The following is a 61,340-nucleotide window of genomic DNA, read 5'->3' as shown; positions in this document are numbered from 1 at the left end:
GTCACGGCTACAGAGGATGGTTATGCCTTGCATCCAGTGATACTGGTCTGGTGTTACAAATAGGATAAGAGAGTATATTTTTAGGGTTGAGACCTTTTCAATGCCATTGCCTGTGAAAATGCTGAGCACCATGTCTCTGTGTATGCATTGCCATGCTAAATGGCTCTGCTCCCAATTGCTTACCCAAGGAACATGTTATGACCATGAGGTGTAACTCTTTTTCTTATTGCTTCAGGCCTTCTGAAAACGTATGTATGAGCTATGCATACAAAGAAGCTAGAGAGAATTGGAACTGAAGATTTAAAACTAGAGAATTGGAACTAAGAACTAAAGAGAATGAAAAAAAATGTAGCTACTGAAGAGTAAAGAGAATGGCCTGAAGAGTTCATGTGAGATTTCTAAGTCCTGCTACTCTCGAATGTATTCTCATAGTAACCCTGGGTACATCACTGAGAGCTGGTTTCACAGGCTGCACTAGAATGTCTTTATTTCCTGTATTCTTTCACATTGTAGTCTACCGTTGGATGAACTCAGGACAGAAACTCAAACAGGGCAGGAACCTGGAGGCAGAAGATGACACAGAGGCAAGGAAGTACTGCTATTTACTAACTTTCTCTCTATGGCTCACTCATCCTGTTTTATCATAAAACCCAAAACTGCCAGCCCAGAGGTGACCTTTCCCACAATGGGCTATACTCTCCCCCATAAATCATTATTTGAGAAAATGCCCTATAGGCTTGTCTACAGACTAATCTTATGAAAACATTTTTTGTTTCAGTTGAGGTTCTCTCCATTCAGATGACTACAGTTTGTGACTAGTTGTGATAAAATTATCATGGAAGGCACCTTCCTGTGAGTATATGCACTATCGATTGACCAAGACAAACAATTTTACAAGAAGAGTATGGAGGAGGGTCCAGTGCTAGAAAGTCTCTGGACACACAGATTGCAGAAAGGTCAACAGGCTGGAAAGTCTTCTGCTCCAACTTTATGGCAGAAAGCAGGTTTTGCATTTCTTCTCTTGAATGAACAATACGGTGTGCTTAATATCCAAATTTCCCTAGTGCTTATCTATGAGGACAAAAACCTTCATGCCTTCTCTTATATGGTTTCACGTTAGCAGGATGACTGTCCCAGAGAACTGTACTCACAAATGTGACTGAGTCTAATACTTCTGAACTGTGCACTCAACAATGAATGAAGGTTATACTTCATATGAATTCTATTTTTCTGAACCACAGTAGTAGTCACTTTTACTTTTTTATTTCCCCTTTTATTAAAAGTACATTATTTTCTCATACAACATGTCTGGATTACAGTTTTTCCTCCCTGTACATCTTCCAGTTTCTTCCCATTTCAATTCCCATCCAGATCCACCCCCTTCTGTCTCTTATTAGATAAGAACAGGCTACTAAGTGGCAACAACAAAATATAAAAAATGAAATATAATAAGCTGAAATGAATCCATCACATTGAAGTTGCAGATGATAAATCAAAAAGTAAAAGAACCTCAATAGAAGGCATAAAATCAGAGACTACCATCTACATTCAGAAGTTCCATAAAATAGTAAGCTGAAAACTATAGTCTATACACGAAAGACCAGGTTCAGAACTTTGTTGGCCCCATGCTTGCTGCTTCCATCTTTGCGTGTTCTTATAAACTTTGCTCAGCTGATATAGAAATCATTGTTATCCTAGTGTCCTTAATCTTCTCTGGCTCTTTCACTATATCTACCTTTTCTTCTGTGGGGTTTTATGAGCTCTTAGGGGAGAGATTTTGTAGTGGCATTTAAATTGTATTTTAATAAATAAATAAAGATCGTCTGAAATCTGAGAGGAAAATCGTCCCACTGTTCAGCCTTATAGACTAGGTTATGGTGCACTCAAGTAGCAACAATAGCACTCACCTTTAACTCCAGTAGCCACACTAGTAGTTGCCATAGAAAATGGGTGGTGAATGCCTTTAAACCCAGTGGTGCACACCTTTAATCCCAGTACTTGGGAGGCAGAAGCAGGCAGATCTCTGTGAGTTCAAGGTCAGCCTACTCTACAGAGTGAGTTAGGTCTAGGACAGGCTCCATAGCTACTGAGAAACCATGTCTCAAAAACAAAAACCAAATAAAGGAAGGAAGAAAGCAAGCAAGCAAGCAAGCAAGCAAGAAAGAAAGAAAGAAAGAAAGAAAGAAAAGAAAAAGGAAACAAAAAGGGATATAAACATGATAAAATAGAAAGGTAGATTATCAAATCTAGTCTGAAAAAAGGGAGGATATAGATAATGTTTGGGAGGAAGCATCACCCCAGCAAATCTGGTCCTTAGTGGGACCACCTGTGTGCTTGCCTGGCTCCTGCAGCCTACTCAAGGATTTTAAGTTGGTCAACTGACAGTTTCCTGGAAAAATTTCTGTTTGTCTGTTAATATATATGTATAAATGATGTGACCACAGTATGCTTGTTTTATATCTCTGTGTGTATGTGTAGTTGTTTTAAAATCTGTAAAACTTATAGCTCCTGATTACTACAACAACTATGGAAAAAGACAAACATGTAGCTAGCCACCATTTTGGGTTGAGGTCAAAACAGAAACCTCTCAGCACCATCTTTTGTAAGAGTACCTACATGTGCTATACCTACCAAGGAGACATTCTGTCTCCAATATACTTTGGCTTACTAACATACTCCTTCTAATCTTCTTGTCTCTACTAGCATTGGTAAGCTGTAACTGACTGAGTAAACTATATATCTAAATTTAACTTATATGTCTAAATACCTGACAAACAATGGCACCCTGACTCTCAAGTGCCTTTACAGACCTGAGAGTATGGAATTTAACAAAAGAGCTTCTTATGACAGAGTCATGAAAACACCTGCAGCCCTTTTTTTGTTTTGTTTTGTTTTTCGAGACAGGGTTTCTTTGTGGTTTTGGAGCCTGTCCTGGAACTAGCTCTTGTAGACCAGGCTGGTCTCGAACTCACAGAGATCTGCCTGCCTCTGCCTCCCGAGTGCTGGGATTAAAGGCGTGCGCCACCACTGCCCGGCTCACCTGCAGCCTTTTATAGCTCCTCCAAGAAGATACATGGTTGTAGAAGACCTTCGACCTGGAGGCTTACCTTTGGATATGGCAAAGGCACACACACAGCAAAAGGCTGCCTTCCACCTCATCAACTTCCCAGACACTACACTGGGGGATCCTGAATATCTATGCCCCTAATATAAAAGCACCCACAAATGTCAAAGAAACATTACTGAAACTCAAGGCAGCCATCAAACCGCACACACTAATAGTAGGAGACTTCAACACTCCTCTCTCACCAATGGACAGGTCAATCAGACAGAAACCTAACATAGAAATTAGAGAATTAATGGAGGTAATGAAGCAAATGGACTTAACAGACATCTATAGAATATTCCACCCAAAGAGGAAAGAATATACCTTCTTCTCTGCAGCTCATGGAACCTTCTCGAAAATTGACCACATACTCGGTAACAAAGCTAACTTACACAGTTACAAAAAATATTAGTAACCACCTGTGTCTTATCAGATCACCATGGATTAAAGTTAGAATTCAACAACAATGCTACCCCCAGAAAGCCTACAAACTCATGGAAACTGAACAGTCAACTACTGAACCATACCTGGATTAAGGAAGAAATAAATAAAGAAATTAAAGTCTTCCTTGAATTTAATGAAAAATAAAGAAATAACATACTCAAACTTATGGGACACTATGAAAGCAGTCCTAAGAGGAAAGTTCATAGCACTAAGTGCCCACTTAAAGAAAACAGAGAAAGCACATATTGGAGACTTGACAGCCAACCTGAAAGCTCTTGAAAAAAAGAAGCAGACTCACCTAGGAGGAGTAGAAGACTGGAAATAATCAAATTGAGGGCTGAAATCAACAAAATAGAAACACAGAAAACAATCCAAAGAATCAATAAAACAAAAAGCTAGTTCCTGGAGAAAATCAACAAGATTGATAAACCCCTATCCAAACTAATCAAACGGCAGAGAGATAACACACAAATTAATAAGATCAGAAATGAAAAGGGGGACATAACCACAGACACAGAGGAAATTCAGAGAATCATTAGATCTTACTACAAAAGCCTGTATGCCACAAAACTGGAAAATGTAAAAGTAATGGACACTTTTTAGATAAATACCATATACCAAAGTTAAACCAGGGCCAACTGAACAATCTAAATAGACCTGTTAGTCGTGAATAATTAGAAGCTGTTATCAAAAACCTCCTTACCAAAAAAAAAGGCCAGGACCAGATGGTTTCAATGTGGAATTTTACCAGAACTTCCAAGAAGAGCTAATACCTATACTCCTTTTCTGTTTGACTATTGAACTGTAAATATATGGAGAGCTACTTCTGTGATGTACTCATTTTCCTTAATGCTGCTGCTATCTCTACAACAGGCACAAGAAAACTGTGTAGCTCCTTGGGACATGCCTGGCTTCCAGGAGAATGATAAAGAATATCTTGCCTAAATGTTCTTAAAGAAAAAAGTCTTTAAACCTAAATTCTTCTATCCCTTTTTTGTCTGAAGGCCAATTAATGCCTTGTAGATAGTCCGATCATTTCCTGAGTTGGTCAGGACCTTGTCCCAAATCTCAGGAAAGGCACTAATTATGTGAGCACACAGGAGGGGGTTGATGTTTTCCAGGGTTAAAGGCTCTAGTTCTTGCTTGGGGATATGGTATCAGATGGTAGGCAGAGCTTGTAACTCAGAAGATTATAACAAAGAAAGTTGTGTAGGGATTATAGATTTCTTAAGAAACTACAGATTTCTAAAGAACTTTCTTGGTTGGGGGTAAGAAAGAGGAGAAGAAAACATGAGAACATCAGGCATAAACTTCAGTAAGAAAGACTGGGTATTCTGTGATAAAGATCTCCTCAGACAGATCTGAACCTTTACAAGAGAAGAATTAATCATGCTAAACTTCTGCAGTACTGCAGTTTGTCCATCCAGGAGCCCTGATCTCACAATCCTATCTGTATCTCTGTTTCTGTCCTTTCTTCTTTCTTCACTGACCAGCTAGATGAATCCCTGAAGCCATGAAGACCTTGACATGTACACACATGTATGTCTGTTATATATGAATTTTTAAGTAAGCTTATAAATAATGTTTCCCTGTGGCTTTTTCAAATGTCTTTGCTGTTACCTATCTCTCCTTCCTCCCTCTACTCCCAATATTGATTTCTCAGCTGTGTTCAACTATCTCCCTCTCTCAGCTCCTTTTCCTCACTTCACATCCATGTTTTTGGCTTCATTCCTGGCTTCTTTGCTTCGGATTTATATTGATTTATATTCAAATCTAAACATCCAGAAATAGAAACCACAAATCAAACCAAACAATACTTTTTTTGAGTCTCAGTTTCTTCACTTAAGTATATTTTCCGTTTCATCAATTTGCTTTTAATTTTCACGATTTCAATTTTCATTACACTTAAACACAATTCCTTTTTTGAAATGCTCCATGTTTTAATTATCTATTAACCAAGAAGTGGACATTTAGCTTGTTTCCATATCATATACTCTCTACAGTGAACTGAATGACAGTAAGAATGCCTGAGGAAGTAGATTGGCGATTCCTTTGGTATATGACAAGGTATACCTGGATCACATGGTAGATATATTTTTAGCTTTCTCGCCTCCAATTTACCTGGCTGCTCATTGGTACAATTCCTAGCCTTACACTTGGGTAGGACTACTGTTTGCACTAGTTCTTTGCACTACTATTTTTTTAATAGCTGGGGTAGTTTGAAAGAAAATGGCCCCCAAAAGGAGTTGCACTGTTAGGAGATGTGGCTTTGTTGTAGTAGGTATGACCTTGGAGGAAGTGTATCAATATGGAGGTGGACTTTGTGGTTTCATACATGCTCAAGCTTCACCCAGTGTCTTGGTGACTCCCATTTCCTGTTGACTGCAAGATACAGGACTCTCAGTTCCTTCTCCACCACAATTTCTACCTTCATGCCACCATATCCCACCAGGATAATAAAGGACTGAACCTCTGAACTGTGAGGCATCCCCATTAAATGATTTCCCTTGAAAGAGTTGCCATGGTCATGGTGTTTCTACACACCCATAGAAACCCTAAGATAATAGCCATTTCTGATACTTTGAGAACTACTCCTTAGGGAGGAGGCTTCCATGTCAGTACCAGATCAATGCCTTGAAGTCCAGGTTCTAAAATTTGGCATTTCCAGCAATAGTGTCTTGCTTTGAGTTTCTAGAAATCAACAAAGGACAACGGCAAGAGCCTCTATTGGTTTGGGAGTCTCTAAGATCCCTTTGGCAAACAACTTGAAGGGAGGTTTTCTACGTCTGTCACACAAGGTTTGTTAGATAATATGTGGCTCTTAGGGAGAGAATTATTACTTCTTTTGACATAACTACATTGTGTGTATGCTCATAAGTGTATATATAAAACATATGTTTCTTAAGAAAGTTTATAAAATAATTTGCCCTATGATTTTCAAAGACTCTTAGCGTTATTTTTCTTTTCCAAAATCCCCAGAAAAAAAGTCCCATTTTTGACCTCTTCTCCTGAATAACATGTGTTTTACTATCCCCATCTCTAGAGCTCCTTAACAGCTGTCAATTCATGATCCTTTCTACATTTTCAGCTTCTGCAGTTACTTGGGGTTATATGCTCAAGTGCATGCACTATATAAAAACCCATACAACACAATGAAAACAGTATCAAGGCGCTATTTTATTTGAGTAAACCCAGTGAAAAGTAAGAATGATCTCAAATTAAATCCTAAATTATAACTTAAGGAACTAAATAAAACTAAGAATTTATGAGAGCAAAAATTAACTACTTCAAAATATTTTTAAAGACTTGTGTAAAATAGCTAGATGTGGAGAAAATAGAGACAGAGAGAAAAGAATTAGAAGGTTAACATTAGTAAAGAAGTGCATTACTATAGGAATCCTATGGATACATAAAAGTTTATGAAAGATTAAAAATTGAACAAATTGGGAGAGCTTAAAGAAATGAACATGTTTCTAGAAATTCATTATCCACACAAGTTAACAATTAAGCATAATACAGTAAAACTATAACCACTAAAAAATTAGGACCTGCGATCAGGCATCTCCCAACAAAGGAAAGTTCTGGTTTTTATTTCCCTATATGGAAATTCAACCAAATGTTAAAGAATTATTATCAATTCTTTTTAAAAAGGATTAAAGCACTTTAGTGAAGAACACTTTCTAACTCATTTCATGAATCCAGCATTATCATGACATAAAAGCCGATTAACAAAATGGAGTGTTTATACTTGTTGAGTAAGGGCTACTTACTCAACTGAAAAAAAAAACTAGTGCAAATATGCTAGTTACAATCTGACCAGAATCTGTTTGCTTTCTAGTAAGATCCTGATGCAGTTCAAGGAGAACCTGTTGTCCAAAGTCACCATATCATGTACCTAAAGGTGCACAGAAACCATGACAAAGGAAGGATGTGGAAGCAAGGGGGAGTTCTAATGAACTGAAGAAAAGTTTATACAATTAAGGAGGATAAAATTGATACAGGTAATCTTGAAGTGTCCTCCACTGTCTTGAAGAGAGAGATGCTTAGTCAGTAAAACACGCAGAGGAGAGCAATATGCAATAAACAATGAGTCCAAATAAAAAATAATGCCCATGCCACTGTTGTTTTCTCTACAAACCCCTTTCTCAGAGATGAAGAAGAAGGGAGTGGAGGAGTAAGAGATTAAAAAAAGAGTGACTAACCAGAGGGAATGTTATCAGCTTAGTCTCAGGATAGGCACAGGGTGCCAGCAATTACTTGCCATAGAGTTAGGGGTATAACTTTTGCTTTCTGTAATTTATTTTAGGATGTTTTGTTTTCCTTTTTGCCAGAGCCAAAGATGCAGTCTGACCTAGGACATGGGTTCGAAGGACATATTAAGTCTGATGTGTGAAGACCAAATCCCTTATTCTAGAGTCAACTTCTTGTCTGAAACCACATGGAACACTTTGGCATCCGTGACTACTCTGCGCTGATGCCCAATAAGCATCTGAGAAAGAGTAGCAATAAGGCTTAGAACAGTGGTTCTTACCCAGTGGGTCACAAACACTTTGGGTCAAATGGTTTTTACCGAGGTCACATATCAAATATCCTACATATCCAGACATTTACATTATAATTCATAACAGTAGCAAAGTTCTGTTGTAGAGAAAACAACAGAAATGAAAAGAATTTTGTGGTTGGGGGTCACCACATGAGGAATGGTATTAAAGCATAAGAAAGGTTGAGAGCCGCTGGTTTAGAAGTTTAGGCTTGTGTGCAGAAATACATTCAAGTAAGGAGTTAAAATAGAGAAAAGGCTTGAAGTTGTGAAATAGGTTCAACCTTTTACCATTTTGTTTTGTTGATTTGTGCAAGTCAGTCATCATCCAACCCTCAACCCATCTCTTACTACTGGAAGACATTTTTTCCTGAACTAGCCTACTGTGACCACCCCTCCTTGGCCTTTCAGTGCAGCTCCGTCAAGAGGCCAGCGACAGTGTGAGGGCTGGCTGGATCTGCTGTGCCGCAATGCATTGACTGGTCAAGTCATCTGTTCAAGGGTTCGTTGATGGCGTTTTTTTCTTACTACTCCATTTGCCTAAAAAATCCCTTACTATCGTAGAAACAATCCAGAAAAAAAATCAGGCCTTTTGTCCAAAATACATTGTCAGGGGGGCTCAAACTCATTCAGCTTACAGAAATAAAGGGTAGAAGTTTTTAACAAAAGATATAATAATCCTAAATATGATAAAAAAAAAGAGGGGGAACAATTGGTTCAGTCAAATGAACAGGTACAACTTGAGGTACTTTGATAACTCTACCATCAAAAACTGAAACTTCCAGCCAGGTGTTGATGGCACACACCTTTAATCCCAGCATTCTGGAGGCAGAGAGGGGTTGATCTCTGAAAGTTCGAGGCCAGCCTGGTCTACAGCGATAGTTCTGTGACTGCTAGGACTATTACACAGAGAAACCCTGTCTCAAAAAAAGAAATTGAAACTTCCTCTTCAAACTCTGAGTACTATGCATGTGATCTCTTCCTATGAGTTACTGGTCAGGAGTGTACCAAAGCACCACAAACCATATAGGCTATTACAATTGCTCTTGGATGCTCACCATAACTAAATGGAATGCTAAGATCCTATTGCCAAAGATACCCGCTTTGGTTGTGGGTATCAGTCTAAGAATAATCAGGAAACATTCACCCTAATAGCTAGCTCTCATAACACTTGAATGTGACAATCATGTTGATGGAAAGAAAAGACACCAGTGGTCCTCCCCAATGCTGGCCCCTGCGTGCTACCAGGAAAGGGGTACCCACTGATGCAATTATAAGCATAAATGTTCTGGTGTAACAAATGACTTTTTGGTTGCATTTGAGGCCTATACACAGGAAGAATTTTTTTCTGGTATTGTAAATCTTATCAGAAGCCCATCATTGGGTCAAGCAAGGACACAGGGTGATCCTACTGGTGTTGTTTCTCTAGTCATATGGTCAAACTGCCTTCTTAATGTTTATGCTGATACACAGATAATTGTTTTCCTTTCCATCTTCATCAGAGAAAAGCAGAGATGAATTAATTGGCTAAAGTGCTGAAGAAAAGTATTACTGTGAGTGTTTAGATGTAGAGGGGATATCTGTCTCAACATACTTCTACACAAGACTGAAAACTTTGTGGAAGAAAAGATAGAAAGAATGTAAGGTCCGGAGAGTAGGAATTATAGCTATGACACAATGACTTTTAGATATGGCATTGTGCACATCTATTAACAGCAGCTATGGGTGTCTGTACCAAACCAGCAGAAGATCAAGATAATCAAGCTTTTGTGTGGATGTGAGAAGGTGTCTGGAGGCCCCACGTTTCACGGAGGAGCTATCAGTAGTTTATGACTGCTGACTGACAATAAATCACTTTCACAAGGGTATGGCAGCCAAGAGGTTGCTCATCGTCTGGTGAATAATACATTGCATAGGATCAGAACTAATTATAGTCAGGGAGAATTAAAATAATACCAACCATAAGAAAAAAAGACATAGGATCAGTAGTGAGAAAGATTGGTGGGACCCAAAGAGAATGGGAGACAAGTAATGTGGCGTGGGTGAGATCAAAATGAATTGTATAGATCTATGTAATTATCAAAGAAAAATGAAAATATTCTTTTTAAAAAATAAATAAATAGGAATTTCTGTTGGATTATCAAATAACCAAAGACACTCATGTTCTGACTGTTGATTTTATTTTAGTACATTGAGTAGAATTAAGATCTTAGAAAGGGGCTCTGAGAAAGGTAGCAGATAGTGTTCATGTTTAACTCAGAAGTGTTGTCTGGTCTTGATGAGATAATCTGTCTGGTAGTTCCGGACTCTAATTTCATTGAAAAAGAAGCATATGGTATTTCTGTTATTTGCTACTGAGTAGCAACACAGGCTCCAAGGTCTCAGAGCTGAGATTCCTTCTTCTAATCACACTGGTTCGAGTAGAAGTTACTTTGCAACCTAAAACATATAACATAAGAACAAATGAAAACATGATCTGACTGCTTTGAGACTAGAAGAGAACTGTAATGCGGAGGGATGAATTATGGTTACAATTAACAAAAGAGTCCCTAGAGTGAGATCACAAATTGCAAACAGTAATTATATCAATCCTTTCTAGATCACGATTTGAAAAATCACCTCCCTTTGCTGGATAGTTTTATGTCAACTTCACACAAGCTAATGTCGTCTGAGAGGAGAGAACCTCATTTAAGAAATTGATTCCATAAGATGTGGCTGTAGGCAAGCATTTTAACTAGTAATTTATGGGGTATGACCCAGTCCATTGTGAGTGGTGTTTTCCCTGGGCTGGTGGTCTTGCATTCTATAAGAAAGTATGCAGAGAAAGCCATGGGGAGCAAGCCAATAAGAAGTGTTCCTCCATGGCCTCTGCATCAGTTCCTGCTTCCAGATTCCTGCCCTTCATGAGTCCCTGCCCTAACTTCCATAATGAACAATGATGTATAAGTCTAAGCCAAATAAATCCTTTCGTTCTTAAGTTGTTTTGAGTCAACCCTAACTAAAATATTTCCCACATAAGTCATATAAGAACTACCCACTGACCATTTAGTGTATACAAAACCTTCTTGGGGGATGTGGATATAAGTAATAAACAAATGTACTTTAAGAAAAAAATTCTGAAGTTAATATAGACATTAGTAATTCCATGGATGATAGTTTAGATTTGTTAAAGCACTGGATAAGACTTCCTATTAAACATTTACAAGATGGTAGCTAATCTGTAAACAAACAAATCCTAAGTAGTCCTGACTTCTTGTAGAATACAAAATTGCTGACATGGCGATTAGTAGTTGGAGAAAATGATAAGAATATCACTGGGAGAGAGCATAGGCATGTCAATACTTCCTTTGAGTTGGTGAAGGAACACTAATCTACCCTCATCACGGTTCCACTGTCACTTACTTGCACTGTGCACCTTGAGGGCTTTCTTCAAGGTGGAGGTCAGGGGGAATATGCCCTGACCACAGAATGAGCCGGTAAAGTCATCCATATCAATAGCCCAGATCATGGCACCTCCAAAACTGTTATTCTTAAGCCACTGAGCCTGGTTAAGGAAAAAGGACAGCAGGAGTCACTTCATTTCCTGGGACTCAGAGTCAGGGCCCAGCACATCAGCACCACTGGCCTTACCTTGATATGAAAGCTCTTGATATTGTCATAGCCAACCCACTCGTTACCATGGTAGGCATAGGGCACTTGTTGAGCAGCATTCCAGACCTGAGTGGCGCCATTGTTCAGGAAAGTGCAAATCTTAAAAAAGTGAAGAATTTCAGATCCTTTAAATATTAATTCCATGTAAGAAAAAGTGTGTGTACATAGTTGTTTTCCTTCCTTGTCTTATCTCCACAAGACTTTCCCCAATTTTCTAATTGGTTACATTTGTAGTTAAGAAGATTCAGATGTGTTTTATTTTGTTTACTGGATATCACACCCAAGGTCTTGCCAATAGTAAGTGCTTTACCATTGATCTTCATATTCATTAGTTTTGTTTGTTTGTTTGAGAGAGGATCTCAATCTATACAGCTTAGACTTACTTCAAAATGGTGATACTTCTGCCTCTGTTTATCAAATACAGAGATAATGGGTGTGAGGCACCATGCCTGCCAAATATATGAATAATATATCACTGTGTGATATAAGCCCAATTTTATTTCTCTGATACTGGAGTCTAAAGCTAGGACTATATGTGTCCTAGGCAAGAGATGAACAACTGAGATATATCTCCATCTTAAGCTACTTTTTAAACGTTCACAGATGGTCAATATTATAATTTTGTTAACTTTTAGTTCTAGAATTCACAGTAATCTGAGACTTTTGATTGTTTACATATTTTTTATTTATGGAAATATATAAATATTCTTAGGAATATGGTGTGTAAATTGGAAGGACTGTGTTACTAACTTCTTATCATTTTTGGTTACTTAGAGATTATGGTATAAAAATTTAAGTCCTTAAAATAACATTCTGCTTAGTGCAAGTAGGAGATAAAATGAAAGAGTCAGCATATTTTTCAGGTTACGTACAAGAAATTCTCAGGACACATTAAGCCACCTACTGACCTCATAGTAGGCCCAGAGTCCAGTTTTCTTTGTGTAGGGCCCTGGATGGCCACCACGGTTGCTAGGTGCACCAATTCCAGTTTTAGAAGAGTCACTCAGGATGAAGGTGTGTCCATATGCTGGGAATCCAACAATGAGCTTCTCGGGTGCTGCCCCTTTGTTCTTCCAGTTGTCCATGATGTATTTCTACAGTGGCAAAAGTTAGCTGTAGGACCCAAGCCACTGAACACCTATGATTAGTTATGTTAGCTCTTCCTTCTGTCAGTTCAAATTTTTCCATGTTAACTTAAAAGTAATTAGGTAGTTTCTTCTAAAAAAATTTCAATAAATATAAATTTATAGTCAATGAGACATGATTTGTGACTTAGGAAGATGACATTTGCATTATTTGTGTTGATGTTTTTTGCCTAAATCTTGACATGACTTGTCCCTTCACTTATCTGTGTGTTATCTTACTATGTTGTGGAAGGCCTTGATACCAGTTTCAGTTGGAGATTTGTATAATGGACTGTTTTCTCCAGTGTAGCCTTCCCAAGCTCCATGGAGGTCATATGTCATGACTTGAATATAGTCCAAGGACCTAGATAAAAGGAAAATTCTTAAAATCATTTCATATGGCTATTCTCTATACCTATGACAGCAAAGCACCTCTTACTAAACCTCTGAGCAAAGTCTTTGGGCAGCAAGACATGCCAAAGAAGAGAAAACTCTGCTCACACTTTAGTAGTACAGGACAATGTGCATCACTCACTGTGACAGTTGTGGGACCTCATGGCCAGATTTGATTGTGGAGATGGCACCATCAACTGCGGCAGTGACCAACAGTCTGGGCTTTTTATTCTTACTCACCTCCTCCTCAAAAGCTTTACGAATTTCCTACAGAGTAATAAGTTATAGAATGATATAATTGAAATTATTTAACTCCTTAAACAAAATGCATGTTAAAGTGCTTTTACATATTTTATCTTAGTTTAGTATATCAGCATATAAATAAAGTCATGAGGATAGATGGTGTTAATAAAATTAACAGATGCCTAATATTCACAGGTAATAGAGATTTTTCACAAAATCCCACAGAAAGCTAGTAGCCATTTAAAAACCAAGACAAAGGTCTTAAACACCAATCAATGCACCCTAGCATCATCATGCCCTGGAATTACACTGACTTTTATACTCTGGACCCAGCTTTCATTTGTGATGCACTACTTGATGGCTGTAGCAATGTGTCATTAGAAGTCACTTTGTAGCTATGTTCACTTAGTGAAATGATTGTAGTCTGATGTCCCTTAGGGGATGTGATTTATTTACTCGGGTTTTTGGCTTCAGTGACATTGTCAGGGGTGGGATCTTTGGAAAGAGAAACCTTTGAGTTTTCAAAACCTTTGAAAGATTCCTTCTTTACTTACCTGTATCAGGACCGTAAAGAGATGCTTGTCCCTAGGAGGGCTGCCATGACAGCCAGGATACTGCCAAAATAAGTTCAACCCATCAAAGCCATACTTGCGCAGGAATTTGATAACTGAAGTGACGAAAGACTGCCGACTCTCGGGAGTAGTTACCATGGTAACGAAACTAAGGAATATCCAAAGGAAATCATAGTAATGCTTCAAGAATCTGAGCACACTAGAATACACATATTTGACTGATTAATGTCTGCCTCCGAACCCTTCCTACAGAGCCAATCAATTCTGTGGGTTTCTCTGAACATCCTGCTATAATGCCTGCCCTTGGAAGACATTTCATTTATTTTATTCTTACTTGTTCTAATTTTCTTTGAAATTGATCGTATTGTTTTGAAAGCAACTGACACACTTCAACATGCTTGGTCTTCAAATAGTTCCCAAGTGTGTATATTCCTAAAAGTGTCATATTGCTTAAGCAAGTTCATTTCTTTTCCCTGCTTTTGAAAATAAAGAGCAAAGTATACCAGTTGTTCCTCTTGCTTTGTATTTGGAGATACTTTAAGAAGGAAGTCTGTTAGCAATGAGGTGACTAAAGCTTATGGGATGGAGTAGCAGAATATCTATCCTAATTTACATGCGAAGTACACACTAGTCTTTTAGTTAGTATTGAGGTTCCAGTATAAACATCTCTCTCTCTCTCTCTCTCTCTCTCTCTCTCTCTCTCTCTCTCTCTCTCACGCGCGAGCGTGTGCGCGCTCTCTCTCTCTTTGGATTTTTGAGACAGGGTTTCTCCATAGCTTTTGGTTCCTGTCCTGGAATTAGCAGACCAGGCTGGCCTCGAACTCAGAGATCTGCCTGCCTCTGTCTCCCAAAAGAAAGAAAGAGTAAGGAAGCAGAGATCATGCGGTGATAGTTTGTCTTTAGTAGTAAACGAATGAGAATCTCTCTGCAGAGTACTTACGGGGCAGCTCCAAAGTTCCAGCATCCAAGGGACAGGAGTGTTTTCAGCTGGTTGTTCCTTTAGAGCAACAGGAAAAAGAAATCTCAAATCCCAAGGGTCCTTCTAGTTAAACGGCACTGTTTGTAGTATTAAGCCTTTTCATCTGATTCATTCTTTGCATGATATGATAAAATAAATCTGTGAACAATTTTCTCCACTATTGAAACTTTTATTACAATTTTTTGCATTGCCATTATCCTAAAAACATCAATGCCACTTGTACAAATCTAACATAAGGTACAGATTATTGTAAATTCATATTTTTATTTTTGAGATTATAATATATCCAGGCAAAGGTGGCACATGCCTTTGATCCCAGAAGTCATGGAGGCAGAGTCAGGCACATATTTGTGAATTTGAGGCCAACCTGGTCTACAGAGTAAATCCCAGATAAGTCAGAGATACATAGAGAAACCCTGTCTCTAAAAACAAAACAAAACAACAGTAATTATAATATAATTACATTTCCCCCTTGTCTTTCCTCTTTCCAAATCCTCCCATATACAGCTCCCCACTCTCCTTTAAAGTTATGTCTTCTTTTTCACTAATTGTTAATGTATGCACATATGTGTATGCATGTGTGCATATAATATATATATATATATAAGAATTTTATACATGAGCACTATATCTACATCTCTCCCATCCTTTCCTCTCTGCACTCCAATTCCTCCCAAGCTCCTTTTCCAAAATACTTGCAAATAATGTACTGTTCAATATTTCTAGTGCTCACAACTTAATAGCATAATTGGCTCAAATCTTGTCCAATGAAATAAAATGATACATCTTAGTTGAGATGTCATGTTTTCAGTATTGCTGACACTTAATACAAATTCAGTGGGTTGGAAATATGCACATTCTTAGGAATAGTAGTTCAAAATATCAATTTCCAAAGTGCAAGGTCCATAAGGAGACAACACTAAACTTTTAAGTGCATTGATTCTTCCTCCTCAGAATCCTAAGGAGGAAGATTATGCTGGAATAGGTACTCACATATTATCAGGTTATCTGTGATGCAAGAAATCTAAGAGGTTTTTGCCATTATAAATAATAGCTTATATTCTTTTAGCTGTATGTAGGATAGTAACATTAATCATGGTAGAAGTTGCCTGTCTTCCTTGTCTTACATGTTAATTAATATACTTAATAGATCTATAAATTACAAGTTACCAGGAATTGTTTCATTTTCCACAAAAGATTACTCTATTAGAATGCAGAAAACTCTTCTGATGTGGAATGCCCTTCTGTATGCTGTGAATATGTCTTATTACCATTGGTGATTTGGCCAATAGCCAGGCAGAATAGAGCCAGGTGGGAAATCCAAACAGAGAGGCAGAGAGAAAGAAGGCAGAGTCTGTGAATCAGCAACAACCACTGGACAAGCAAGATGTGAGTAACAAGCCATGAGCCTCATGTTAGATATAAACTAATAGAAATGGGTTAATTTAAGATGCTAAACCTAGTTCGTCGGAAGCCTGTGTCATTAGCCAAACAGTTTTTAAATAATATGAAGCCTCAGAATGTATATTTGGGAACTGGCAGACAGGAAAGAAATCTCTAGTTACAATCTTCTGATTGTTGAGCTATTTCATGTCTAATTTATAGGATGTTCAACCTCTCCCTTTCTGATACAATTAATTGATATCATGGTGTTTGGTTTTGAGTGATTAAAAACACTAAGAAAGGAAAAATAGCTAATTTTTAAACACTAAATGGACTAGGTGATATATGTTATGTGTATATTTCTCTGCAGGTAGAATTATGAAATTGCACCACTACCTCATATCAAATGCAAAAACCAAACCAATGTAGATTAAAGACACAAACGTAAGTTGTGAAACTCTAACACTCCCTGGAAGGAGCATGAGTAAGTCTGTGCAGTGATTTTTTTTTTAGAAAGATCTCCAGAACAATGAAAACAGAAAGAAAGATTTTCACTGGGATTGCATCATAACACATCTTCTCACAACACAGGAGAGACAATCAGCAGACTAAAGAGACAAAACTAGAGAAGAAGAGGAAATAATTGAAGACCATTTATCTGGTAAAGGGTTACTATGCAATATATATCATAAACCAAAACCTCTGAGAAAAAACAACCTGAGTGAAAAATGGGCTAAAATCACAATTGGACATTTCTTAAAACAAAAACTGATAAGTATATAAGAAAAGTACCTTAAATTCATACAAACCAGAAAGAATTTGAATAATTTGAATGATTATAATAGAAATATAAAACATGACAATATCATCAAAGAAATTAATAAAAAAATTTAGATGTTATTGGTACAGGTATAATTTAATGTAGCCAATAGAGAAAACAATCTAAATAATCCTTTAAAGGTTATAAATAGAATTGTCATTAAGTCCAGAAAATTGACAAGTTGATTTCTTTCCAACATATATGAAATCAATGTATTGAAGAGATAGTACTAATACTATAAATTTCACAAAAATGTAAGATAAAAAATCACTTATTGTGTCCTCAGGTGAATAAGTAGGCAGAAGAGATACACTGTATGTAAGCACTGAAGTTAAATCATAGAAAAAATGAGAAATTTGTCATATTTAACAGTGTGCATGAACATGGGGGGAGACACTGATAAACAAAATAGGTGACATACAGAAAAACAAGAAGTGAGTGGACTTTTGAATATTTAAACTTATATGTAAGAGGACTGATACTTATCACAGCCTGGTCAGAGAAAAGAGGATTAGGTTAGTAATACATACAAGATGTACAAAATCTAATTGATATACAAAATGAAATTTCAAGATATGATATTTATTTAACATGTTTCTTATAGTTAATAAATAATAAGCAGCATTTTAGAAACTTGCAAAAGTAGATTTGACTATTAAAAACAGATTGTTGAAGGGCAGGCAAGATGTCTCAGTGGATACATGTACTTGCCATCGAATCTGATGACTTCCGTTCAATTCCCAGTGCCCTCAAATGTAATAAGAGAGCTGATCCTACAAACTGTCCTCTGACTTCCACATGTGTGTAGTGACATGCCTGTGAACATTCACTCACATTTACAGACGCAATAAATAAATGTAATACATTTTATACAAGCGGTCAAGGCAACACATATATTAATAAACACAAGAAACATTTTGTAATATATAAATATTTCAAGCTATAATGTTTTAGTGATAAAGTATGCCATTTTGTGGAAATAAAAGGCAACAGCTGGCAACTGAGTCTCTACCTCAAATCCATCAACTCTGTACTATCAAGAGGCATTGACATGTGGCAACTTTTGACCTAACAGATACCAAATTACACATTGTCTCTTTCCCTTACCTTTTCTTTAAGTTATTAAAGTCTTTGTAGTCATCTAAGGCTTTCTTTTTGGTCATGGTGATATTGTTTTTCCAAATTCCAGCAAAGGAATAGATTAAGTGAGTACATAGGCAAGGATCAATGTCATCAGGCTTAATACCTTGCACATCTGACTGATACTGAGCCCAGTTGTTGAAGTAACACATCAGTTGGTAGGCAGAGTCTGTGAGAGGTGAGGAATAAGAATAACAGGCTTTTATAGAAGCTGATAACCTGTGTTCATAATTTGTCCCTGCTTCCTTTCTTTCTTTTACCTCAGAAGCCTGATTTCTGGTTAGAAGTGATTGTTGTGAGAACTCTCACAGACTGACACATAATTCCAATTTAGGAACAGCAACTGATTTAAAGTAGGTTATGTTCAATTCGGAAAAAAATCATTGGGGGAGTCTGGTTTCCTTCGACTTGTAATAATAGGGATCCAGTTGCCGTGTGGAGCGAGGTAGATATCAGTTTATAGCTCTCTAGTGATCTTGCCATATGTGATAGCAGAGATAACAGAACAAATAGTGGACTCTCCACAAAGGTAACCCATTTCCTTCTTATGTTACCTCTTGGTCATGTTTTTTTTAAATAAATATTATAATATAATTAATAATCACCTATATTAAGAATATTGGATTATAAGTAATTTAGGGAGATCTGGGGCTTTGTTAATAATAAAACATAGAGCCAATGACTTACCTAGATGGGCATTCAGTAGGAGGTTGAGACCTAGAAGCAGAAAACACACATTTAGCTGCTGTTCACTAAGATCTTATTCAAAAGCTTGTAGGCTTTCCTGATTATTATAGATTGTCACGTCCTCAGAGAAGTATGTTCTTGGCCTTCAGAATAACACCTAAGCTACACGTGACTGCTTCTCTCTTGCCTCTGTTCTGCATTATTATTTGCTAAATCTGTTATAGCTGCATACTTTACTCAGTACCTTTAAATACTTCTTTGGGGCCTCTCAAGAATTCCTTCAGAATTTCATCAAAGTGCTAGTTTAAATAATGTCATAGGGAGTAGCACTATTCAAAGGTATGGCTTTGTTGGAGTGAATATGTTGTTGTTGGAGGAAGTGTGTCACTGTGTGGGTAGGTTTGAGGTTTCCTATGCTCAGGATACCACCCAAGATGTAGAACTCTCAGCTCCAGCACCTGCCTTCATGGTGCCACGCTCCCTTCCGTGATAATGAACTGAACCTCTGAAACTATAAGCAAGTCACCCCAATAAAATGTTTTACTTTGTAAGAGTTGCTGTGGTCATAGTGTCTTTTCAAAGCAATAAAAATGCTGACTAAACAGCCTGTAACTCTTTAAAAATTCCCTAATCTGTCTTGAGTGTTCTGCCAGAAAATTATCATTATGTTTATAACATCAATCTGAGACTATTTTACCAAACTGCTTACTGAGCCTAGTGCTAAATTGGTCTTTAATGTCTCCTTCTCTCCCCCATGATGTTTTAAACAATGTACTATTTAAAGTGTAAATGTAATTATGTTTCTTCGTTAGAAGTCATTAAGTTGGCTTTAATAAACATTGGAATAATTTTTAAAGAAAAAATTAAAATACAAATTCACTCTACTCAGGGATCACATGTTTATATCTGCCTCTCATTTCAAAGACTGAATGCACTTAGCCTTATAACATACAAAGCATCACCTAAAGCAGAGAATTAGATTTCTCCTGAAGCCTTGAGATGTTTTATATGAAGCCTTGAAGTTTCTTGAAAAACCCTATGAAATGACACCAGAGTAACCATGATTTAAGACTCAAGATGCCTCTGCTCAGATTAAACACAGTTCATTTTCTTATGACAATATCTCACTATGGAACTTAGGCTAGTAACTTGAGTCTTGGAATTAAAGGCTTGAACCACCATCAAGCTGAACAGACCACTATTGCTCCATTTTACAGATTAAGGTTGATGTTTCTATCTTTAAAATTTCTGAATTTCAGCAAAGTTTGAAAATTACAGATTTAGCACAACTAGTATATTTTGGAATTACCTAAAATATCTAAAAATCATGCTGTGTGAATGATTTAATTGTTAAGGGTTACACTTTATGTCATCACTGACTTAAAAGACTACACAGGGTGACTAAGGAATAATTCTGAGTAACTTCTTACATAGTTTGGTAACAGTACTGCTGATCTTCTTCATCTTAGACAAAGCTATTCTGTGGACATAACCAAGTAAATAAAAATAATGCCAAGAAAGAAACTTAGTTCACTCAACAGAGGGAAATCATGCCAAGAAACACAGCCAATTACCTAGGTCTAGTAAAGTCTTGGACCTTGGAAAAGGATGTCCAGTTTCTACCTTACTAAATCAGCATATTTCCTACATACATAAAAATATTTAACCTTCTACATACAGTTAAATATTGTTCTTACCTCTCATTAAACAAATATCTCCTTGCAGCAGATTGAGACTATTACAGAAAAGCACAATTGGTAACTGATCAAAATTCAGAGAACAATTGACTTTGTGGTGTCCCGGCCCTAACTGATACATCAATAATATAACTCCTGTGTCAAGGTCTCAAGGATAATAGTAGAAGATGTGGTAGAAAAATCAGAAGAGCTATAAGAACAGGGAGATTTCTATGAGATTTTCTCTCATAGAAATGGGAGATAAACTACACCTTTGAAGTCTCATCTGCATTGTGGCCAGAAAAGGGACACAAATATCAATGCTAACATAAAAGAGGATAATTTCACCTGCTCTCAACCCTACACAAAGAACTATGGCAAACTAACAAATGTTGAGAATAAAAGAAATAATCTTACCCAGGGAAAGACCTGAAATTGATAGTTCAATAGCAAGCGGTCAGCCCAAACATCATATACATACCAATAGCATTACAAAAATAAAAATAAAGAAACCAAGTAAGAAGTCTCTAGATCTGATTATATACTCACCAATGATGAGAACTAGCTTCAACATGGTTGCTTCAGTACTGAGCCAGCACAGTCTTGATTAGTTTTATATAATATTTTTGTATCTATTAATCACAAAGATTTTCAAAGAAAATGTTTACTAGACTATATGTGTGGCTAATTGGTAAATCAACAGGTCTTTACTACTGATTCTGCTTTTGATGCCATGCCTCCTAGCAGGAGGTAGAGTACACAGTAACACAAAGTGCTTCCATGCTTAATAACCTTTCCCTCACATCCCAAGACTGATAAACATCTGTTAAGATACTACCATCAGGCTTTATTTCACAGAATTTTTATACCTGGCACCAAAGTATGTTTCTATTGGCAGGTAAACAATAAAAACTTTTGGAAGTTTTACCTTTGCTTAAATAATGGTTGGTTGTTCCTGGAATTATTCACATGTAATTTATATGGTCAGTGCCTAAAAACTTTCCTTTTCCTTATTGAGGGTCCATTTTCTCAACATTTGGTTCACATTTGTTATTTGGAATGGGCAAGATTTGGGGGATTAAGGATTCCAAAGAATGAAAGCTACATGTACTTGAAACGTAGATATGAAGTACCAAGATGTAAAGGGAAGAACTCGGGTTGGAAGCATGAGTTAGAAATAGAAATTTAGGAATCATCAGAATAAAAAGTACATTTAGGAATATTTAGTTAATCCACTAATGAATGAGTACATACCATATTCATCTTTTTGGGTCTGTGTTATCTTATTCAGCAAAGTGTTTTCTATTTTCATTCATTTGTATGCAAAATTCAAGACGTCATTGTTTTTTACCGCTGAGTAGAACTCTAATGTGTATATGTGCCACACCTTCTTTATCCATTCTTCCATTGAGGGGCACCTAGGTTGTTTCCAGGTTCTGGCTATTACAAATAGTGCTGCTATGAACATAGTTGAACAAATGCTTTTGTAGTATGATTGGACATCTCTTGGGTATATTCCAAAGAGTGGAATTGCTGGGTCCTGAGGTAGGTTGACTCCCAGTTTCCTGAGAACCCACCACACTGATTTCCAAAGTAGTTGCACAAGTTTGCATTCCCACCAGCAATGGTGAGTGTTCCCCTCACTCCACATCCTCTTGAGCATAGGCTATCATTGGTGTTTTTGGTTTTATCCATTATGACAGGTGTAAGATGGTATCTCAAAGTTGTTTTGATTTGCATTTCCCTGATTGCTAAGGAAGTTGAACATGACCTTAAATATCTTTTGGCAATTTGAACTTTTTCTGTTGAGAATTCTCTGTTCAGCTCAATACCACATAAACAACGGACATTGATCCTATAGTTCATGATCCTAGAGAACCTAAATAATAAGGTGAACCTAAAGAAAAACATTTATTTATCCACCTGGATATTAGAAGTAGATAAGATTGCTGGGCAAAAGTTGGGAGCACAGGGGTGGGGGTGGGGTGGGGGAAAGGGGAAATGGAGAGAAGGGAGAAGGGGAGGATTGGGGAGAACTTGGGGGAATGGGATGGTTGAGATGGAGGAAGGGTGGATATGGGAGCAGGGAAGAAGATATCTTAATTAAGGGAGCCATTTTAGGGTTGGCAAGAGACTTGGCTCTAGAGGGATTCCCAGGTATCTAAGGGGATGTCCCTAGCTAGGTCCTTGGGCAGCATAGGAGAGGGTGCCTGAATTGGCCTTCTCACATAGACACACTGGTGAATATCTTGCATATCACCATAGAACCTTCATCCAGCGATAGATGGAGACAGAGACAGAGACCAACAATGGAGCACTGGACAGAGCTCCCAAGGTCCAAATGAAGAGCAGAAGGAGGGAGAACATGAGCAAGAAAGTCAGGACCACGAGGGGTGCGTCCACCCACTGAGACAGTGTGACTGATCTAATGGGAGCTCATCAAGGCCAGCTGGACTGGGACTGATGGAGCATGTGATCAAACCTGATTCTCTGAATGTGGCTGACAATGAGTGCTGACTGAGAAGCCAATGATAATGGCACTGGGTTTTGATTCTACTGCATATACTGCCTTTTTGTGAGCCTAGTCAATTTGGATGCACACCTTCCTAGACCTGGATGTCGGGGAAAACCTTGGACTTTCCACAAGGCACCCTGACTTCTCTTAGGACTGGAGAGGGAGAGGGAGGGGTAGGGGGGTGGAAGAGAAATGGGAGGAAGGGAGGATGTGGAAATTTTTAATAAATAAATAAGTAAATAAAAATAAAAAAAGAATATTTAGTTAAGCCAGGATGAAAACAAAATAATTGTCTAGACTGAGCTCAGGAGCCCTCCAATGTTTAAATACCAGAAATATGAAGAAACAGACTAGGAACTGATGGACATTCAAAAATAGAAAAGGACGAAGTGATTTATGACAGAAGTTTTTTGAAGAATAAGGTAACCAACCAGGCAGTAGCTCACACCTATAATCCTTGCAATGAGAGGCTTAGGAAAATTTCTATGAGTTTGAGTCAAGCATGGACTATATAGTGAGTTCCAGGATAGCTTGAACTATAGTAATATCTTGTCTCCAAAACAAAGAGGGAGGAAAGGAAGGGAGGAAAGGAAGAGAGAAGAGAGAGAGAGAGAGAGAGAGAGAGAGAGAGAGAGAGAGAGAGAGAGAGAGAGAGAGAAGAGGTGTACCCATAATGTCAAATATTATTGACTAATAATATTTCTATATAAGTACATGGTCTTTGACTTTAGAATTCATATCTGGCTTATAATTATTTCTAAATGCTTCACATGAAGAAAAGGACATATGAATGCTGAATGAACAACTGATAAGGAATAGTTGTGATCACTCACAGAGCATCATCATACTCTACTGCTTCTTTGACCACAGACAAGATGGCTGTCCTAGAAAATACTGAAGGAACAATAACAACTTCTAAAGTCCTCATATTGGCAGAAGAGTCATTCTGAGAAGTAGCACTTCATCTATCTAATGTCATCCTTATAAACTCCTAGGAAGAAGAATTTCAAAGATTAGAAAGTTGAGGTAAAAGTTTAAGGAAGCAAAAAAAAAGCCAGGCAGAAAAAAATCAGAAATTGTTTCTTTGAAAAATTTAAAAATATGGATGAATCCTGAGACAGATATACAAAGAAAGAGAGTATGAGGATATATTTTTTACAACCAATTCCATGGAAATAAAATGATGATAAGAATACACTGTAACAGTTGCACAAAAAAAGATACTGATTATATCTTTGTTATATAATGTTATAAGTAAATTCCACAAGAAAATGTCATATGTTCCTAGGATAAGTCAGTTTTCAAATGGTTTCCCTTTGAAGCATAAACACTATAAGAAAAGACACAGGACCATCACTGTCAACTACTATACAAAGGGCAAAATCAAGTTCAACATTTGTTCAATGTCTGTTCCAACAGTTCTAGAGCCTGTGTGACCAAGAAGTAAGAAAATTGCTCCTTTGTTATGATGTGGGATTCCCCTCTGTACCATTATAAAATAGCACCCACCCTCGGGCACATGGATACATATAACACCAAAAAAAACCCTTAAGAAATAAAAGAGGGCTTCTAGCCCCACAAAACTGTTGCCAAGTGCAGTTTCTTGGTAGTCACATTTTTTTTTTTCAGATAGGCTTTGTTTGCAGGCTACAAGCAGAATCACGGCTCCTTTAAGAATGGTCTCCTGGTTCATACTGGCAGTATGGATGTCTCTAGTTCTTTTTGGAGGTACTTCTACAGAGTACTTAGGGTTTGTGAGCCATGTGCTACATGTTGCTTAATGACAGCGTAGACCCGCTATGCCCTTGGAGCTAGAGTGGTGAGCACGGCTAGCAAAGCTGGCTGTAAATACACCTCTTCCATATTAAAAGGCCAATAGAGGCAAAGCAAGCACCCAGGGACACTGAGACAAATCTCCTTCTCATTTTAAAAGCACTTCTGGTCAGAAAAAAAGATTATAGATATATAATAAAGACAGATTCAGACAGAAACAAACCTCTGAATGGGTCATAATGTGTTTTTAAAAAATGTACAAAGGTTTGGGAGAGAGAGTAAAAAGAGTATAGACCATTATGAAAAGAAATAAATAGTTTAAAAAATAAAACAAAGTCTTTAAAGAGACAGTAAAAGTAAAATAAAAGAGTACAGGCAGTCATAGATTGAAAGAGTAAAGAAAATAAGTCACATAACGATGGGATATTAGAGAGTCTGGATTATGTATATTATTGTGCTTTCTTTGAATTTTTTTTACTTCAGAGAGACATTTGATTCTGGGGACTGCTAAGTTAAACCAATGTAAAGTTATATTCACTTCAAAACTTGGGTCTAAGGATATGTTGCCTTGTAAAAGATGTTCTCCTTTTGTTTTCACAGAAGATAAGAACCTGTGGATTTCTTCCAGTCTAATGTGGTTTGATGAAGCCAGACCCCTGAAAGGTCTCTGTAAACCCTAAATGTACTTCACCCAACAAATGGCAGAAACCAGTTTGGAGAAAACTACACCCAAATTCCCAAATGATTGTTTATAATTATTTGTTTTCATTTAAAGGGAATATGATATAGAGATGAATATTTTGCATTGGTATATTGATATATTGATACAAATTTAAGGTCAATTTTTACACTGTGTATGTGTATTTATGCTCTTATTCAAGGTATTATGTTTGTGCAGCTCATTTAAGTTGTAATGTATAATTAAGAATTACAGATTAATAGATAGTCATTTATAGTATTCACTTGTAGTCATGTTAGGTTTTCTAGATATAGAGATATATTTCAGTTAAATAGATAATTACCAACACTTCAAAGACCTACAGAATAAGGCATTTAAAGTATCTTAAAAACTTAGACTTTTCATGACAATGAAACATGTCTGTTTCTGGCAGCACCAATTACTTCAGAGGAGATGATGGGCATTAAAGAAACTCAATATGGAATTTGCCTTCAGTGTAACAAAGCTATGTATTCTGGCAAGAAATTGCTCATTCCTGGACTGTTCGGTGGCATGCTGTTTAAACTGAACATGCAGGACCCACATAAAAGTGACTGCTGAGATTTCCAAAAGATAGGATGATCGTTAATAGTTCTTGCTTCACAGAAGAAACTACCAGACATTCTACAGTACACAGAAGAAAGTGATTGTGTCCTTCTGCCATTCAGAAAGTGACTAACAGACTACCAATATAGGTGAAACAGTCTTTCAAATTTCCTGCTTCATGGAAAAGTCTATCAGACTCTATGGGCCTGAAGACTGACTATGGATGCCCCAATATTACAGAAGAACTTTGGTGACTATCCAGGGAGCGAGATGTCTCTGTTAGTTCTATACTTTTGGAAGTTGCTTACAATGAACTTCTTATTTACTTATGTAATATTATATCTTCTGTGGTCTTTGATGGAGTTGAAGACTAGATATTTATAATTATAGTTTTCCTCAGTTATGATAAAAGATAAATTAGATATGAAGCTTTAGACTCACAAAGAAATATTGTAACTATAATTTTTGCTTGATACTTGTTTTGTTATATGTAATTTTACTATGTTAAAGTTAAAACCTTCCTTTTAATTTACAAAGAAAATAGGAGATGATGTGGGATTCTCCTCTGTACCATTGGTCAATAAAGAAAGCGGCTTTGGCCAATGGTGGGGCAGAATAAAGTCAGATGGGAGATCCAAAACGAGTTATATATAGAGAGAGTATGCAGGGTCAGAGAGAAGCTATGTAGCTGTCAAAAGAGAAGGATGCTGGAACCTTAACAGTAGGTCACAGTTTCATGGTTATACACAGATTAATAGAAATGGGTTAATTTAAAATGTAAGAGCAAGTTAGAAATACACCTAAGTCATTGACCAAAAACTGTTGTAATCAATATAGTTTCTGGGTGATTATTCAGGTCTGGGCAGCAGGGAAACAAACATGCAATCTCTGTTTGCATCATTCTTTGTTGTGCTTTAGAACCTAAGACTCTTCACTTTATCTCTTTCTGATGTAAATAAAGATATTTCTTCCACAGTTTCATAAGAAAATCACTCCCTTCTAAGATACAATATAGGTTTCCAATGCAAGAGGCTTTATGTTGATCCTGGAAGTTAGAAGGGACATGGAAGAATTCTCTCCTTTCCTGGTAAATGAATTGTCTATTCCCATATCAGAAATTATATACCCATTACATTTAATCACTTAAAGACCTATATGAGTTGACTGCATCTTTATTTATATTATTTCTCTCTGATTCTATCTCTCGAGATGACTTTGTTCCCTCTGATTGGAAGATCTTAGCAAAAGCATGGTTACTAGATGTGTGTTTATGGTGGAGTACTGATTATTCAGAACTATGTCAATATCAAGCTAATAGAAATCCACAAATTAATGTACATATAACTTTAGAGATGTTAGCAAAAGAAGGCATGCATACTGGTGTTAAACAGTAGATTATATATCCCCCTAAAGTTTATGGGCAGATGAATATATTGGCCCTGCAATTATGATGTTGTTGCCAGATTCTGGAAGGAAGACAGAGGAACTTTCTCAGATTATAAAGGGACCGAATCCCCTCCCATTCTCTGCTATTTTGCCCTGTCCACATTCCCTTCTCCCCTCACTCTATGTTTCCATTTTTCTCAGGAGATCCTGTCTTTTTTCCTCTGCTGGAGGATCCCTATAGGGTCCTCCTTGTTACCTAACTTTTCTGGAATCACGGACTATAGGGTGGTTATTCTTTGCTTTATGTCTAATATCCACTTATGAGTGGAGTACATACCATGCTGGTCTTTCTGGGTCTGTGTTTCGAGGAAGGACAGAGAACAAGAATAAGGAAATAGATATCTTGATTGAGGGAGTCATTATGAGGCTAGCAAGAAACATGGCATTAGGGAAATTCCCAGGAATCCTAAAGGATGATCCCAGGTGAGACCCTAAGCAATAGTGGAAAGAGTACCTGAATTGGTCTTCCCCTGTAATAGATTGATGACTACGTTAATTGTCATCATAGAAGAGTAATCTAGGAACTGATAGAAGCAAATACAGAGATACACAGCTAAGCACTGGGCCAAGCTTCCAGAGACTAGTCCATGAAAGGAAGGAGCAATAATATGAGCAAAAATGTCAAGACCATAATGGGGATACCCATAGAAACACATGACCTGAAATAGTCGGAGCTTACTGACTCAAGACCTACAGTGGTGGAACCTGCATTGGACCTAATTAGGCCATCTGAACATTGATAACAGTTGTGTGGCTAGGGAAGTGTGTGGGGCCACTGGCAGTGGGACCAGAACTTATTATCCCTAGTGCTTGAACTGGCATTTTGAAGCCCATTCTCGTTGGAGGAATATCTTGCTCAACCTAGATATAGGGAGGCCTTTGTCCTGCCCCCACTTGATATGACAGGTTTTTTTTGAGTCCCCATAGGAACCTTTACCCTTTCTGAAAAATGTAAGAGGGGTGGGGAGGGGGTAAATTAGGGAAAGTGGGAGAAAGGGAGGGTTTGGGAACTGAGATCAGTATGTAAAGTGAGAAAATTGTTTTAAAAATTGTAAAAACTAAAAAACAAATAAAAGGAACTAATCAAGATTTTGTTTCCCACATTTTACAGGTGGTCAGTTAGCTGGCATTTGATGGAGAAGCAGGGAAATATGAAAAAAATTATTTATTGTTAATGCTGAATGTAAGACTGCTGTCTCTCCTTTTTGAAAGAAAGGAGGTATTAATGATTATATATAACTCTGTGTTTATATCAGGTCTTTGTATACTCATGGGTTATTTCTGGATGAAGCTCTCCAAAGATGAATGATAACTCTTGTCTTATCAATGATTCCTCAAGGAAAAGGGAATTAGAGCAATTGTAGCACATAATATTGTAAAGAGCGTGTTTGACCATCATCAGTTTCCTACTAAGAATCCTTAAACTTTTTGAGGCCCATGGGAAACACAAGAAAACAGATGTTTTAATGTGGTTGGCCTGGACACTTTAAACAGTTGTATCTGCAAGGAAAACAGAGTGCTCCATAGGTCATGGAGGCTAAGGCCACAGGTTAATATCCTTGTTATAAACAAGGAAATAATTGGTCAAATGAACATATATCTAAGAAGAATAGTGAGTGATGGCCTTTGCCTCAGGAAAACTAGGTCAGAAGCAGGCTCCAGGCCCCACAAAATGTTGGGGTGCATCCATTAATAGCTCAGACATCCTTAAGAGTAAATGACAATTCATCGAACCTTCATCATGCCCAAGAATTCCATATATCAAAACTTCCGAGGGAAATGTCAGGCAATGTTGAACATGGCTTCAATGCTGCATCCAGATTTGTACTAAGACTAAAAATATGTGTCTAGGCTTTACGTACTGGTGCATTTGGAACTTAGTCATGAGAACTGGCTGGATTAGTAATGAGAAGAAACAGTGTGATCATGAAAGGCTCTCAGATTTTTCAGGGAGTTATATATTAGGATTATATCAGTAAGATTAAAAAAAAGCATTCAGGCTACAGAAAGGGGGAAACATGATGTCACATATTATTGGCCCAAGTATCAATGTTTAATCAGGTAAAGTATGTTTAGGAACATAAGACAAATGATTTGGGTCTTCAGATAAGTATGTAAAACAATCACTCATTAAATAGAGATCTCCTATGCCTCTATGGATGGAAGGTCAGATATTTGAAGGATTGTTAGATACTAACTAGTACTGATGCTTCACTTCTTTTCCATCAGTCATGCCCCTCTCATCAGCCCCTTCGAAGCACCCAAGCAGAACACCAAGGAGTGAGAGTTTCCCATGGGCCTCAACAAAGTCAAAAAATTCTTAGTTGGAAAACTAATGATGGCCAATCAGGTATTTTTCAGCCTCTTATGTTGCAAGGTTTGGCAGTTAATTTATGCTGGAAGAAATGTTCTTCAGCGTTTGAATGTGTGTGTGTGTGTGTGTGTGTGTGTGTGTGTGTGTGTGTGTGTATGTATGTATGTATGTGTATATATATATATATATATATATATATATATGAATATCCGTGTGGTTAATACTTCTTGTAAGAACACCTGTAACAAGGACAGATACTTGGAAAGCATCAGGGAAAATAGTTACAGAAAATAACTAAAATTTTAAATTCTACTCTATAAATGATTACAGTAAAGTAGTCCCACACTAGCTCAGAATGGAGTATAATAAAGAGTTCGTTACTTAGGGTATACCCACAGATCAACAGTCATCTGCTTGAGCAGAGAACAAGAACCTAATCTGTCAGTCAAGAGAGACTACCATGCAAGCTTTATGTCTGCATTGATAGTACAAGAGATCATGCCCAAGTGGTCTGGTGTCGTAAAGGCTATTGGCTGATGGTATCCCACAGCACCTCCTCCTTTTTTCTAAATAAGATAATTCCAAACCCAATACAAAACTATATACAATAAGAACAAATGTGAAGTATAAAAATTAAAATTATGACCAGCATAAACAATATCAAGCAAGAAATATATGTTAAATATTTCATTGTCTTTTCTTTTTTCTTTTTTATTGATTTTATTGAGCTATACATCATTATCCTATCATAAGGACTCTAAGCCTTGTATTAGAAATGACTTGACTAAGCCATACTTTCACTCTTTCCACTATTCAACTGGATCTTGGGAGCTCAGTCCAGTGCTCCAAAGAGGGTCTTTGCCTCTGTTTCCATCTGTTGTTGGATGAAAGTTCTATGGTGATATTTAAGATAATCATTAGTCTGACTACAGGGTAAGGTCAGTTCAGACATCCACTGCTCTATTGTTTAGGTTCTTAGCTGGGGTCATCCTTGTGGTTTTCTGGGCATTTTCCTAGAGCCAGATTTCTTGTTAACCTCATAATGTCTCCCTCAGTCAAGATATCTTTTTCCTTGCTATCATATCTGCCCTTGGTCCATCTTGACTATCGCATTCCCTCAAGTTCTTCTCAACCCTCCCCTTCTCCCCTTCCTCCTACCCCCTGCCCCCATAATAACCAAAACAAAAAACATACAGAATAAAGAAAGAATATTAAGATCTGTATAGAAAAAGATAAAGTAAGTTATAAAGGTAAACCTATCAAAAATACCCCTGAGTTCTCAGTGGAAACCATGAAAGCCAGAAGATCCTGAAGAGATGTAATTCAGACACTAAGAGACCACTGATGCAAGCACAGAATACTATATCCAGCAAAGCTTTCATTCAACATCAATGGAGAAAACAAGATATTCCATGAAAAAATACAGATTCAAACAATATGTATCCACAAACCCAGCCTTACAAAAAGTACTAGAAGGAAAACCTCCACCCAAGAAAGCTAACTACACCTACAAAAACACAGACATCTGATAACCTCCCTACAGCATAACCCAAAGAAGGGAAACACACAGCCACTACTACTGAAAAATAATAAATACTGGTCATTTATATCACTTAATATCAATGGACTCAATTCACCGATAAAAAGGCACGGGTTAAGAGAATGAGTACAAAAACAGGATCCAAGATTCTGGTATTTACAAGAAACACACCTCAACCTCAATGACAGAGACTACCTCAGAGTAAAGGGTTGGGAAAAGATTTTCCAATCAAATGGGCCTAAGAAACAAGCAGGTGTAGCTATACTAATATCTAACAAAAATGATTTCAAACTAAAATCAATCAAAAGAGATGGAGAAGGACACTTTATACTCAAAACAGGAAAAATTCATCAGGATCAAGTCTCAAGCCTGAATATCTACGCCCCTAATATAAAAGGACCCACACATGTAAAAGAAACATTACTAAAACTCAAAGCACACACACACTAATAGTAGGAGATTTCAACACTCCTCTCTCACCAAGGGACATGTCAACCAGACAGAAACTTAACAGAGAAATAAGAGAACTAACAGTTGTAATGAATCAAATGGACTTAACAGACATGTATAGAACATTCTACCCAAACAGAAAAGAATATGCCTTCTTCTCAGCATCTCATGGAACCTTCTCAAAAATTGATCACATAATCAGTAACAAACCAAACATCCATAGATACAAAAAAAATGTAGTAACCACCTGTGTACTACCAGAACACCATGGAATAAAATTAGAATTCAACAACAATTCTACCCCCAGAAAACCTACAAACTCATGGAAACTGAACAGTCAACTACTGAAGCACTCCTGGGTCAAGGAAGAAATAAAGAAAGAAATTAAACTCTTCCTTGAATTCAATGAAAATAAAGGCAAAACATACTCAAACCTATGAGACACTATGAAAGCAGTGCTAAGAGGAAAAGTTATAGCACTAAGTGCCCACAATGATAAAAGCTGACATTAGAGACTTAACAGCACAGCTGAAAGCTCTAGAAAAAAAGAAGCAGACTCACCCAGGAGTAGTAGAAGACTGGAAATAATCAAACTTAGGGCTGAAATCAACAAAATAGAAACACAGAAAACAATCAAAAGAATCACAAAAATAAAGAGCTGATTCTCTGAGAAAATTAACAAGATTGACAAACCCTTTTCTAAACTAATCAAAAGGCAGAGAGAGAACATGCAAATGAACAAGATCAGAAACGAAAAGGGGGACATAGCCACAGACACTGAGGAAATTCAGAGCATCATTAGGTCTTACTACAAAAGCCTGTATGCCACAAAATTGGAAAATGTAAAAGAAATGGACATTTTTTAGATAAATAACATATACCAAAATTAAATCACGACCAGGTGAACAATTTAAATAGACCTATAAGTCGCGAGGAAATAGAAGCTGTCATCAAAAACCTCCACTCCCCCCCCCCCCAAAAAAGCCCAGGACCAGATGGTTTTAATGCAGGATTCTACCATAACTTGCAAGAAGAGCTAATACCTATACTCCTTAATGTGCTTCACATAATAGAAACAGAAGAGACATTGCCAAACTCTTTTTATGAAGCTATCGTTACCCTGATACCAAAACCACAACAAAGACTCAACCAAAAAAAAGAATTACAGAACAATCTTACTCATGAACATCGACACAAAAATTCTCAATAAAATACTGGCAAACCGGATCCAAGAACACATCAAAAAATTATCCATTATGATCAAGTAGGCTTCATCCCATTAGATATTCTTAATACCTTTCTGAAAATAGACGCAATGGAATGAGTCCATGTTGGCATATCTTAGTTAAACTAGCAAAGAGCAATAGGCCATTTGTACAGAACTCACGGGATAGTCCAAGCTGCCTGCCTCCAATGGCCAGGAGAGTTTTCAGCTCCAGGTTCTTTCAATGCAACAGAAAATGAGAAATATAAAAACCCTTATTATAAAGGGGTGTTGAATTTTGTCAAATGCTTTTTCCACATCTAATGAAATGATCATATGGGTTTTTATCCTTCAGTTTATTTATATGGTGGATTACATTGATAGTGGCTGACAAGGAGGGCTGACTGAGAAGCCAAGGACAATGGCACAGGGTTTTGATCCTACTCCATGTACTGACTTTGTGGGAGCCTAGTTTATTTGGATGCTCACCTTCCTAGACCTGGATGGAGAGGGGAGGACCTTGGACTTCCCACAGGGCAGGGAACCCTGACTGCTCTTTGGACTGGGGAGGAAGGGGAAGGGGGATGGGGGAGCGGGAGGGAAATGGGAGGAGGGGAGGAGGTGGAAATTTTTAATTAAATAATATAAGAATAAATTAATTAATTAAAAAAGAAATATAGTATCCACCCCAAACCTACAAATTATCACAAAATTTAAATAAATCACATGATCTGACACTTACAAAAGATAAAAACCCTTGACTTCCTTTACATAAGACAGTAGTATGATTTGTCCATTTCTCATATCATTTTTATACTATGGTGCCATGAAAAACCCACGTCAGTGTAATTTTCCTTTATTTATGAAAATTTTGTACTAAAATTCATTGTTACACTTTTACTGCAAGGTTCTTTTTTTTCATGGTATTTTATGGTTTTGTTTTTTTTATTTTTTTTATTGAGAAAATGAGAAAAAAAAACAAGTTTCCATCTCCTCCCAGTCTCCCATTTCCCTCCCCCTCCTCCCACCCTTCTCTCCCTCCTCCCACCCTTCTCCCCCTCCCCCCACTCCTTTCCCCCTCCTTCTCCAGTCCAAAGAGCAGTCAGGGTTCCCTGCCCTGTGGGAAGTCCAAGGTCCTCCCCTCTCCATCCAGGTCTTTATTTCTTCAGAGTGGTTATAGGATAGGCCCAGTTCAGGCGCCCTCTCCTCAGCTGCCCAATTATGAGTGAGTACATACCATATTCATCTTTCTCTTTTTGATATTCCTTTCTTTACTTCTTCTATGCTGCTGAATGTGTAGCTGAGTGACTGACCCCTGGCATCCATCTCTCTTTCTTTTCTTGATCCTCACTCCTCCTTCTCTCTTCTATTTATTCTCTCTCTTTGAAAACCCAGCATATTCCTCTCCTGTGTAGATATTGGCTGTTCAGCTGTTTATTAACCAATCAGGTGTTTTAGGCAGGCAAATTAACACAGTTCCACAGAGTTAAGCAAATGCAAATGAGAGGTAGAAGAATGTTCAGAGTTAAAAGAATGCAATACATACTTGCATCATTAAAAATATTTCATAGCATAAAATGATACAATACATATTACACTAATATTCCACAGCAGCTTCCCACTGCATCTTTACCTGCCTGTTCTAATTTTATTTAGTTAATATCACAGTAATAAGTCCTGAACCCAATTTTGTCATATTTCTCCACTATAAAAAAAACCTTCAAGTTTTTCTGATTATCTTCCAAGGGAATTTTAAATTTCTGCAAATTTAAAGTTGACATATGATCAAAACTTCCCACCTTTGTCAACTCACACATCTCATAAAGTCACTTGCTCACTGATTTCAGTCTCTTCATTGTGACAGATACCCAATTACCTAATTTGATGACAAGTTCTTCCTGGACTGAATTCAGCATCCATTACTCTTCTGGATAGTTTCATGTCAACTTGGCACAAGCTAGAATTATCTGAAAGAATGGACTCTCCATTGCCTCCATAAGATTCAGCTTGTGGTTCTTCTTCTTCCTCAGAATTGTTAGTGCATTTATCCCCTAAGATGGAAGGAGCAGAAGTAGAAACAGGGTTCGCACAACTATGAGGATAAAGGAGAAAGCCCTCTTGGAGATGGCTTTGGTGAATCAGCTCAGCTTTATCCACAGTGCAGAAAATATATAGAATTGGGAAGTCTGGAGAAAAAAATTTAATTTGCATTAAGTGGAATGGTCCTATCCTAAGCCTTTTTATTTGGAAGCAGAGTCATATAAAAAAGCTACTAGTATAAGTTTTGATTACCCTATGGCATGGGAGACTTCTAGCAGAAAACTGTGCCAAGGGTCACCTTAGAGGTAAATCAGGCATCAAGGCTTTGAGACAGCTTTCAGATAGTGTCAGCCCCCTGAGCTCAGGGAAAGCCTCCAGATAAGGGCAGGAGGAGAGCAGGAAATCTTGCTGGCAGGGAGGGAGTCCCCATGTCATCAAACTTTGATAAAATCTTCCAGACCATGGTAGCCTGCAACCTCTGACTAGCAAGAAGTATTTTCCTAGCCCATTGTGAGTGGTACTGTCCCTCAGCAAGTGGTCCAGATTCTATAAGAAAGATGGTTGAGCAAGCCATGGTAAGCAAGCCAGTAAGCAGCACCCCTGCATAACCTCAGCATCAGCTCCTGCCTCCAGATTCCTTCCATGTTTGACTTCCTATCCTGACTTCCTACCATGATGAACAGAGGAAGATATTGATGGGTAGGCAAATAAACCAACTTTCTTTGGTCATGCTGTTTCATCACAGCAATATTGACCCTAACTAAGACACTTGCTCAGAACCTCTCTCATGTTCTTCACAGTCAGACACACTATTGCATTTCTTTTGTACTCCATTGTTTATGTTCAGCATGTCAGTTAGTAATATGTACTTCAGTGTCTTTTGGCCATTTGAACTTCTTCTGTTGAGAATTCTCTGTTCAGTTGAGTGCCCCATTTTTTAATTGGGTTAATTAGCCTTTTAAAGTCTAGTTTCTTGAGTTCTCTATATATTTTGGAGATCAGACCTTTGTCTGTTGCGGGGTTGGTGAAGATCTTCTCCCAGTCAGTAGGTTGCCTTTGTGTCTTAGTGACAGTGTCCTTTGCTTTACAGAAGCTTCTCAGTTTTAGTAGGTCCCATTTATTCAACGTTGCCCTTAATGTTTGTGCTTCTGGGGTTATACCTAAGAAGCGATCACCTGTGCCCATCTGTTGTAGGGTATTTCCCACTTTCTCTTCTATCAGGTTCAGTGTTTTCGGGCTGATATTGAGGTCTTTAATCCATTTGGACTTGAGTTTTGTGCACGGTGATAGATATGGGTCTATTTTCATTCTTCTACAGGTTGACATCCAGTTGTGCCATCACCATTTGTTGAAGATGCTTTCTTTCTTCCATTGTATACTTTTAGCTCCTTTATCGAAAATGAGGTGTTCATAGGTTTGTGGGATAAAATCCGGGTCTTCTATACGATTCCATTGGTCGACTTCTCTGTTTTTATGCCAGTACCACCCTGTTTTCATTACTGTAGCTCTGTAATAGAGTTTGAAGTCAGGGATGGTAATGCCTCCAGAGGATCCTTTATTTTATAGGATTGTTTTGGCTATCCTGGGTTTTTTGTTTTTCCATATAAAGTTGACTATTGTCCTCTCCAGATCTGTGAAGAATTTTGATGGGATCTTGATGGGGATTGCATTGAATCTATAAATTGCCTTTGGTAGAATTGCCATTTTTACTATGTTGATCCTCGCAATCCAAGAGCAAAGGATGTCCATCCATTTTTTGGTATCCTCCTCAATTTCTTTCTTCAATGCCTTAAAGTTCTTGTCAAATAGATCTTTCACTCCCTTGGTTAGATTTACCCCAAGATATTTTATGCTGTTTGTGGCTATCGTGAATGGAGAAGCTTCTCTGATTTCCCTCTCTGCTTCCGTATCCTTTGTGTATAAGAGGGCGACTGATTTTTTGGAGTTGATCTTGTATCCTGCCATATTACTAAAGCTGTTTATCAGCTGTAAAAGTTCTTTGGTGGAGTTTTGGGGGTCGCTTATGTACACTATCATATCATCTGCGAATAACGAAAGTTTAACTTCTTCCTTTCCAATTCGAATCCCCTTGATCCCATTATGTTGTCTTATTGCTATTGCTAGAACTTCCAGCACTATATTGAAGAGGTATGGCAAAAGTGGACAGCCTTATCTTACACCTGTCAGAATGGCTAAAGTCAAAAACACCAAGGATAGCCTTTGCTGGAGAGGCTGTGGAGGAAGGGGTACCCTCATCCATTGCTGGTGGGAATGCAATCTTGTTCAACCACTGTGGAAGTCAGTGTTTCGGTTTCTCAGGAAATTCGGGATCATCCTACCCCTGGACCCAGCAATACCACTCTTGGGAATATACCCAAGAGATGCCCTATCATATGACAAAAGCATTTGTTCAACTATGTTCATAGCAGTATTATTTGTAATAGCCAGAACCTGGAAACAACCTAGATGCCCTTCAATGGAAGAATGGATGAAGAAAGTATGGAATATATACACACTAGAGTACTACACTGTGGTAAAAAACAATGACTTCTCGAATTTTGCATGCAAATGGATGGAAATAGAAAACACTATCCTGAGTGAGGTATCCCAGACCCAGAAAGATGAACATGGGATGTACTCACTCATAATTGGTTTCTAGCCATAAATAAGGGTCACGGAGACTACAATTGGTGAACCTAAAGAAGCTAAATAAGAAGGTGAACCCAAGGAAAAAAATATATTTATCCTCTTGGCTAAGGGAAGTAGACAAAATTGCCGGGGAGAAAATTGGGATCTTGGGGGTGGGGTGGGATGGGGAGAAAAAAGGTAGAAGGGAAAGAGGGGCGACTTGGGGAAATAGGAGGATCGGGATAAAGGAAGGTTGGATAGGGGAGCACGGAACCACAATTCTTAGGTAAGGGACACACTTTAGGGTGGGCAAGAGACTTGACCCTAGAGGGGCTCCCAGGTGCCCAAGCTGAGGTCCCCAGTTAGTTCCTTGGGCAGCTGAGGATAGGGAACCTGAAATGACCCTATCCTAGAGCAATACTGACGAATATCTTGCATATCATCCTAGAACCTTCATCTGGTGATGGATGGAGATAGAGACAGAGACCCACACTGGAGCACTGGACTGAGCTCCCAAGGTCCCAATGAGGAGCAGAAGGAGGGAGAACATGAGCAAAGAAGTCGGGACCACGAGGGGTGCACCCACCCACTAAGACAGTGGAGCTGATCTACTTGGAGCTCACCAAGGCCAGCTGGACTGTGACTGAAAAAGCATGGGATAAAACTGGACTCTCTGAACATGGCGAACAATGAGGGCTGATGAGACGCCAAGGACAATGGCACAGGGCTTTGATCCTACTTAATGTGCTGGCTTTGTGGGAGCCTAGCCAGTTTGGATGTTCACCTTCCTAGATATGGACGGAGGGGGAAGGACCTAGGACTTACCACAGGGCAGGGAACCCTGACTGCTCTTTGGACTGGAGAGGGAGGGGGAGAGGAGTGGGGAGGAGAAGGGGAGAGGGGTGGGAGGAGGGGGAGAAGAGGGACAGGAGGGGGAGGAGGGGGAGGGAAATTGGAGGCTGGGAGGAGGTGGAAATTTGTTTCTTTTTTCTTTATTATTCTCCTTTAATCAATAAAAAAAGAAAAGAAAAAAAAGATGGAAAATACAGAGAATCTTGATACTGTATGTTATTGTGCTCTCTTTAAATTGTTTGAATGCTGAGAAAGAAGCAACAGCTGCTAAAAAGATATTTGCTTATAAATGCTTCAGAATTAATCCAAGATAGGTATTTTGAAAATACCTTGACTTCAAAATTGAAGTCAAAAGGTATGTTACTTTGGAGAAGAGATTTTGCTTTTGTTTTCACAGAAAATGAGAGGATTTATTCAGAGTTAAGAAAAATCAGCTTTGATCAAGAAAGACCACCTGAAAAATCTCCGGCAGGAACAGATGGCCCAGATGTCTGAGTTCTTCATCCAGAACAGGTTCAAGACTGTTGCCTGAGATGATCAAGACTCACAGGACTTGATAATAACTCTAAATTTTCTTTTCTTTTTCTTAACTTTTTTTTAAATTTATTTATTTATTAAAGATTTCTGCCTCCTCCCCGCCACTGCCTCCCATTTCCCTTCTCCTCCCCCAAACAAGTCCCCCTCCCTCATCAGCTCAAAGAGCAATCAGGGTTCCCTGACCTGTGGGAAGTCCAAGGACCACCCACCTCCATCCAGGTCTAGATTATCAGAGCCCCCAACCAGCTGGAAGTAGCCTGGAACACTACACCCACATTCCCAAAAATGGAATATGGATATTTTCCTTTGTTTGTTTTTTTAAAAGAGGGGGAAGTGGTGCAGGAAAATTGTCTGTATTCTGTCAATCATGTTTTAAATAAATGCTGATTGGCCAGGCAGGAAGTATAGGTGGGAAAACCAGACAGGAAGTAGAAATGTGTCACATGGGATGTGTTGTATGTCTTATTTTTGCACCAACTAGCTGGTCATAAGTTGCCTCTCTGTCATCACTCAATGATGGAAATGTTTTCCAGGTTTAGTGAGATGACAGGTTCAAAGCTGCTTGTACAGATCACAGGCATGCATACTTACTTGTCATTTCTTATTGTTAGAATTTGTTTTTTTGAAACAGGGTCTTATGTACTCTTTTTTTCTTATGTACTCTTAAACTCAGTATGTAGCTGAGGATAAACTTAGTGTCCTGATTCCCCTGCCTCTAAGTTTCAAGCACTGAGATAACAACCATGTGCCACTATATTTAACTTAACATTTCATTTACTTATTCTTCTTTCATATATTACATACAAACTTCAGTTTCCCCTCCACCCCTCTTCCCAGTCCCTCCTCCTCATCTCCATCTCTCCCCCAGATCTCTTCCTCCTCTGTTTCCATTCAGAAAAGAGTAGACCTCCCAGGGATATAAACTGAACATGGCATAACAAGTTACAGTAAGATTAACTACATACCTTCATATCAAGGCTAGAATAACCCAGTAGGAGGGAAAGTACCTGAAGCACAGGTAAAAGAGTTATAGACAACTCCCACTCCTACTGTTAGTAGTTCCAAAAGAACACCAAACTACACAACCATAACATACATGCAAAAGACGTAGCTCAAAACCATACAGGCTTCCTGATAGTCACCTTGATGTCTGTGAGCTCCTATAAGCCCTGGCAAGTTGATTCTGTGGGTCATGTTCTTGTAGTGTTTTTTGACCCCTCTGATTCCTACATATCCTCCATATTTCCCAGGATTCCCTGAGCTCCACGTAGTGTTTGGCTGTGGGTCTCTATATCTTCTGCCATCAGTTGCTGAATGAAGTCTCTCTGATTATTGGACTAGGCTACAGTCTATGAGTATAGCAGAATATTATTAGGAATCATTTCAATGACTTTTTAAAAGACTGTTGTCAGTTTCTTTCTTTCTATTTATTTGTTAGTTTGTATTTGAGTGGCAATGTTCTCAGTCCTCTAAACTGAAATAATAGCTACTCTAAAAGGATAGTAATTAAAATTCCTTGTTTGAAGCACAAATATAGAGAACCATGTTAAGCTTCAAATCATGAATAATTGAAAAAGGAACAATCCGGACATCTGTCCCAAAAAGCCATACCAGTCCCTGGAGCCAGTGAAAGAACCAACTACAGGTGGCAACTACAAGGAAAATGTTGACCTGGATGTAGACACCTTGTGGCAAAGCAGCATTTGTGACAAGTGACTGACATTGCTTTAGCAGTAGCAACTGTCAGTGTTTCATCCCTATAAATAGCCTCTGTATACTCCAAACATACCAAAGTTGACAAAAGGTCTAGAGGTCTAGAGGGACCCTTCTAGAAGCCTAGTCTATTATAGTTTTTTTTTCAAAGTTCTATTGAGATCCGGTGAAAGGAGCAGACTCTAAGACACTGTAATATTCACCACCAGGAATGAAATTTTGTCTCCACGCTGTGGCCAAAAGCAGATACTGTCAGTCCACTGAAGATGAATTTGAAAGTAAATTTAAATGGAACAGGAAATCATGTATGTAAGCAATGGTTCATGGGCACAGAGCTGAGTTAGTTATTCACTAGGAAGAAGGAACAATTTAACCATGTACCTCTTAGACTCCCTCCCCAGCATACTGTTCATACCCCCCTTTTCTGTCTTGTCTTATCAAATTTTCCTTCACCAGGATTACATCTAAAATACAAAACTTGCCAGTGTTCAAAAATGTTATTTGACACTCCCTTATCAACAGGGAAACAATACTACCTTAATTTCATGTTTACTAAAAGAAAATATTGGACTAGAGCTCAAAAAGCATACTAGTAACCTCTGATATGGAGTAGCTTATATAATTTTAAATGACTTATATACAATGGGATATATGTGTATATATGGATAGATGTATATATTCCTATACCTGTATATATATATATATAAAGAAAGAGATGATAGATATATAAATAGATTGATAAACAGATGATAGATAGATAGATGATAGATAGATAGAAGATAGATAGATAGATAGATAGATAGATAGATAGATAGATAGATAGAAAGAAAGAAGATAGATAGATAGATAGATAGATAGATAGATAGATAGATAGATAGATAGTAGAAGGGTATGGTGATGGAGGTGGAATGAGTCTGAGGGATTCTGGAGTTCCAGGTTAGAATTCACATGGTTTGAAGCAGTGTGGTAAACAGGGTGGCATCTCGATAGACTAGTGGAATTGTTTTGTGGTACCTGCTTGGAACGCTGGACCCAAATAATCCTTTCCTGGAGAAACCTTGGTTAGAATTAAATCTCACATTCCTTTTTTACATTTGTTACTGGTGCTTTTGGTTTCATACAAAAAATTCTCCACACCACACTCACAGAATTTTCCTTCCCTGATACTGCTAACCCACTTAGCATACGGAATGTGGAATGAGTACAATTTCGCTATTCTGTATGTAACATGGTTATTTCTAGAAAAGTCCAGGAGACACATATTAAGGCAAGTAGGAGAGTTTAAGAAGAGATATAGTGTGACTATCACTCTCCATCTTTTAACTCTTGATGATAATAATATATAATCCCTCTGTGGATACAATACAGGTTTTCATTCACTGTTTCACTGGATATAGGAAGCTAATATGTCTTTTCCTTAGCCCTTACAACTATAAAACCGTTCATTCCACAGGTCATGGTCTCAATGTGGGAACTATGAAACTTCTACAAGTAGCTATCCCAATTGTGAATTCTGAGATTGGGAAAATAACCACAGAATAAATTCAGAGATCTACTGGATTAGCAGTGAGACAGACTTCAGCTGTTTATTGATAACTTGTCTTCCTCAAGCCTCTACTTTAACCTGAGAACCACAGGGCACTGGGGGATTGCTCTGAATCATTATCAGTTCGAGTCAGTATTTAGTAGGTTCCAAAATGTGTCATTATTCTAGTAGGGGGCCATAAGTCTCACTAGGGGATGACTGAAGAAAGAAGAAGTACTCGTAAACTCTTTCAGTGTTGTGATGATCTTCCTCAATAGTACCCAGCATCCTTTTTATTCAAGGAATTCTATGTCTTTCAATTGACTTATCTGTAAATTTGTTCAAAAGTCATGGTTCTCTACTACTATGATCCAATGTAATTTTTCATTCATTTGTTCCAGAATGTTTCTCCTAACACAGCTTAAGCAAGAACTTTGAGGGCATCCTATCTATTTATATTATGGAAAAATCATGATTAATTAGCCAATGGAAAATTTTTACATTTGTCAGACCATTATGAATACTGTTCAGCCTATGCTGTAATTCACAGTAAGTATGCACTGAATTTCCAGGCATAGGGATATTGAAGCCACAGAACGGTAGTTTCTAGTAGTTTTTCAGAAAGTATAGTATGTCCATACACTTAATATCCAATGATGAACAATTTATTGCTCAGTCAAGATCTTGTTATGAGGTTGAAAAAAGATTTTGATCAGGTGAGCACAGGATAGAAGGCCTCCAGCCTGGCCAAAACTGAGTGCATTAACTGGTATGCTTAGCCCACTACACAAAAGAGGGAGAACAGCTCTTACAAAGAAAGTTCCCAGGGAATTATAGATTTCTCAGGAAATTACAGATTCCCTGGTGAAGTTTCAAAGGGAGGGAGATTAACACGAGAACCTTGTATATTAGAGTGAAGTAATAATTAGAAGACATATCAGTCATGAACATAGTTTTAGAAGTAATCTATCCCTCTGGGAGAGAAGCAAAGAACTTTGGAAACCATTGCTACTAACTGGTTAAAATCAAAGCTGGTGAACTCTGATTTCTGTGTTTGAGCCCTTTGTCCACACAAAGTACTAGTGTTTATTAATGCTCATTGACACCTAAGTACTAAGCATTTTTCTGAGAATTTACATTCATTTGCTCATTAATCTTCACTGAAACCCTATTAGGTTAGTGTTATTGCTTTTCTTGTTCTGGTTGTTTGGAAACAGACACAGAAAAAGTGAGGTCAATAATTCCGAGTCCTTTTGGTACCTGTGATGTGTATGTTCGTCCCTGTTTGGGCTAGCTGATCAAAAGTATAAGCAGTAATTTCTCTTCTGTCACCTCCCAGGGAAGACTTATTTTCCAGACTCAGTAAAATTATATATTTGAATATACTTTCACAGAGCAGAAGGGATCATGCTGATGCCTCACTATTACATTAACTCTTGTCAGCATTGGCTATTATTATTATTATTATTTTTATATTTTGAAGTAGGGTCTCAGGCTTCCAAGGCTAGATTCAAATTAGCTATGTAATCAGGCATGACCTTAAATTTCTGGTGATTCTGCTTCCGCCTTACAAGTGTTACAATTTAAGGCATGGCCCATAATGTTTGGACAGTATTTTTAAAGCACTTTTAGATTATAACTTAATCATATTCCTCCTATATACCCATTCCCCTCCTTCAAAATCTATGACCGGTTTTTACAGTAGTTGTTGCTACATGTATATTTGCATATACATATATATTTCTAAATATAACCTATTCAACCCATATAATGTCATTTGTATGGATGTGTTCAGGGCTGACCCCATTTGGCACTGGACAAGCACTTGTTGTGCTCTTCACTGGGGAAGACTACCTCTTCCACTCCCAACTTTTCTCATTTGCCAATAGTTCTTTGTGTCAGATTGAGCCCTCATAGGCTTTTCCCCCATCCAGACTGGTACATTGATTATCATTTTCCTTGTTCACTTGAAGACACAATCTCACAGCAAACTGATCTTCCTGATCCCCTGGCACTTACAATCTTTCTGTCCCCTTTTACTGCAATGTTGCCTAAGCCTAATGGACTGGAATGTTTTGTACATTTATCAAGTGGCACTGGGATCCACACCTATGCATTTTGATTGGTTGTAGTTTTCTGTAGTGGTCCAGATCTGTTTCAAAGAAAAGTTTCCTTAACGAGGGACAAATAACTATACATATCAGGCTAGAAGCTGGAAGAGGACCAGAATTTGTTTTCAATATACCATTTGGCTGTTTCCAGCATTCGTTTTTTGCGTTGTCTTTAATTGTCCCAAACTTTTAACACAGAGGATATCCAAGTTTGAAACATCAGCTCACATTCTTTGTATTAAGTTGTGTGTCATTACTCCTAGGGAGGCATGAACAAGTGTCTTCCAATCCCAGATAAGGGAACAGATAACAGACAAAAATACAGGAATCACCAAAGTCCAACTCGGTAAACCAATGTGTTTTATTGAGGTTAATTACAGGAATATGCATGAAAGGTTATTTACAGAAGCAGAAATGATGGAGAAATTGTTATTAGAATGATTCCTTAGCCTCAGGTTTTGAATCTGTAAAATGAACATTCAAGCGCTTGCTTTTCAGGACACTTTTACATATTAAATAAAATTTTGTGAACAATAAAGAGTATAATATACATCACAAAAAATATTATATAATATTTTATATGTGATTTATCTTCTGCAAAACTAAAGCTCTTTAAGAATATCACTCAAAGACCCTACTGTATGATTGTAATCCAGAAAGCAAATTTGTCATGAGTTTAAAACTAATGTGCACTAAAATGTAAGTACCAGGACAGACAGAACTACATCAAATACCCTGTGTCTAAAAAATTTCTCTCAGGCTGAAGAGATGGCTCAGAGGTAAAGATCACTGACTGCTCTTCCAAAGGTCCTGAGTTCAATTCCCAGCAACCACATGGTGGCTCACAACCATCTGTTATGAGGTCTGATACCCTCTTCTGGCCTGCAGGTGTACATGCAGGCAGAATACTGTATACATAATAAATAATAAAGAAAACATTTTTTAAAAAAAATTTCTCTCCTATCTTTTCTGCCATTTCCTCTCCCAACTTCAGGCATTTAAAAAAATAAAATAAAATAAAAACCTCGTTTCTACTTAATGTTGCCTCGTGTATGTGGCTGTAGGATCATGTATTGGAGTGAGTTCATACAACTTTTCAGGGGCAGCATCCTTAAAGAAACCAGCGTTTACTCCCCACATCCATCAACTGCTAATAACCCTGGGATTTTGGGCTGCTTTGATCTTATTTAGATCACTGATGGTGCAGCCACGCTGCCGTGTCTTGCACATGTTTGTTCACATGTTGTTCTGCTAATTCTGACTCTAATGATCTCTCTGGCCCCTCTTCTACAAAATCTCTGAGTGTTGGAAGATGAGTATGATTCAGATGCTCAAGAACTCCACAGTCTTTTCTACTATGCATGATGCCCATGTGGGGGGTCTTTGTGTTAATCACTATCCGTTGCTAAAAGAAGCTTCTCTGTTGATGATTGAGAACTGCAGTAATATTTTAATATAAAGATAAGAACTTTAGAAGCAGTTTAGTATTATGTACATTTTACAGAATAATTGTAAATCTTGAGGCAAGACATGCAAAGTAAGACATGCAAAGTAAGACAACAAAAACTTGGTTTTGACTAAAGAAGGCTATAAAATAATGATACTTGGTGATGTTGGAGAGAATATAAGAGGCTTTCTTTTTTAAAAAATATGTATTTATTTATTATGTATATAATATTCTGTCTGTCTGTATGCCTGCAGGCCAGAAGAGGGCACCAGATCTCATTACAGATGTTTGTGAGCCACCATGTGGTTGCTGGGAACTGAACTCAGGACCTTTGGAAGAGCAGGCAATGCTCTTAACCTCTGAGCCATCTCTCCAGCCCTGGAGAGAATATAAGAAACCAATTTCAAATACAGAATTCTAGAAATGATCAAATCATGAATAACTCTAATAAAAGAAACATCTCTATATTGTCAGAATCTTTATGTATTCACAACTAGAAGACTTTTTAGCATCTCCTTGGTATTAATTTATATTATGAAATGTTAGAGGGTTCTTTGAAGCCTGGGAAGAAAAGTTTGGACAGATAAATATATTCTTAGATGAAATTACAGTAAAACCATAATTTAACATCATTCCATCTACAAGGATGACTCTAACCAATAGAGGAGAGGGGGCCTGATCTGGCCTTGCCCTGTAGTCAGACTGATGAATATCTTAAATACCACCATAGAACCTTCATCCAGCAAGTGATGGAAACAGAGGCAGAGACCCACATCAGAGCACTGGACTGAGCTACCAAAGTCCAGTTGAAGAGTGGGAGGAGTGAGAATATGAGCAAAGAGGTCAAGATCATGATGGGTACACCCACTGAAACAGTTTCCCTGAGCTAATGGGAGCTCACCAACTCCAGCCAGACAGTAAAGGAAACAGCATAGGTCCAAATTAGTCCCTCTGAATGTGGGTGACAGTTGTATGGCTGGGGCAGACTACCAGACCAGACCACTGGCAGTGGCACCAGGATTTATCCCTATTGCTTGTACTGCGTTTTTGGGAACCCATTCTCTCTAGATGGATATGTTGTTCAGCATAGATATAGTAGAGAGGCCCTTGAACCTTCCCCAAAGCAATGTGCCTTACCCTCTCTGAGGAGTGGAGGGGATGGGAAGGGGGGATAAGTGGAGGGAATGGGAGGAGGGGAAGGAGTGGGAACTAGGACTGGTATGTAAAATGAAAAAAGATAGTTCGTTTTCCTTTTTAAAAGAATAATAATAATTTTTTAAAAAAAGATTGTTCCAAAGAATTATTGACAGGATGCTGAGAAAATGCCCCTGAAGAAGGAAAGTTCTTAGGCACCAAATGTAAAAATTACATGTGGATAATTCTAGGAAGAAAAAATATTATAAAGTAGATATAACATAATGATTTTTAATCTGTTTTCTTATAAGGACATGCTTTGGAATAAGTTGATGAGGACGACTGACCGGGTCTCTTCCTCAAGAGGACACCAGATCTCATTACAGATGGTTGTGATCCACCATGTGGTTGCTGGGAATTGAACTGATCTTGGGAAGAACTGGCAATGCTCTTAACTTCTGAGCCATCCCCAGGGTAAATAATAGAAGTGCCTCCCAGTGCCTGAATGGAGTCACATATTGACAGAAAAGCCGGGGAAATGCTTTTTGAACACTAGCTTGTAATTGCTATACCTAGAGCTGATCTGTGACCTGTCCTCAGGGCTCTCAACTGTCTCTTATTCATGGCAAAAGTCACCTTGCTTATACCTAAAGATCTAAAATAAAATCAGTGGGGATAACATGAGTGTCTTTGATTTCTGCAATCTCTGTGGAAACCTTTCCCAATGTATAAGTAACAGCTGTGCATGAAGGGAGTGGAGCAGAAGAGAGTGTGTGCAGAAATGGTGGAGCCAGCTACCTTACCATCTTCTGTAGGACTGGGCCCATTTTCATGACTTCTGAGACTGTGAATAGGAAATGTTCACCTGTTTGGTACATTGAATAGGATGAGGCATTTCTAGGACGAGTGACGAGCCAAGACCATTCTCAGGAAGGCACTGCACTGACTCCATATCAATGTTCATCACTGAAGGAAGTCAGCACAGGAACTGAAACCAGGCAGGCACCTGGAGGCAGGAACTGATACAGAGGTCATGGAGGGGTGCTGCTTACTGGTCTGCTCCTCCTGCCTTGCTCAGTTTGCTTTTTTATAGAACCCAGAACCACCAGCCCAGGGATAGTATGACCCACAATGGTCCTTCTCCCACCACTCCCTAATTAAAATATACCTTGCATGCTTGCCTACAACCTGATCTGATAGACGAATTTTTTCTTCTCAGATGACTTTGGCTTGTGTCAAGTTATCATAAAACCATTCATCACAGGGGTTACATATACGATATCCCTGAATGTTGAGTAAGGGGTGTTCATTTGCTAGAATTGTCTGTTATTATTCTATATATAAGGTCTTATATAGTCCTGTCCACCAATTTTATGTAAACTAGGCTGGCCTCAAACTTTTGATTTTCTTGCCTTCATATCCTAAATGCTGGGATCACATGTTTGAACTAGCACACCTAAGTCAGAGTTTTACAAATTCTTTTACTAATGTATTACACATACTTAAGAATATGTCAGTCAAAGTGAAAAGACTGACAAAGTACACAGGGACATGGTGCAAAAATGGAACCTCACCATATGGCCTCTTCCTGTTCCATCCAACATGCCCTGCCCAGCTCCTAGCTCATAGATTATATTGACTTATTTTTAATTTCATACAGTTGCATCAAGTACAGAGGATGCAAGGGATGGCTTTGTAGATGGCACCAAGATTTTCTACGGTCTTCAAATAATGGAGTTGGGCCAGGTCTGCCCCTTTTAGAAACTGGCCCATAGATCCCAGAGGAGACCAATATTACATCCATACCTGTGAATCTGACAGTGAGGTTTGGCCATAACACTCATTGCATATTGAGAGAGAGCAATACTTATAAAAGATTTTTGTCACAGATAGAAGTAAGAAATGTAACATTTTATAAAAGATACTGACATCTTTATGATTCTGTGATTTACACAAAGTAAAATATAGTGTGATACCAGAATTTGTAACAACTGCTAGCAATTAATTTAGTTAGAATACCTGACAGAAACTCCAAGGACTATCCTGTCCAAAAGTTTTACAATGAACTTACTGAAGGCTGGGGTTCCCCCAGATTCCCATCAACATCAAGTACAGTCTTCTGGGAAGAGATGTTTTGAATATCCTCAGTCAGTCTCTATACATTGGATAGCTATACATCATCATTTAAACAAAGAATTTTGAAATGTTTGCAACAACAAAGCTTTAGAAATGACTAGTTTTATTTCCCTCACCTTTACTAGGGAGAAAACCGACCAGAAATGTTTAATTACAGATCCAAGACCCTACCTACAACTAAGATTAGAACCTAAAGTTTAAACTTCCTATATCTTGACTTCAGCTTGGTATTCTTTGCTAGTTTGAACTGAAGTTTTCCTACCCTTCTGAAAAAGGTAACTCTAGTGTATCACACATGTGCACTGTGAGTGCACACTTGCAAACACACACTTGGTAGTGTGTTTCTGAGTGCCTCTATCTTGTCAGTCTAGCCAGTCGACCTGGCCCAACCACTATAAACTAAAGGAAGTCATCCTTGATTTCCCCACTTTTCTGACCTGATGCCTCACAATGTTGGTAGATGAACAAACACTATGGAAACAGCACCATCTTGCGGTGATTGATGGGAAGTTCAATGTTGGCTACTGTCCTGTAATCATTGGGAGGACACATAAGAGAAAAAGATTATCATAACCATGAAATGCAGATGCGCCAAAAACAAATAACCAGAAAGGAAACGCCGACTAAGCTCAAGAGTGTGGGTGGTCTGTTTTTAACACGGCAAAGTGATCTTTCCTAGTTTCTGCTAACAGACTCTTTCCTGAAACTATGTATCTCTTGCATTGTTATCTGAAGCCTGCATCAGAGAGGCCTAATTTTGGTGCAAAAAACTGGGGCTTTTATAACAGTGTGCTAAGCCAAGGAATAGATGGCCCTTTTAGCATATCCCTACAGGGGCACTTAGGAGCCCTGCTAAGAGGATCACTTACAAAGCAGACAGGAGTGGGGTTTAGAGAGGCCAAGAGTCCTTAGGGTCAGTGCAAGGACAGCAGGGTTTGAAGAAGGCATTTGAAGACAGGTGAGGCCTGTGAGCCTGTGCCATACCCAGAGAACCTGAAAAAAAAACCAGACCTAGGGAATAACAGGCAGTTAAAGAATAAACTTCTGGGCCTTCTCCCCCTACAATCACCTTGTCCACGGACTCTTTCTGCATGAGAAGTGATCGCCAAATCTGAACTAAAATCTCTTGTATAATGTGCATGACTGAACAGCTAAAATGTTGTGTAACAACAGAATTTAATCTCCTCCCCCTCATTAAGTGGAATGTGAAGCCAAGACCATTTCTTGCTCCCCTCAGCCCAGTATCTTCAGAACACATGCTTCAAACAAAACACCAGAGTCTAGCATACCAAGTGGGGCACACCTGTAGACCTAGTTCCCAGGAGCAAAGGCAGGAAGATGGAGCGCTCCAGGCTTGTCCAGGCAACCTAAGCAACGGCCTACCTAAAAAAGGTCTAAAGAGGAAGAAGAAAAGGATCTCAGTACGTCATTAAATGGACAGCTACAAGAAGAACTGAACGGTCATCTGTTCACTTTTCACTGGCTCTATACACAGTAGCTCAGCTACTGACAGTCTACTACTGATGAACAAATGGACGGTTTATTGGAAGCCAAGGTATAGCGGTTGGTGATGAGCTGAAGAATGTTCATAAACATTTGCCTGGGTTGACTCACCTGTGGGAACTTTGTTTAAACACAGGATGTGGGCTGAGATCTTCTTCTCTTCCGTTTCTTAGGGTGGAGGTTTGGCACTGAATGTGTCTGATCTGCTCGTGAATCTTGATCGGGGAGGGGCTGTGAGATCTTCAAAGTTGAGACTTCACGGAGAAAGTGAAAGAGGAGGATGTAAGCACCAGCCAGTAGTCATGAGACAAAAGCTCTCTTGGGGACTCATGCTGTAGAAGACGGGCTGGACTGGTCACTGAAGAGACCAGAGATGATCATGTTTCATTCACCATGCCCAAACGTCTTTGCAAGACAAAGGATATCAAGGTCTTGAAGAATTGTGCACGATAAGAACCTCCCCCACGGGACTACTTGCAAGGATAAAATGTAACAACGTATGAAAAGTACCTAGCATATTGCTCAGCTCAAACCATGCCTTCAATAAGTGTATATTGTCTTCCAAATATTTTCTGGATGTTCTTCTATATTTTCTACCACATTGAAAAGATGGGAAAGTCGGGTGTAGTGAGTCAAACCTGTAATTCCAGGGCCCTCTGGAGGTGGAAGCACAGGATCACTCACCCTTGGCTACATAGTAAGTTCAAGGCTAGTCTAGGTTATATGAGGTCTTGTCTCAAATGTTAAAAAGAAAACAGAATGGTGGCACATGTGTTCTAAGGAGTTGAATCCTGTATTATTAAGGCTTACCATTTAGGGTGTCATGGCCTTTTGCCTGTCCTTCCCTTTTCCCTAGAGTGGGGAAACCTAGACTGGCCTGGAGCTGCCAGAGCCCAGACAGGAACCTTGTTCTGTGACACAGGCTGTGTTCTAAGGAAGCAGATACAGTCGTTGTGGGGCCCCAGCTGTTTATCAGACACTGTCACTTGTGAAGGAAGCACAGAAACTGGACAGGAGGCTGGGTTCTGATGTAGCCTTGAGAAGGTTCAGCCTGCCGGGTGCAAGCTTTACTAATTTTGCTCCCAAGGTTAATCTTTCCCTATGTAAAATTGTGGAACCAATGCCAAGGCCAGCTGAGCAGTGAAGGACACATTTACTCTTGTCCAGGAACAGAAGTGGGGGGGGGACCCACAAGTCAACCTCAGCACTCTTGTGGGGTGGGAGGTGATCACATAAAAAAATGGAGTGGGAGGATGTGGTGACAGAGGAGAAGAGTATTCTCCTTTGGTGGGGGAGGGCAGTAGAGTTGGACAGGACCTCAGGGTGGGTGTCAACTGCTGTGTAGCTGAGATTAATCTTGACCTTCTGATTCCCCTACCCCCATTTTCACAGTGCTGGGATTATAGGCATAACTCTCATGCCTGGCGCTATTCCTGTCTTTTCTAGGAATGGTTGGATATTTTCCAGGAATTAGACCTCATTCTCTCTTCATTCCTTTTATGGTTCTTTCCAAACATTATTATGTCAACTGTCTACTTCCATTACAGTGGGGAGTAGATGTTATTTAGCAGACATGTGGTATTATAATGAAATTAGAAATTACAACAGTGGTTCTGGCAGCCTATGAGACTCTAATTTGATCTAGCCAACATGAAGAGGGATTTCTGGTCAACATGTATAGCCAAGCTGGGCGGTGGTGGCGCACGCCTTTAATCCCAGCACTCAGGAGGCAGAGGCAGGCGGATCTCTGTGAGTTCGAGACCAGCCTGGTCTACAAGAGCTAGTTCCAGGACAGGCTCCAAAACCACAGAGAAACCCTGTCTCGAAAAAAACAAAACAAAACAAAAATGAACATATATATCCAAGCATGGTAGCTTACAACTCAGCACTTAAGAAGTAGAAGAAATGGAATCGGGAGTTCAAAATAAGCCTTTGCCACATAACTAATTATGGGCCATCCTGAGCTATATGAACCCTTGTCTCAAAAAACAAACAAAACAAATATTGGCTTCCTGTCCTCAAAGGCAAATAAGATCAAGGCACAAGCTAGAGTTACAAGTAGGTTACCTGGACAAGGAAAGATTGGAGCAGGGCAGCAGAAGAACTGATAGCCACCTGAGGCTTTATATCCCGCACTCAGTCATTAGAAATGAACTTCCATGGTGAAGATACGGCCTTGGGCAAAGGTATTATCTGCTCCCGTGACAGCTCTGAAAACTCTGGCAACAGAAGATGCTGCTAACTGCAGCCTTTCTCTTGATGGCTATTCCCTGAAAGACTGCTCCTAAGAAGAGATGTCTGCATTGGTGAACTTCAACCTCTTGTCTGGGTCAGACATGTAGAGGCAGGTGGTTAGTCTTTCTGAAGATCTTTGTGGGATAATCTCATTTGCTTAAATGATGCTGGCCACAGATCAGAGCGTGCTTTCTCAGACAAGAGTCTCTCGTTGACTGTTGATGAGGGGGCCTTAGGCAATCAGACACACGAGTAGAGAGAGTCAGAAAGCTCACAGCATTGCTACACAGTGGAACAAAGAGGTCTCAGCGCTTCTGAGGGGTCTTTGAACATGGTTCTGAAAGGCCTCTCTCAGTTAGCATTGCAGATGTCTGGGGAGGTGTTAGAGGGAGCCTTGCTGGGCCAGAACATGAAGACATGCTATAGGACAGGAACTGAAGAGGTGTTTGAGAAGGTGGAGACTCACAGCAGCCGACCTGGGGAAGGGATGGAGTGGCATGAGTGGGAAGAACAGCCTTTGATGTAAAACACCTACAGTCTATGCCACTGTGGAAACAGCCTTCAGTACACCTACAGTCTACACCCCGCTGTGGAAACAGCCTTCAGTACATTTACAGTCTACACCCCGCTCTGGAAACAGCCTTCAGTACACCTACAGGCTATGCCGCTGTGGAAACAGCCTTCAGTACATTTACAGTCTACACCCCGCTATGGAAACAGCCTTCAGTACATTTACAGTCTACACCCCGCTGTGGAAACAGCCTTCAGTTCCCTGACTGAGTTCCAAAAGCTTTACCTGTATTGAAGATCCTTAACGCTGATGAATTGATTAGAATTTACTGGGGATAATTGGAATGTTGTAGAGCCAAAATTATCTTGAGCTACCTTTAGTCCTTTTAATATCCTTTTATCACCCACATCTCTGTCTTACCTAATTCCCATGACTATCAAGAAAAGCCTTTGAAATATGCTCTCAACAGGAAACAATATCCACCAACCCAAAAGCTAAGAAAGGCGTCAGATAGGATCTAAAGCAACACAGATTTCCTCCACTTTGCTGCAACCTGCTTACCTAATGTCCCTGACAATGTATTTGGTATGTATGTGCATTGGTTTCTGACTTTTGATTTTTATTTGTTCTGTGACTAACAAATTCATGTGACTGCTTACAGGCTTATTTTAAAAAGAAAAACTTGATTGAGTCCACATTTCTGGCCCACGGTCTCTTATATTTGCTCAAAGTAAACACTTTTTATTCTCTATGAAGCAAGAACTGTGTTTTCTCTGCCAACCTCGTGCCGATGTACTTTGACCCAGGAACCAGCACAGAGGCTGAAGGTTGAGCATGTCTGATAAGAGTCCGTGGTCATCTGCAGTCATAACTAAAGAACCTTTACACTCTAAAACCGGGGAATAAGATAAACACATGACATCATGGTTTTCTAGCACGAGGTGCCTCTTAGTACAGATACAGGACTACCGTCCCCGAGAGGAGGATAACAAAGGAGACAAGACCTACTGCTACCCCAGCTCACTGTTAAAGTCAGTGTCCAAAGTACAACAAAATGTTAGAGTAGCTGTGAAGAGCTTAGGCATCCCAGAGAACAGTGAAGACAAGGATTTATGTCTGAAGAGGTGAGAAGTCTGGAGAGAGGAAGGACTAATACTAAAAGGGAGATTCAAAGGCCTGTTTAGGGTTGCATTGGCTATTTTTTTTCTTGGAGACCTTATTGAGGTAGGCTGTCATGTAGGTCAGGTTATCCTGAAACTCAGTATGGAGAAAAGATTGGCCTTGAACTTCATCCCAAGTGCTGTGATTACAGTATGAGACGCAACAAAATAAAGAAGAGAACACAGCATCATTGTGAGTGGGAGATATGGTGGATTAGACTAGGTTGGTAGCGGTGAGGCAGTGAGCAGTGAATAAAATCTCAGGTGGTAAAATGGACAGACGATGTTTATGCATTAGATTTAGAACTAAGTGTGCTGCCTATGTTCGTACACAGCTCTTTCAGCCACTTCTTGAGGCCAAAACCTATGTGATGGTTATCACAGAATTTTATACGCAGCAAAATTTCCAACTATCTCACATGTTTGGTTAGACCACGGCCGGTCAGTTCCTCATGGTTACCATCACTTTATCAGGCTGTTGATCTCTTTCTGCTAAACTGTTCTGTTAGCTTACTTTTTCTCATCCCTTCAAGTAAATATCTCATAAAGAGCATCTTCAGGATGAAGGATTTATTTCACTCGTGTTTCACAGAGAGGGTGCCTGGTATCCACGGTGTCCTCGCTGGTGGTTGGAGCTTGTGGCTTGACATGTACATTTCAGCAGGTCAGGATAGAGAGACTCAGAGTGGAAGCAGACGTGGCCTCTTGTCTAAAAGGTTCCACGGCATCCCAAAACAGCATCATCACTGAGTATCACATAAGCCCCTGAGGCTATGAATGTTCAAATCAGCTCATAACTTTCACAAACCATTTCTTTCCCCTTTTTGTTTTGTGCCTTCTGGTTTCAAGTTTGCTACTGTACTTCCAGGTGTAATGTCGATATCCCAGGACAGCAGAAACAATGAAGGAATGAACGGGGTCAGGCAGTTTAATGTGTTCCTTTCTACTCAGGACATAAAAAGTTTCTTGGAAGCCATAGCCAGTGAAGTCCCCATGACATCACACTGCCAAACTTAGAAGAAACAGTTACAGTAACTTGTTTGGTTAAAAAAAATTACAGCATTCCAGTAAGAATGAGGTGGCACACACCTTTAATCTCAGCACTTGAGAGTCAGAGGCAGGTGGATCTCTGTGAGTTCAAGGCCAGCCTGGTCTACATAATGAGTTCCAGCCCAGCCAAGGCTAGATGGTGAGATTCTGTCTCAAAACAAACAAACAAATAAATAAAATCTTAAAAGTATAATATTCCTTTGATTCATACTAAACTACATAAATCCCAATAAAGCAGTCTAACAAACAAAATGAAATCACTCATAAGAAAATTCCAAAGGAAACTCAAATCTTTTTCCTGACTCTCTAAGAAATCAGGAGAGAAAGGCATGATGGTGCAAATCCTCAAACATGTTAGCTTCCATCTGCACAGTACTGAAGTCCCTCTTCCTTAATCCTTATAAGAAAAGGCAACAGACATCACTAACAGTGACAGAATCAGTTATATTTTGCTTGTTTATCTTATAAGAAAAGTAGCTCCGAAATGGCCAATTCTCTTTTTGTTCTGTTTCTGCTTTCTTACATCTGACTATAAAAGCAACCTTTTCTACTTGGTCCTTTCTATTTAATAAAATGAATTACGTCCGGATTCTAGAACTAAAAATAAAGCCAATTAGGACCTATTCATATAAAATATCAGCCATGCATTAAGGGAAATAATAGTATTATTCTGAGCCAATAGGAGTGATCATAGTCCAGGAATTACCATATAAGCCAATGTTCTTTGGTGAAAGAGATTATCAAACTGTTATAATCACAGAACAAAACAAAGTCATGAATCCATTTATTTACAGAAGAATGTCAGAGGAGTCACAGGGAGGATGAGTTACAACTTGGGAGAATCTCTCTTATCACAGTTAGGCATTTATATCATTCTTAGCGTTAGAGCTCCAAGAAGCTCTACGTTTGTTGGGCTCAACAGCACATTCTTTTTTTCCTTTTCATTTATTCTTCCCTCATACAGCACAACAATACATCACGACCACATTCTCCCCTCCCTCCACTCTTCCCAGTCCCCTACACACACCTTCCCTCTCCCCCAGATCCTCTGCTCCTCCAGAAAAGAACAGGCCTCCCAAGGATATTAAGCAAACAGGGCACGACATGATACAATAAGACTAGTCCCAAACCCTCATATTAGGACTGAACAAGGCAACCCAGTAGGAGGAAAAGAGCCCCAAAGAGCAGGCCAGAGTGTCAGAGATGCCCCCCACCTCCCCACTCCCACTGTTTGGAATCTCAAAAAATCCTGAAGATAAATAACCATAGCATATTTGCAGAGGACCTAGCACAGATTCCTGCAGGCTCTGTGATTGTAGGCCAGATATAGTGATCAATGGTAAATGGTAGTCAGAAGGCACTGAGGCTGTGGTTGGCAAGACTGTAAGAGCTAGAGGCAGTGAACAACGACAAGGAATTCGTGTTTTTCCAGCTACAACAGGCTGCTGCTTATAGAGTTCACAGCAATTGAGCCAGCATACACAAGACCAAAACTGCAAGGTCAAGCAGATAGTATCATAGCATGAAGAGAAATAAACATTTTTGCCCATTGGTTACCTTTCTGTGTCTGTTACAAAGTATCTCCTCCTCACCACAGGATCACAGATATGTTGATAGGCTGTTGGCATAACGACATTTTTTTTTTGGGGGGGGGGGTTCGAGACAGGGTTTCTCCGTAGCTTTTGGTTCGTGTCTCGGAACTAGCTCTTGTAGACCAGGCTGGCCTCAAACACACAGAGATCCGCCTGCCTCTGCCTCCTGAGTGCTGGGATTAAAGGCGTGCGCCACCACCGCCCAGCTATAACGACATCTTTGTAACTGTATTGATTCTTTGAATCAGGCCTGCCCAACTTGCCACCCAAGGGCTGCATACATCCCAGAACAGCTATGAATGTGGCACACCACATTTGTAGATTACAATATCATGTGGCAATGTAAAAAAGTTGGAGGTCCATGTAAAGACACATGTGTGTCCTTCTCTTTGGTTATCACACTATTGAAACAACAGAACCCAAAGAACTGGAATTTCCCAGGGAACTTTTTTGTTTCAAGAAGGGAAAAACTAAAGCCCCAGTGCCAGCTAGAAAAAGAATGTGTGTTTCAGGAAAATATTTCATGTGGTTCTGAACTTTACCAGACTACCTCGTGAGAGAGATGGGAGCTGAGATAGAATGATGGGTCAATGATGGGTGAGACCAAACTAGGGTCAGGTTTGCTTAGGGATGCCTGCCTCTGTTCTTCTAGTTAAACCTAAGCTTCATGTCAGAACCCTGAAGATGGATGTCCACGGAGACAGTCGCCAGACTTCTTCGATCCTCTTCCAGTGAATAAATGTCCTTTTTCTACTTTCACTATCGCTTACTGTTCTCTTTGATTGGCCCGTTTAGGAAAGGCAGCTGAAACTAGGCTGTGAGGGCCGCCAGGAACCAGGATCAAACTCTAAAGTCTCCAGTAACATTGTAGGTCTGGAAGACTTCATAAACAGCAGATAGAAAGACTTTGAGGGGCGGGGGCATGAAGAGGTTCACCATTTCAAGTTATAAAACCATGGCCTATGGAAAGAGCAGCCCACTACCCCTACCCCTCCCTGATCTGTGTAGAAGATAGTAGGCCAGTTTGGTTACCTAGGAAACAAGGGAAGTACAGAGTGAATAGTGTACAAAGAGTAAAATCGGTATGTATTTCAAAGATGAAAACAAAACCCATGTGGTTGGTGTGTGTGTGTGTGTGTGTGTGTGTGTGTGTGTGTGTGTGTGCGCATGTGTTTGGGAAAAAACATATGACTGGTCACTTAAATCTGAAAAAAAATCATGTATCAAGATCTGGTTTTGAGAGAAGAAAAAAAAAGATAAACAACACAATCAGAATTTTAAGTTTCGTTTTGAAACAGCAATGAAGGAGGAAGGATAAAAGAATCCGGGAACTAGTGGAATGATGGAAGTTAAAGTGAGAATATTGTGTCACCCTCACAGCCAATGGGAGTTACATTCTTCTCATTTCACAGGGAAGTAGTTTCCTGAGAAGCTCTCAAAGGGCAGACCAGGATTGAGCATCAAGAACAATGGCAATGGGTTTTTTGATCCTACTGCACATACTGGCTTTGTGGGAGCCTAGGCAGTTTGGATGCTCACCTTACTAGACCTGGATGGAGGTGGGTGGTCCTTGCACTTCCCAAGGGCCAGGGAACCCTGATTGCTCTTCGGGCTGATGAGGGAGGGGGACTTGCTTGGGGAAGGGGGAGGGAAATGGGAGGCGATGGCGGGGAGGAGGCAGAAATCTTTAATAAATAAATAAATTAAAAAAAGAATTCTTGACATAGTGCTTGGTGATCTTTCTTACTTCCGCTGCAGCTTGCCCTCCCCTGCACCCCTAGTCAGCACACAGTTTGAGCACAATAAGCGAGGCAGTCACTTGTTTACTCCTGCTCTCTCCCTTCTCCCCATCTCTGTCTTCAGAAAGACTCAAGAGAGGACTCTCTCGCAAACTGTTCCATCAGATACAAAGACAGGAAGTCTCACAAAGACCCTGAGGAGCAGACAGCTTCCTCTGGTTAATGTTGTGGTCAACATTCCTCCTCTAAAGCAAGCTGCTAAACAACCTTGGCCCCACTTAGTGCCCTGCCTCCTGCAACAAGTCTCTAGCTTCTTGATAAAAAGAAAACTGGTAACTAGGACTAATTTGCATTTGGTTTCCTTTGAGCACAAACCAACACCACACACCCACTCCCCGTGCCTTTTTGTAATAAATGCACATTCACATTCACCCTGGGAACTTGGTGTACACGTTTTCTCACATTGCCTGCGAAATGATCGCTCCTCAGACCTCACATGTCTCGTGTGGTCCATCAGCTGCTGATTACGATATATTCTGCTTCCTCCCCTGTCTAAGGACACTTGAGTATTTGGAGTATTCGGCAATAATATGAGTTCCAATACTCTTATTTGAGCCACATTCTTGTCGAAAATTTCCCTTTGTGTCAGCAATTTCTGGGAGAGTCATGTTGAATATGGAAACTTTTGAGGGGACTGAGATCAGGTTCATGTGGTTCGGTCCCCAGCACCCAACAGCACAACACACAGGAAATAACAGTGGCAGGTAGTTGGGGTGGAGGACGAGGGCAGGACTGGATTACAGCTATGCCACCCATTTGGACCTCAGAAACTGTTCTCTCTTCCTTCCCTTTTGCCTGCTGCTTGGAGGATTGTTTAATTCTAAGTCCTGTAATTTCAAAAGAAGGACATGAACATGCCCTGTGTGTGTGCATGTGTGTGCATATGTGTGTTCAATTTTACTATTTGTGGTAAGTGACTAATACACTGGGCTCAATAGGCATATGAAAAACAGAGGTGAACTACATGTTGGCTGGAGTCTGGTGCAGTGACAGAACTGTGTTTCAGTAGGTCATAATGTAACCATCATAGCAGTAAACATACAAAGCAGTTGTCTGGGCCAACATATCTAACCAAGAAGATTATTAATTATCCCATGATTAAAGAACAGACAAGATGAGGATGGTTATTCTTAGAAAGGTTATTCTTAGAAAGGTCTAGGACTCATATTGCCAAACTTGACCATATGAGTTCAATCCCCAAGACCTGCTTGGTGGAAGGAAGCAAACAACTCCTGCACATTGTCCTCTGACCTCCACACATGCGCTGGTGCACGTGCATCCATACCCACGCACGAAAAGAAAAGGTATTTTTTAAAAAAATTGTTTAAAGTTTGTGAGTAAGGGCTACAAAAGGAGGTTAGGGGTAGCAAAGGGAAGAGCAGATAAGGAAGAAGAATCTACTAAAATACACTTTGTTTGAGAATGTTAAAGTGGCATATAATACCTTGTTTGCTAATTTAACATACAAAAATAAATTTTAAAAACCAAAAATGTTCACTTTTTTAAGTTCAATAAGAACATCCTTTAAGGCTGAGACTGTCTTTCATACCCTTATCAGTATGTGTAATTCCAAGAGTGCAGGCTCCTTGAGGACACTCAGAGTGGCCCTAGTTTTTTGTTTTTTACTTTGTGTTGCATTTGTATTTTGTATGAGTTTACACATGCGCTTGTGTGCTCTCATGGAGTGTGTGTGTGTGTGTGTGTGTGTGTGTGTGGGACAGAGGACATCTTTTGGGAGTCGCACTTACTTCCATCTTGTTGTGGGCCTTTCAAACTGTGCCTGCTCCTGCACTCCACGCTGCAGACTAGCTGGCCCTTGTCTCTGTCTTGCCATACAAGCTCTGCCCCTAACATTTTCTGTCGCATCGGTTCTAGGGATCAAATTCAAGTTGTCATGTTTGTGCAGCTAGGACTTCTTAGCTCTTGAACCAGGCCCCTGGCTTGGGAATTCAATTTGGGGAGAGGTATTGGTGTCTCTACCAGTGGGCAAAGCAACTCCACATGGCTAGCTTTGCATCCTGAGGAGAGCACAGGCTGATCTCAAACTCACCGTGTAGAGGAGAGTGGCATTTGAACTCCTCTCTCCACCTTCCAGGTGCTGCA

General features: G+C 39.1%; 1 protein-coding gene across 1 annotated transcript; it reads right to left on the bottom strand.

Moving 5' to 3' along the window:
• Positions 1-10,266: 10,266 nt before the first annotated feature.
• On the bottom strand, positions 10,267-61,103 carry LOC142854046 (chitinase-like protein 3). Its single transcript, XM_075979175.1, has 13 exons — positions 60,986-61,103; positions 54,418-54,525; positions 51,002-51,058; positions 19,083-19,112; positions 18,363-18,564; positions 15,014-15,070; positions 14,056-14,221; positions 13,401-13,525; positions 13,106-13,229; positions 12,650-12,835; positions 11,721-11,840; positions 11,493-11,634; positions 10,267-10,529 (listed from the first exon to the last, which is right to left on the bottom strand). Exons 1-13 carry the CDS (start codon positions 61,101-61,103, stop codon positions 10,435-10,437), a joined length of 1,530 nt encoding a protein of 509 aa, XP_075835290.1. The 3' UTR covers positions 10,267-10,434.
• Between the last annotated feature and the right edge of the window lie 237 nt (positions 61,104-61,340).

This window comes from Microtus pennsylvanicus, chromosome 7 (genome assembly GCF_037038515.1).
Source record: "Microtus pennsylvanicus isolate mMicPen1 chromosome 7, mMicPen1.hap1, whole genome shotgun sequence".
Taxonomy (NCBI): Eukaryota; Metazoa; Chordata; class Mammalia; order Rodentia; family Cricetidae; genus Microtus; species Microtus pennsylvanicus.
This window is presented reverse-complemented; position numbering and strand designations above follow the sequence as displayed.

What these genes read in the sequence shown, in the direction of transcription:
- LOC142854046 (XM_075979175.1), bottom strand. Translation starts at nt 61,103, where the DNA reads ATGCGACAGAAAATGTTAGGGGCAGAGCTTGTATGGCAAGACAGAGAC. An exon ending in GAGGTCCCACAACTGTCACA is followed by an intron (nt 13,230 to 13,400) that starts GTGAGTGATGCA and finishes CCTTTTATCTAG; the next exon opens with GTCCTTGGACTATATTCAAG. An exon ending in CCTCAAGGTGCACAGTGCAA is followed by an intron (nt 10,530 to 11,492) that starts GTAAGTGACAGT and finishes TATATGTTTTAG; the next exon opens with GTTGCAAAGTAACTTCTACT.